Here is a 72,089-nt window from a genome sequence, read left to right on the forward strand (position 1 = left end):
CCAGGTTTACCAGTGAAGAGTCAATCCCTCGATTTTTGTTGAAACTATTGGGAAGGAGCCATTTCAAATAAACCTGCTAAGTGTCCCAGCTCTTCGTATGTGGCTCACTGTGTAGTTTTTGTCTGCCATCTTCCTCTTTCTGGATCAGTATCCCTATCAGTAAAATGGGTTGGTCAGACCAACAAGTGATCTGTGGTTTCCTCGTGGCTCTGCCATTTGTCTGAAGGGTCAGTTATAATGCAGTTTCTTGTCTAACAAAGGACTACAAATGCTGCAGTTTGTTGTTTATTTTCAGACTGAAAGCTAGAGGCACACAGCAAAGCAAGGGCAGGAGGAGGCTTAGTCCCATATGAAGTACAGATGGAGTGGGGCTTTGAGGCAGCTGGCTTCTCAGGCATAGGTGGTGACATACTGGGGCCCCATATTCCCGAAGTAGGAACGTTCCCACTCACTCATGAGCTCAAAGTGCACAGGCCGATGACAGAAATTGCAGGCAGCCATAGACACATCCTGGAGGGGCAGCCCCACCTCAGTCCAGGCTACCAGCAGCTTCTCTAAAAGGTGGGTAAGGGGTGGGGAAGGAAAGAATTGGTTAGACAAGATCTTATTAACCTCTGTGTCATGATACAGATATGCCAAGATAATGATCCCCTCAAACCTCTATGATACCTTGTAACCAGAAGTAACTCCTGTCTGCTCCATTGTGTCCTATGAATAATGTATAAACGATTGGGAAGCATTCATTTGACATAATTTAAAGCTGTACTATCCTGGCTTGGACCACTCCTAGGTATAGGACATGCTGCGACCGAAGAAGTGAATCCATCATCAGGAAACTGAGTCTAATGAAGATGACAGTGACAGTAACCATACAGTGTCATCGTTTGTGACCTTTGAGTCTGGGGTGGGCAGTGTTCCCGTACTGGGGGGGAACCTAGAGAAGAGAACCTGACCCCATTGTTGGAAAAGCCTCAAGTGTGTGTCAGGGCTCTGTCCTTGACTTTGTTTTTATGCTTACTCCTGGGAGATCTTGTTTAGTCTCATGGCTTTAAACACCATTTATATGCTGATGATTCTGAGCTTTTCATCTTAGCCCAGACCCCTATTCTGAATTCTAGGCTTGTATATCCAGCTGCCTTTCTGTATCTCCACCTGTCTAATCAGCATCTCTAATTTCACATGAGCAGAGCTGAGCTATTGATCTCTTTACCTTCCACCAAGTCTACTCTAGTTTCATCCTTATCCATCTCTAAGTTGATGGCAAATCTAGTTGTTTAGTCCAAAAATTTTAGAGCCATCTTCTATTTTTCTTTTTCTCTCTAACCACACATCTCATCTATCAGCAAGTAACCATTGACTTTACCTTCATAATTTAGATCACTTCTCATCACCTCTAATACCATCATCAGGTCTGAGTCATTATCCTCTCTTACTTGTAGTATTATAGTAGCCCCCAAATGGATCCCTACTTCCACTCATTCTCCCTTTGTCTATTCTCAATATAGAAGTCAGACCAATTCTGTTAAAACCTGAGTCAACTCTGTCACTCCTCTGCTCAAATCCCTCAAAAGACCATCTATTTCAGAGTTAAAGCCAAATTCCTTCACAATCTGGACTCACATTTCCCCTCACTATTCAGTTTTTGCCTTTTGCTTACGCCAGTGCATCCACACTCCTCTCTTCTTTGTTCCTCAAGTGTAGAAGAATACTCCTGTAATAGGATCTTCCCTGCCTTAGTCTATTCCCTCTACCTAGGATGACCTTCCCCTTGATATCTGCCCAGCTAACTCCTTCACCTCCTTCATAGCTTGGCTCAAGTGTCACCGCAATGATCTCTACCCTTAACACTCAATGCTACAACCTTCCTCCAGACCAGCCCCTCCACACCTACATTTCCTAGTCCCTTATCCTGCTTTATTTTTTCCGTAACACTTAAAACTACCATGCTATATGCATTGCTTATTTTTTTAAAGTTTTTTTTACTATCTCCTAGCACTAGAATGTAAGCTTCAGAAGGACAGTGATTTTTGTGTCTGCTTTGTTTATTACTGGATCCCCAGCACCTAAAACAGTGTCTAGCAAACAGTAGGTACTCAATAAATACTTGTTGAAAGAATGAATGAAAGGATGACTAAGTCTAGAAGATAAAGGAAGTAAGCCAGAGGAAGGAGTGAGGGAGGGTGTTCCAATAAAAAGGGAGCATTATTAGCAAAACACAAAAGGTAAGAAAGTAGAGCAAAACAAGGGAATTTTAAGTTAGTGTAGCTGGAAAAAATAAAATGAATGTGGAAAAGAGGTGAGGGCATAGAACTCACCATGTTTGAGGCACTGAATGCCATGCCAGGGGGCTTCAGATGTTCTGCAGGCCAGTGATCTCCAAATTTTGGACTGTACATTCTATCAGTATAAACATTTTAACACATGCTTCCAATCTATATGTTTTTTATATATGGACACATGTATCATTGTCAGTCTAAATGTTAAAGATAAATATCAGTAATGCCTAACTTCCTATTTTTAAGATAAAAAAGAAACACAAAATTCTAATGAGCCCCCTCACCTAATGGGTCATCTTGCATACCTCACATTGGAAACCACTGCTCTAGTCCAGACAAATAGGAAACATGAAAAGGTTTAAGCAAGGGAAGTATATAGTCATATGTCTAGAAAAATCCCTCTGTTGGTCACTGTGGACAAAAGATTAGAAGGGATCAAGAAAGAAACAGGAATATTAGAAAGAAATTACATTGACATGTCTTCTAAAATTGGCAATAGAAAAAACAAATTTGAGAGAGACTAGCAACCATTTGCAGGATTTCAGGATGGGTTGACTAGAGTTAAAGGACAGACGGAGTCATGGTAAATGTCTCTCATATCTCTTTCCTGCAAAAGCTCAGCATGAATGGACACTCAGAGAACCAAGAATACTGAGGGTTCTACAATTGAAGCCCAGAGCAATGGAGAGGACTGAGCAAAAGGTTCAGGAGTCTGGATCATCAACTCAGGCAGTAGACCTAGTGGTTATGACTGGTGGTAGAGACAGACTCCACAGTTCAAATCCAGTAGCTGTGTGACCTTGGGCCAGTTTCTATATATTTTGTGTCTCAATGTCCACATATATAAAAGGGAATTGCTAATAATGGCATCTCAGCCTCATGTGTATTAGATGAGTTAATACATGCAGAGTTTAGAACAGTGCTTGGTACATGTTAAGTACTTAATAGATGTTGGCTAGCATTATTTGATGTTTTTGAATGAATGGCACCTACCTATCTTGTCTTCGTTGAACTCTTATACTGCCTATGCTCCAGACAAACAGAATGACTGTTGCCAGTGCATGTCTTGTGTTTTCCTATCTCTAGGTCCTTGCTCATGGAATTTCCTTATTCTGGAATGTCTTTGCACTGTACCACATGTACTTCAAGGTGCAGCACAAGGACTTCTTCACCCACAAAGCATTCCTGACTTCATGCTTCCTACTTTTTCTAGCCATAAGTGCTCACTCTTCCTCCAGCTCCCAGAGCACTGGAGCTCATCATACTGGACCAGTACTGTCTATGTCTGTCTCCTTTTTTAGACTGTCAACTGCCTATATGTCTTTTGTCTAACTGACTTAGAATGAACACCTGCTCTATTCCAGACCATGTGCTAAAAACTGCATTCAATGGGAATCTGGTAAACTTGAGGTAAATTGACTAAACTGGCATCATTCAGGATAAAACCCAGGCTATTCAGTAGCCCTACAAATCTCTCAATCCAGTCCCTGTCTTATGTTGTCTTTGTAGACTCATAGACTGGCACTTCCTTCTTCCACTCCATTCCTACTACCTACATTTCAGTAACACCTGTTTATTTTTGATATATCTCAAGCAGCTTTGCACCATTCTCTTTGCCTTTCTTTATGCTCTTCCTTCCCCAAGGAACACCACTTCCACACTCTGTTTCTTCTTTTGGTTCAATACCACTCACCTTATAAAACTCAGCTCACGTGTCACCTCCACTAGGAAGCCTGTCTTGAATCCTGCATGTTGGGTTTGGCCTCTCCTCTCTGCACCCACAACTCTCTGATGTACTGTCTTTGTTGAAATTTGATAACCTCTTAAAGTCATTGCTTATGTCTGCTATGGCTCACCTGAACTGGAGCCTAGGGACTGTTTCTCATCCATTTATTTCCCTAGTATAGGGTCTGGCACACAATATGTGTTCTAGAAATATACTTTTAAATTAAATAACATTCATTCCCTCAAATTCTTCAGATCCTGGGGTTGAAGGGAAAGAGAGTGCTCTAGACACCCATATTGAGGACTTACGCACAAAGTCTTCCATCATCTGAGGGCTGTGGTGGGGAGAGGGTGCCAGGCGCAGCAGTTCTTCACCCCGGGGAACGGTTGGGTAGTTGATGGCCTGCACATAGATACCATGCTTGGAAAGCAGGAGATCACAGATCTTGCTGTTCAGTGCTGCATCACCCACCTGGGCTCAGGAGAAAAGCCTGTCAGTATCTGCTACCCTTGCCCTACTATCACTAGTTCTATTAAGCAGGTGGAGGGAACCAGACCAACGAACATCACTGAATTTTGGGACAGAAGTTTTTTGTTTTTGTTTTTGTTTTTCGTAAGGGGCTTAGTGGCAGCTCCAGAATTTCTATCAAGGAGTTTCTCAGGCAGCAATTAAATTTGAAGGGGTTGGGATGAAGGTGGTGTAGGTACCTTGTCTTGAAGCTGTTTGCAGAGCAAGCACACTGGTTTTACCTAGGTAGTATGTTAATTTGGGGTGATTCTAGGTAAGAAGATGAACTCCCCAAGCTATCTCTGGGGTGCTGTCATTGGCTTAATTTTTTAAAAAAAGTTCAAAAATAGTCTTTCCCAATTTCCCCAATATTTCCCAATATTCCCCCAAAGAATATTGGCTTAGCCCAAGCAGTGACTATTTCTTTCTCGTCCATAAAACGTCACAAAAAAGTGTCCTTACCACACCCTGACATACTGACACACACAAATAGACGTTATTTAAAAAAGGAGTAGCAGTTCATTTTCAAAGGCAGTAAACAAACATGGTTGGAAATCCAAAATAGCACTTTGTCCCATGGTTTTTGACTTTCTGTTTTCTGAGCTTTACTTAAAATCTTACTAAGAAACATGTTTCACGCGGGATGCCTGGGTGGCTCAGTGGACTAAGCCTCTGCCTTCAGCTCAGGTCATGATCTCAGGGTCTTGGAATCGAGTGCCGCATGGGCTCTCTGCTTGACAGGGAGCCTACTTCCTCCTCTCCGTCTCTCTGCCTGCCTCTCTGCCTGCTTGTGATCTCTGTTTGTCGAATAAATAAATAAATAATCTAAAGAAAATATGTTTCACATCATGTCCATATTATACATACACATACACATATGTGTGCATATATACATATATAGAACTGAAACATTTCTCACAAAATACTACCTTCTCCGTGTGTGATGTATGCCAACATTTTCAATTCTATTTTTTTTTTTTAGTTTTTAATACCAGTCATAACTTACTAAACTGATTTTGTGACCCAATAATGGTCTTGGTCCATAGTTCCAAAAACACTGAATTATAGGTCATGGGTACCCAATATTGTGAGGGTCAGGATGGTCTAATAATCATGAAATAATAGCTAATGCAAAAAAGAGAGGTAACTAATCCAGAATGGCTGATAATTTTTCAAAAAGGGTAACATAGCTCAAAATAAGGAGGGTAGTTAACAGGAAAGCAAAAGATTGATAAGAGAAGCAGGTGTTGGTTTGCTGGGTGTGGGAAGGTTCCAAGAAGAGATAAGTGGGTAGGGCAATGGTTGGGGGGGGCTCTCACCCGGATGGGGATGATGTGGCTGGGGCAGGGGATGACAGGAAGGCCCTTGTCCATTAGTAGTTGGCGCATGTGCTTGACATTGCGCTGGTGGGCTCGTCTCAGGGCTTGGCCCTCCTCTCCCTTGAGTAGCCTCACAGATTCCAAAGCCCCAGAGAGCACCATGGGAGGCAGTGAAGTGGTAAAGATGAAGCCAGCAGCATAGGAGCGCACCATGTCCACCAAGTCATGGGTGCTGGCGATGTAGCCACCCACACAGCCAAAGGCCTTGCCTGGAGACAAGGAGGAATAGGATATGACAGAGCCCATAATTAGTCTTTAGAGGAACAGGATCACGTCCGGATAACACAAGGATGCGCACAGAAGCTGGAGTTCCAGACTCCTGTCCCAGGCCTCTGCTTATCTCTCTTGTCCACGACAAGACAGACAGCTGATAACTCTGCTGCTTTGAGATAGGACTTTCAAGGCGTGCAACATGCAGTGAGTAGATAGGCAGTAGCTGGGTGGGGACCTTTAGCTGCTTAGGCCCAAAAGTGGAACTAAGATGAAGCTTGGGGATGGAGTGGGGGAGGAATTTAGAACCAGGGCTCTCCAGGTACTGACTTAAACTTGGCTATTTAGCCCTGCTTAGGGTTCTTCTCAAAAAACCCTCCCAGACTTTCTCAGCAACTCTGCAGTGGGGTAGGAGTAGACAGAGGGAATCCAGGAGTTCCATAGCCTGAGGCTATGAATTTTACCCAAATAACTTCTACAGCTTTGGGGAGAGGGGAGGAAAGGGTCTTGCAGGGGCCTCCTTTCTGGTTTATTTATAAGGGCATCCCAAGGCACTCACTCACCAAGAGTTCCAGAGACAATGTCAATCTTGTACATAATTCCATCACGCTCCCCAATCCCAGCACCCCGGGACCCATATAGTCCTACAGCATGAACCTCATCCACGAAGGTCAGAGCCCCATACTGGTGGGCCACATCACATAACTCCTCAAGGGGACAGATGGCACCTGAGAAAAGCCAAGAAATAGAGGTAGGAGATCACAACATTTCCCCAGCCCCATCTCCAGTGTGGAATTTGTGACCTATAGCTACTTTGGGTTGGGAAAGGTACAGGGTGTGCGTAATTACTTGGGACTATTTCACACCTCCTTAAATGTTTACTGCATCCACCTCATGCCCACTCAAGGCGTTTGTGTGTGTGCATTTTCCCTAGTTTGTAATTAAGCCTTGCCTTTCTGTTTTCCTATTTTTACTTCTGACAATATCTGTCCTCTTGTTCAAGCCATTTTCCAGCCTCTCTTTGCTTCCTCCCCATCCCTCAAGTTTGTATATTTCCACTTAGGATTGGCACTAGCCCATATGATGCCTTTGTTTTAATAAATTCAAAAATGCAACTTTTTGTTCCAGGTTAATGCAGTCCTGATTTCAGATTCAATTCATCCCCTCAGGCAGGTACTTTTGGAAGCCTTGTCAATATCTTTATACTGCACTGGTCCTCCCTGTTTCTATCTTCCTGGATCTCTGTCACTATCTCCCCCCCCCCTTTTTTTCATAGCCCTTTCCATTGTTATTTCTATGTCTCCATTTTTCTGTCTCTGCTTTTGTTTCTCTCTCTCCTTTTCCTTCCCCGCTCTCTTTTTTCTCTCTTCCTTTCTCCCCCTTCCTTCCCTCCATCACTTCTCCTTCTCACTGTTTTTGTCCCTTTGTGTCTACATCTGTGACTATCCCTTTGGTTCAGACTTGTTTCCCTGTACCTTGTGTCTCTTTCTGAGTTTCTTTGTGCCCCTGTCTTTTTGTCTTTTCTGTGTCTCTGTGAGAGGGCATTTCTCTGTCATCTCTGTCAATATTGTTACCTGAGGGAACCCTCCCACAGGCTCAGTCTCAATGTATTGAATGAAAGAGAATTAGAAGTATTCTGTTCACTCCTCACCATTTTTCATACAGATTTGCCATTTTCCTATGCTAATCTAGATGTCTTCTATCCTGATGTTTATAAGGTCTTCAAATGGCTGTGAATCTCATATGTGGCCTTTTTGGCAACTCCTGCATATACAAGAACTCATACCTACTGTCAATCCCCATCTGAAAAATGCTGAGGTGCAGGGAATTGGAATACAGAATAAAATTCTTCAGGTGGAAACAGGGGCTCCAAACCAGAATTAAAGAATGTGAGCAACCCAAGATAACATGAGGGGCAAAAATCACTGGAGGTGGAGCTTGAGACAAAGAGTGAGATAGCTCAAGCATCATTTCAATGGAAGAAATTTAACCCTAGAATTGATAGTTTAAGTACTGTCTACCAACAAAATAAGGAGACATTCATTTGTAAATGTAAGGAAGTAGAATGATCACAACCTGGTTTTCACTATTATGATATTTACTTAGATTGTAATAAGTGGAATGACTTCCATTGTCTCTAATTCTTACAACCAGATGTTTTATGTTGGGGAAAACTGAAGCTCAAGGAGTTGAAGATCATAGAGTGAGTAAGTGCCAGAGGTAGGATTTGAACTCAGGTCTCTCTCACTTGAAAACACGTTTTGATTCCAATGCTTCATACTAGACCCTGAAAAAAACTCCCAGTGGTTTTTAAAGTTTTTCATTGCAGAAACCAGACACTAGAATGATTGATTTGCACATCATTTCTAATGGAGGGAGTGTTGTGTGAAGGAATTGGAGTTGGAGGAATTGGAATCATATGTTCTAGGGTACAGATTGGAATGTTCTAGGGTACAAATACTTTGGCACCAATTTACTGAGTCAACCAAGACAAGTTGGGTGCTGCTTCTGAACTTCAGTTTCTTAATCTGTAAGATCAGTATAATAGCTGCCTTTGGCATTTACCAGTTGTATGACCTTGGGCAAGTTACTTGACTTGTTTGTGTCTCAGTCTCCTCATGTAAATAAATAGAAATAATAATAGCACCTGCCTCATGGAATTCTTGTGAAGATTAAGTTAAAAATACTAATATTTTGCTTGGCATATAAACAAATTCTATACATGTCAGTTATTATCATTGTTATCGTGGTTTTTATGATATACATACCATCCATGGAGTGAACAGTCTCAAAGGCCACAATTTTGGGTGTCTTAAGGTTGGACTCCTTTAGAAGTTTCTTCAGGTGGTCAGGGTCATTGTGCCTGAAGACAAACTTGGCTGCTCCACTGTTACGAATACCTTGGATCATTGAAGCGTGATTGCCTGCATCTGAGTAAATCTCACACCCTGAAGAACCAGATACATATTCGTTAAGCTTTTTTTTTTTTTTTTTTACATATTCGTTAAGCTTCTGTTCCAGTATTTCTGCTTGGCAGAGAGCTGGCCATCCCTCCCTTTGAAGACTCTGCTTCCCTCTCCTCTGAAGCCTTTGTGACACCTCTTCCTCCCTTGAAATTCTGACCCCTACACACTTCCCTTCAGTCATTCTAAGCCTGATCTGAAACTGATTATCTTGGGGTGGAGGAAATTTAAATTCCTAAGAAGCTCTAGAGTTTCTTGACAGGGTTTAGGTTCCTACTCCCAGATACATAAGATCAAGCCTTGGAAAAGAGTTTATTCAAGGGAATGGGACTAGACCTGTTGACTTGGACTGATAATAGTTTCTTCCTGATCTAGATGAAATCCCACCTCTTCTAGGTAGCATCCCTCTGCTTATAGTTACAGGATGGATACTTAACAGATTTTCCATTTGACTCATACGTTCATGGCATGTCAGAGCAGAATGGAACACTAGTGAACATGGAGTCCAGCTTCTTAACTGTTGTAAGTGAGGAAACTAAAGTCTACAGAGGGGAAGACCTTTCTCTAGGGCCTGAGGAATGCAGGGCTTTTCACTGAACAAATGTGGTAGAGCAGGTGGAGGTGGGAAATCGGTGGAAGGAATTGATTCTTGGCTCCCCCAAAATTGCACTGACATCAAGGAACTGTGGCCTTTCATTAGAGTAAGTTGTCGTTTCTAACTGAGGAAATCAGGCATGACTTCCTAGAGGACCTGACATGAAGGAAAGTAGACTGGGAGTTTCCTGAGAGCAGGAATCATGCATTTTTATTGTTGTTAATGTAAGAAGATGTTATTTGAAGGATGCATTATACAGTGTAGTTCCAGTGAGTTAAGCACACGGCTATTCCCATATGCTTCTACAAATACCTTTATAAACACTTATATCTTAGTGAAAGAAGATGTTCTTTGAAAGATGCATTATACACAGTGTAGTTTGAATGAGTTAAACACACTGCCATTCCCATCCACTTCTACACATAAGTTTACAAACACTTACATGTTCATGAAAGATGTTATTTGTATTTCCCTGATGATCTGTGATGCTGAGCGCCTTTTTATATGTCTGCTATCCATCTGTACATCGTCTTTGGAAAAATGTTTATTCATGTCTTCTGCCCATTTTTAAATTGAATTATTAGTTTTTTGGGTGTTGAGTTTTATAAGTTCTTTATGTATTTTGGATACTAACTCTTTATCAGATATGTCATTTGCAAATATCTTCTTCATTTCATAGATTGCCTTTACTTTTGTTGATTATAAACTACCAACACTGAAACAGGAAGAAATAGAAAACTTGAACAGACCAATAACCAGCAATGAAATTGAATCAGTAATAAAAGAACTCCCAACAAAGAAAGGTCCGGTGCCAGATAGCTTCATAGGTAAGTTCTACCAAATATTTAAAGAAGAGTTAATTTTTACTCTTCTCAAACTATTCCAAAAAATTGAAAAGGAAGGAAAGCTTCCAAATTCATTCTATGAGACCAGCATTACCCTGATACCAAAACCAGATAAAGACTCCACTAAAAAAGAGAATTACAGGCCAATATCCCTCATGAACATAGTCAGAAAAATGCTCAATAAAATATCAGCAAACCAATTCCAACAATGTATTTTAAAAAATCATTCACCATGATCAAGTGGAATTTGTTCCTGGTTTGCAAGGGTGCTTCAGTAAGTCAATCAATGTGATACACCACATTAATAAAAGAAATGAAAAGAACCAAGTGATCATTTCAATAGATGCAGAAAAAGTATTTGACAAAGTACAACATCCATTCATGATAAGAACTATTGACAAAGTAGGTTTAGAGGGAACACCTCTCAACATAATAAAGGCCATATATGAATAACCCACAGGAAATATCATCCTCAATGAGGAATAACTGAGAGCTTTTCCTGTATGGTCAGGAATAAGACAGGGATGTCTACTCTCACCACTGTTATTTAACATAGTGCTGGAAGTCCTAGCCATAGCAATCAGACAACAAGAAGAAATAAAAAGAATCCAAATCAGTAGGGAAGAAGTGGAATTTCCATGATTTTCACATGACATGATGTTCTATATAGAAAACCCAAAGACTCCACCCCCAAATTGCTAGAACTGTTAACTGAATTCACTAAAGTCACAGGACACAGATAAATGTACAGAAATCTGTCGCATTTCTATACACTAATAATCAAGCAGCAGAAAGAGAAATTAAGGAATCAGTCTCATTTATAATTGTACCAGAAACAATAAGAATCCCAGGAATAAACCTAACCAAAGAGGTGAAAGACCTGTACTCTGAATACTATAAAACACTGATGGAAGAAATTGAAGATGAAAAATATGGAAAGACATTCCATGCCCAAATATTGGAAGAAAAAATATTGTTAAGATGTCTATACTACCCAAAGCAACCTACACATTCAATGCAATCCCTATCAAAATATCAACAGTATTTTTCACAGAGGTAGAACAAACAATCCCCAAATGTGTATGGAACCACAGAAGACCTTGAATAGCCACAGCAACCTTTAAAAAAGAAAAGCAAAGCTGGAGGCATCACAATTCTGGACTTTAAGTTAGATTACAAAGCTGTAGTGATCAAAGCAGTATGGCACAGGCAGAAAAATAGACACACAGATTGATGGAACAGAATAGAAAACCCAAAAATGATCCCACCACTGTATGGTCAATTAATCTTCAACAAAGAAGGATAGGACATCCAATGGGGGGAAAAACCAGACTTTCAACAAATGGTGTTAGGAAAACTGGATGACATGCAAAAGAATGAGCTGAACCGTTTTCTTACACCATACACAAAAATAAATTCAAAATGGATTAAAGACCTAAATGTGAGACCTGAAGCCATAAAAATCCTAGAGGAGAACACAGGCAGTAACTTCTTTGACATCGGGTATAGCAACTTCTTACTAGATTTGTCTCCTGAGAAAAGAGAAACAAGCAAAAACAAACCACTGGAACTTCATCAAAATAAAAAAGCTTCTGCACAGTGAAGGGAATAATCAACAAAACTTAAAGGAATCACATGTTTTATCTTTCTATCTCTGGTACCCATTACAGGTCTAAGTACCCAGTAGATGCTAAGTAAACATTCACTGAGTGAATGGATGGATACACAAATTACTGATATATAAGTGAGCAAATGAATATATTACTGAATGAAAGAGTGAGAGAAGGGGTATCAAAGATGAGGCTAGAAGCTAGATTATTGAGGGCTTTGGAATCCATGATAAAAAGTTTGGGTTTGTTCCTAAGGGCAATGGGGATATATTAAGTTTTGGGCAGGGGGTAACAAAGATAGGTTTGCCTTAAAAAACATTATTCTGACTGCTGTGAAGAACAGAATATAGGAGGGCAAGAGTGAAATCAAGAAAATGATGTTGGGGGTGCCTGGGTGGCTCAGTTGGTTGTCTGCCTTCGGCTCAGATCATGATCTTGGAGTCTCAGGATTGAGCCCCGTATCAGGCTCCCTGATCATCAGGGAGTCTGGTTCTCCCTCTCCCTCTGCCCCTCCCCACCTGTGTTCTTTCTCTCCTGCTCACTTTCTCAAATAAATAAATAAAATCTTAAAAAAAGAAAATGATTTTTGTCTAGGCTAGAATGATGGCAGTAGAAACGGAAAGAAGTTTAATTCTAATGGTTGAGGAGGATCTTCACTGAAAAATTTACAAAGAGGTTGGATTTAATTGGGGTTATGTGTGCTATCAGAAAAAGTTTCTGGAAGCAGTGGGAATGTTTACAATGTGCTGAAGAATCAATAGGAAATAAGGAAGTAAATAGCAAGTGTGGAGACTTCTCTCAAACAGTTTTTTGTTATAGGAGGGAGAGAGATAGGACAGTAGTTAGAGAGTGATGAGAGGACCTTTTTTTTTTTTTAAAGATAAAAGAGACTTTAACATGTCTAAAGAGGAAAGGCTGAAGACACAAGGAGAGAAGGAAGTGATAGATCAAGGTTCCTGAGGAGGCAGAGGGGACTGAGACACAGAGCACCAGCAAAAGGATTAGTCAACAAAAAGAAGGGCACCTCTTTCGTTGTGACAGGAGAGAAAAGGTGAAGAGAGGACGTGTGGGGATGTTTGTGAGTCTATAGGTAGTTTGCATCAAGGATTTGAGGACATTGCTACTTGAGGACTTCTATTTTCAGTGAGGAAGGAAGTGGAGTTATCTGTTGTGGTTGAGGGTAAGGTGGAAGGGTGAGAAGGCTGGGAAGAATGGGGGTTTGCAAAACTGCCCGGGAGATTTGGAAGGCTGACTTTGGAAACAGGATTGCTAGACAGCATAGAGGACCTGGTAAAGGTTGGGGACCATGAAGTTTTAGTGGCTCCCACCTGAGTAATTATATGCACCTAGGATTGGCATGGAGAAGGTGGAGAGATATATTCATCCGTGGTTGGGGATGTGATGGAAGACAACAGGCATATGAATTAAGGACATTATTAGCTAAGGAGTGGGAGATTGGGAAGATCAGGTCCAGATGGGATCCACTATACAAGGAAGGGATTGACTTTAGGCAGAAGAGATGCACCTTCAAATTGTAAAAGGAAAGAATGAAATAAGTGTAGGTGAAAAATCAAAAAAGTTTGTAGGTTTGATGTCTTTAAGTTAAAGGAGTTTCTGTCTGGTGGCTTCTGTTTTCTTTGTGATATGAGATGTGAGGTTATTTGCTAACAGTGAAGAAGGAGATAGTCACAGGTTTTAAAAGAAAATAATATTTGGAAAAAAGCTAATATAGGGACATAAAAGAACTATTTATGGGTGTTTGGAGCCCAGGTGAGTTGTGGGGAGAGGTGATAAATTTATGGTGTTACCCTTCCGTGAGTTTGGGCAATGTTCCTCAGTAGTATTCTTCAGCCTAACTGAAGAAGGGGAGAAATGAGAGAGATGTAATCATCCAGTTTTGAGGATATATAAAGTGGGTAAGAAGGAAGAGCAATGAGATCAAGTGAACTCGGAATAGAAGGAAAAGATGATGGAGGCAGTGAGACTGCATGCTGTAGTTCAAGATACCAACCCTAAACTTACCTGGCAGGATCTTTGCCAGGGTGAAGAGAGTAGAGTCATTGGCCACAAAACAGGAAGAAAAGAGCAGGGCTGCATCTTTTTGGTGCAGCTCAGCCAGCTCCTGCTCCAGCTCCACATGAAACTTACTGGTACCTGAAATGTTGCGGGTACCACCAGCTCCAGCTCCATGACGCTGCAGGGTCTCCCTGGCCAGGAGAAAACAGAGGAAAAACATGGAGAGGAAAAAACCCTCTTCAGGCACTGAGGAACTGGGCAGGTTTTTCTTCAATGATGGAGGTCAGTGTTTACTTAGTGATCCTATATGAGTTGTGTTCTATATAATCAAGTAGAGGGCAGGATGGAGACAATGAGGATACATGGGTCCTCCTTCTCAGGCTGATGGCATTCAGGGATGGGGGGAGAAGCTAGGTTGAATTTGAACAGCTCTAAGACGTTCTAGAGGAGGTCACACAGTATCTCTGGCAATACTCATTCTGTCCCCAGAGTAAGAGCTCATGGAAATTGCTTGGTCTTCCATCTTTTCCATAGAACTGGACAATCAAGAGTTTGGAAATCATGGTTTGTTGACTGACATGGTTCATATATGAGGATTAGATATGCTGGAAGACCATGTACAAAAGGGGTGGTAGGTGGTAGGTTTCCACTGCCAGCTCTGCCTTTCCCTTCCATGTATGGCTTTGATTCTTCTCTGTTTGTGTCCCCACAGCTCATGCCCCAGATCTTACTACTCACTGTGTAGCTTGCAAAACCTGAGGGTGCCGGCTCATGCCTAGGTAGTCATTACTACACCAGACAGACACATCCTTTGAGGCCATAGATGCCTCAGAGAAGTGTTGGGCAAAGGGGTATGCATCAGCCCAGCGGTTTACAGTCTTGAACACACGGTAGGTGTGGTCCTGTTTCTTTTCCATGATCTTATGCCTGAAAAACTGGTCATAACCAAAAACATGGTTTCCTGCAGAAGTAGAGATGGAGATGAAAATAATTTATTTTTAAATCACTTCCTGAGTAGTCCATATTTTATCCGTGCTGTTGATTTTGAGTTCTCCAGTTCTCTTCATTTATTCATTTATTTGATCAGTCATTAACTTACCAAGCCACAGTAACTCTCCACTACTTCATTCAATCATCCCTTTGCTTTCTCACTTGCTCATTCACTCAGTAAATCATTCATACATTCACTCTGGCTTCCTACCCCTGGTAAGGCCTCCTCTCTTTTTCTAAGGTTATTGTGGTATCATTCTTGCTGAAATCACTACTTCTAGTTTCAGTGGAAAGAGTATCAACAGATCTGGTTTCTAGGTATTGCTCTGTCACTTCCTAGTTATGTGACATTGAGCAAGTCATGAATCCTTTCTCTTAGTTTTAATTTCCTCATATGTAGAATGGGGCTAATAATACATTCTTGAAGAATTGTGAGCATTTGATGACAAACAGAATGTCACGTAGCTGAACTAATATTTGGTGCATAGTAGTAGTATTATAATTATAGTAGTAATAGTAGTAGCTAATATTTAATTCTATTATTATAACCAATATTTAATGAGCACATATTACATGTAATGCCTTATCTTGGGAACTTTATAAGTATTATTTCTTGTAGTCCTCACAATAACCCTATGTGGAAAGTATTATTAGTATCTCCATTTTACAGATGAGGAAATGGAGGCATAGATAGGTTAGGTAACTTAACCAAGGTTATACAGCAAGTAAGTGACCTACAAGCAAGTGACCTAGTGTTTACTTTTAAAACCGCTATTTACTGCAAAATGGAGCAATATTGTTTTTGAGAAAAATTGAAATAATGTATGCCAAAGGACTTGTTAAACTCTAGAACTCTATACATGAGACAGAAATCATGATTGTTGCAGATGACAAGTTATGTGGTAGGGATATAAACTGGTAATATCTTTGCTGCAGGGATGTTTGGAAATATGTATCAAGAGTTTTTAAATGCAAATACTGGCATACCTAGAGAAATATTTGCAGCATTTTTAAAAGAAAAAATGATTGATATCCAGTACTAATTTTTTAAAAAACCTCTGAACAATTGATGTGCCTGGGTGGCTCAGTTGGTTAAGCATCTGCCTCTTTTTTTTTTTTAAGATTTTATTTATTTATTTGACAGAGAGAGATCACAAGTAGGCAGAGAGGCAGGCAGAGAGAAAGTGGGGAGAAGGCTCCCCGCCGAGCAGAGAGCCTGATGCAGGGCTCAATCCCAGGACCCTGAGATCACAACCTGAGCCAAAGGCAGAGGCTTAACACACTGACCCACCCAGGCTCCCCAGTGTCTGAATCTTGATTTTGGCTCAGGTCGTGATCTCAGGGTTGTGAAATTGAGCTCCAAATCAGGCTTCTGCTTAAGATTCTCCCTCTCCTGCTGACCCCACCCCAGTTCTCTCTCTAAAAAACAAAACAAAACAAAACACAAAAAAAAACTAAGAACAACAACAAAAAAAACTTCTGAAAACTTATTATGAAAATTTGTCGACCCAGTAGAAAAATGGACAAAGAATATAAACAGAAAAGTCAATAAATGTAGAAGATGTTTAATCAAGGAAAACCAAACTGCAAAATAAAATGTTCACTGATACCGACAAAGATTTAGAAGTTTGATGATATCAAGTCCTAGAAAGGGTGTGAGAATATGGATACTCTCTTTGATAACTTGTACACGACTTTGGAGGGCTAATTAGCAATATTTATTAATATTGAAAATGTACACAACCTTACACCCTAAGAATTTTCACCTATTAATGCTTTCCTATAGAAAAAAAAAACTGACCTATGTGCATGAAAATGTACATTGAATATTGTTTGTTTCACCACTGTTTGTAATAGGAAAAGTTGGAAGCAACTCAATAGGGGAATAGCTAAATAATCTCTAGTATATTCATACTGGGTCTATAATACTATATGTTATCTTTGATGTATGTAAAACCAACATACACTATAAACCAGAATAAAGCACAAGAAAAAAATAACCTGAATTATAGATGTTTGATTAACTGAATGATGCTGCATCCATGCTACAGAATAAACTTCAACATTAATAATTATTATGCATCTCTATGCTTAGGGACATGGAAAGATGCCCATGATGTATTGTTAGGTAAACAAAGGAAGGCAACAAAACCAGTAGAATAAAATCACATTTCTCATAAAAACATGTGTGTGGAGGGAAGTATAGGAGATGTGTGTATGTGTGTGTGGTTAGTTATGGAAAAATATCCAGAAGAAAATATAAATAGTTAATGGTGGATGGTGGAACTCTGAGTGATTTAAATTTCCTTCTTTATATGTTCCTATATCTGTTGAAAAATACTTTACAATGAATCATTTTCCTTTTATATTAGAAAAAAAGCCAAATTCCATTATGAAAACTGAATATAAACGCATACAAGAAAGGGGAAAAGGCTGTCTGTAAAGGATGTTTTTGAGGGAAGCATGGAGAAGAAATAATAGGAATAAACCTAGTATTTAATGAGGGCTCAGAACAGCTAGAAACACTTCCATAAATCTAATTTTATTTTTTCCTTATGTTAACCAGCTGGGGCAAGCATTAAAATTTCACTAAAGGGAAGTGACTTACTTGCCAGCATTAAAATTTAAACCCAGATTCCCTTTGGTTCTAAAACACTTCTTTGCCATTTCCTCTACTGTTTCAGAAGCTCCTTGAGGACTCCTTCCACATTGCAACCCCCCTTTATTTCCACTTCAACAAACTCACCAACCATGTTGTTCTGAACCAGGTGTGTGACCTCTGAAATTGGGTCTGGCTCCTGGGGATTGGAGAGTGGCTTTCTCAAGCTGGTTGAGGCCAGGAATCTGGGCAGGTCTGACAGTGAGTGAGATTCATTGGCCATGAAGAGAAGGGAGAAAAAAAAAAGAGCATGTTCTGTCTTCTTTAAACTCAATACAACATGAAAATTCAAGTTTATGAAGTATAGAAGACTATGGAGAGCAGAAATATTCTGTCAAGTAAGCCCCTACTCATCTCCCAAAGTGGAAACGTCTGTGTCAGGACACCTTCCATAAGATGCTACATTTTCCCTGTTAGAATTTTCCCTTGGGTAAAGCAACTGAGGCAGCCACTCTGAATCTTATACTTGGGAGATATATGCAGGGCAGTGTACCTTGTTATTCTTTTCTGAATGTCATTAAAATTCAAATTTGAAATTTTCACCTTTAATGATATCCCAAAAGGGCCTATGAAAAATGTCAACTGTGTCGCCCTATTTCAAGTGTGATAATCTTGAATAGTCTTCACCAATTGAGTTGACCTGGGGCTTCATAGCCTTCTAAAAGATGTACCTGCTTCCAACACTTACTCTTTCATGGAAATCCAGATTGTTGTATAGTGGTATTGCTTAAATGTGCGAGCCCTGACTGTTGGGATCAATTTAGCCACTTGGGAGAGAGGAGGTAGAACGCTAGAGGGATCATTTTAAACTAATGGTGTAAAGTTACAAGAGCCTATACATGTATGTGTGTTGGGGAGGGTACATTTCAGTGCACTGGCTAAGCTATTGCCTACCATGGGAACTACTGGACTTCCCATCATGGGATGTATACTAGCTGACCTAGGACTAATTAGCCTAGCTCAGGACTGTAATGAAGTGAATTCAAGCATTAGGAGTAGAGCCTGGGTAAGGTGGCACTTGACTCCAACCTGTCTTGAAAATCTTCACATCCTCCTGGACTTCTGGAGCTGCCTTCTGCACAATCTTGCTCTTCCCATCTTGGAGTTCTGACAGCATAAAGGGACAGTGGCTCTTGGCCCAAGATGGAGAGTCTATGCAAAGGTAAGAGAGTAAGTGGCAGTGCATTTCTAGCCATAAGTTTAGTTTAACAATGATTACTAAGACCTACTGTATCCCAAAGCTCTTTCTCAGGCTATGATAGAGATATAGAAATGGAATGGATGAGTCTGGTTCCTGTGCTAGGGGAGCTTCTAGGCTGGCAGAAATGGCATACACTGAAGATACATTATGAACAATGTTGGGATGAGAGGGAGGACATGGGCTATGGAAGTCTAAAAGAGGGAGGGGACATGACCCAGAATTGGAATTGAACACCCTGGAGGTTTAGACAAGCTTCACAGAGGAGATGATGCCCTAGTTAAGTGTCACATGAGAAGTATGAGATACTCTGGTAAAGGGTAATTGTGAGGGTCATTTGACGGGAGCAAAGAAACAAAAGCTTGAGATTATAGAGTTGATCAGGCAATTTTAAGTAGTATCAGCATGACTGGAGTATATAGAGTGTGAGGGGCATGAGAGTGAGACTCTTGAGATATATTGGCAGAAGTTGGAACCCCGATGTGTTTTGGGACCATCTCATTTAGCCTTGACACTTTTTACATGGACCTTCTCATTTATTAGGCAATGATGGCCAGTATGACTTGGAACTTTGTTTCCAGGACCCAGACATTCTCCCCCATTTGCCAGAAACTTCTTACCTCCTCCAGCCTTGGTTGCCTTAAGGTGAATTTGAGAACAGGTTGGTCCTTGGGTGGCCAGGATAGGACAGCGTCCAATACCAAACAGGAACTGGTGACTTTTAAGCATCTTGCCCAGGGGGCCTGTGTGGCCCCGGGCAAGGACTGGACAGCACTGCAGCAACATGGCTGCTGCTACCATCTTGAGCCCGAAGTCCTGAACAAGATTTGGAAGAGATAAGAATCCATCATGAAGGCCTGGCCAAAAGCCAAGGGTCATTCCTGTGTTTGATCCTTTGTCTTTAGCTTTCCTCCCAATGCAAACTGCTCTCTCCAGAGATGCCCTTATTGTCCTTCCATGGTAAGAACTTTTCCTAATATCAAAATGTACTGATAGGGCATCAGGGAGGAAGAAATGAGACAATGACCATTAGACAATGGGGTAAAGGAAAGAATTCCAACTGAAGGTCAGAAAGCCTAAATTCTCATTCAGACTCTGCCACTGACCCCTTCTGTGATGATGAGGATTACTGAAGTGTGATTGTATGCAGCAGGATGAGAGCTGATAACCCACTAACTCTTAAGTTAACACTTAAGGCTAAAAAGTCTTTCTAAGAATGTTAGCCTCAGTCAAGTTAATATTCAGCCGGCAAATGCAGATGGATGCCATTGGCAAAGGCTCCTGAGACTTGACTTAAAGTGTTTACTGAGCAGGCCCAACCAGAGAGGGAAAAGGAGCTTGAGGCTACAGGTACCAGCTTAAGTAGATTCAGCAAATAGGACAAAAGGGCAGGCCCTAAGCCATACAGGCCATATGCCACCGGAATGGTATTTTGTTGCTTTTGAACTTGCTCCTGGATTTTTGAAAAGGACAATTAGAGGGGATGAAAACAAGACCCAAAGGGTCTAGGAAACAAGTCTAGGCACTAATGAAAGAGGCAGAGGATAAGACTGAGAGGAGAATGGACAGAGAGGAGATCAGAAAAAAAGGTAACAAATACCCATAGTAGGCATTCAATAAATATGTGTTGAATTTGGGAGTAAGTTAATGAATGAATAGGGACTGAAGTAAAGGAAAGAAAGGAAGGGTAGGGAAAGAGTCAGGAGAAAAGAGAAATTGTGAAAGATAAAAGGAGGAAATTGATAGAGAACAAAGGCATGGTGGTAGCGGTGAAGTTAGAAGAACAGAAATTGTGGGAAAGAAACAGATCAATAACATAGGGAAAGGGGATAGGTTCGTGCTATAAATAGGGAGAGGAAAACTGATCCAGAAAACCAGAGCAAAAAAGGATGATGGGAAATACAAAAAGATAGGGAAAGAGACTTAGATGAGAGAGAGAGTGAGTGACAGACCAGAGGTAGAGGCAGAGACAGGCAGAGGGACACAAAACAGACATGCGGAGAAATCAAGGAACATACAGGAATATACAAAGACTCAGAAAACTGAACGACAGAGAGGAGGAAATCCAGAAGGAGCAGAAAGTCAGTCAGGCACAAAGATAAAGGATAAATGCTGCCAGAGATAGTGGGGGTGGGTGAGAGCAATACCGAAGAGTTAGGGTAAGAGGAGATCGACCCTACTGAGGGAGATGAAAGAGAGACTGAGCAACAGAGAGAAGGGAATAGAGACAAGATCAAAGTATAGGAATGGAGAGGTGGTTAAGGTGGGTTAAGGATTGGAATGAGGGAGGGCTAAGAGATACAAAGAGAAGGACAAAGAACAAGAAGGAGAAATAAATTAAAAGGAAGAGGAAAAACTGGAGATCCAACGTCAGAGGGTGAGACAAAATATAGAACAGAACAATAGGAGAGATATAGAAGAATGTGGGAAGACTAAGGCCCTGGCACCATCAGGAGAGCTACTGAGTAGAATCTAGCAGCATCTCTAGTATACAAGACATTATATTGTAAGGGAGAAGTAAACAGGAGGAGCTCATGGCACTGTCCTCATATGGCAACCTCCTTCAATTTCTTATAGAGCAACACCCCTCCCCCCAATGCACAAAGCAATCCTTTCCCCTTGTTCATCCAAGAGGATTCTCCCCCCAACATTAACAGGCTGTCAGAGGAGTGTAGGTCAGTATGTGGGGCAGGGTGTGTGGGCCCTGAATTTAGGAAAGGCCAAGGGGTATTGAAAAAACTAAATGAAACTCATATTAAGCCTTTAGGACAATGCCTGGCACATAGTAATTTTTCAATAAATGTTAGCTTTCCATACTTCAATTTCAGCTTCCCTGTTGGATGTTCTTGGAAAGCCACTTCCCCTCTCTGGGTCTTAGCTTTCATCAGCTGTCAGATGTAGGCTACTTATGCCTACTTCAAATGGTAAGTAATTAATTGGATCCAATGCCTACACCACATGTGGAAATACTGTTTTCCCTTCCCCTGCCTGCCTGCAAAGGCCAAAGGGCTTAGGGCTGAGTCTGCAGACCACAGATAAAGCTCCCAGTATTTATCACCATTGGGGTCTGACCACTCCCTTAGCTGAGACCAGGGTGTGGGAGAGAAAGAGAGCTCCTTTCTAGAATCATGTCTAAGCATCTGGCCGGGGCTGACTCTGGCAATATGTGGTAAGGATGGATGGATTACCCAGTAAAAGACAGACAAAGAAGATGGCCAGGTTCCAGGCTCCTGCAAACTCCCTTCCCCAACATCAACACTGACAACAATAATGACAACAACAGTGGGATATGTAATAGGAAAGAAAGCCCCCAAGAATGAAAGCAGAGTTCAGTCCTGCCTTGGGATGGTGGTAGATTAAGGCCTATTCCCACCCCATATATAGCTCAATACACTCATCATCTCTAAGGGACTTTCGACCATGATATTCTCAGGGACCCGGAAAAATATAGACTACTTTTTGTTAAATTATCAAGTTCTTTCAAACTTAAATTCCAATTTCTCTGTTCAGATACTCCTTTCCTCGGATTTGCCCAGCCCCACCCACTCTGCCTGCCCAGCTTTATGATCCATAATCTTGCAGTCCAGTTGCCTTCACCTCTGTTTCCATTCCATCTCACTACTTATAATAGTGGGATTGGAGTGAGTAAAATTGAATCAAGAAAGTATTTTAGGGACACCTGGGTGGCTCAGTGGGTTAAGCCTCTGCCTTCGGCTCAGGTCATGATCTCGGGGTCCTGGGATCGAGTCCCACATCGGTCTCTCTGCTCAGCAGGGAGCCTGCTTTCTCCTCTCTCTCTCTCTGCTTGCCTCTCTGCCTACTTGTGATCTCTTTCTGTCAAATAAATAAAATCTTAAAAAAAAAAGAAAGTATTTTAGGCAATTTAGGGCATTAAGAGCACAGCTGCTGAAGCCAGACACTTTTGAATCCTGGCTCCACAACTCACTAGCTCTGGGACCTTAGAAAAGTCATATCTCTTCTCTATACTTTATATCTGTAAAAAGTGGATAATGAAAAAGACAAACTACTTTACAGGGATGGTGTGAAAATTCAGTAAAACAATCTATACAAAGTGTATAAAAGAGTGCCTATCTTAAATACTGAAAACAATGTTAGCTATTATTTCTATTTTCTACATTTTCTGTGTAGAGAAAGTGAAGGTACATTCAAGAAATGTATCTTCGCTCGTCTGTACACCAGACTAGTTCTTAAAAATTGATACTTATTTCAATCCTGATTTTTGTCCTTATCCTATTACAACTTACTATATGAACTTGGGATCTGTACTTTCCCTCTCTGTGCCTCAGTTTCTCCACAGGCATTGGACTAGATAACTTCATAGATTTCATTTGGTTCTAATAGTCAAACACTCACAGAGTACTCACTGTGTCAAACACTGTTGTAAATGCTTCACATGCATTGACTTATTCAATTCTCACAACAACCCTGTGAAGTAGACACTACTATTAACTTTATTTCAAACCTGAGGAAACTGAGCCCCCCAAAGGTTTATAACCTGTCCAGGTCACAGAGCTAGTAAGTAAGAGAAGCCAGAAGCAATCTGGCTTCAGAGCCTGCTAACTTAACCACTAAGGATCTGTGATTCAAATATTACTACATATTTTCTTGACTGAGAGCCTGACTCCAGACATTAATCCCTCTGCTGCACTAACAGGACCCTTTCTGGGACATTTGATTTTGGACTGTGACAAATGCCTTTACCAAAGGAACAGATTTCTAACTGAAATGGAGTTTCAGGCACTGGTGAACATTTTCATTCATTCATTCATTCATTCATTCATTCATTCCATTTAACAACTTATGCACCCATTGTGTGGCAATCTTTGCCAAGGATTTTCATAAAACAATGTTTTCACCCAAAGATAGAATGGTAAAATTTCAGGCCAAGTGACAGATCATTACTTAAAGGTGTTCTCTGAACCTTAAAATCCTCTTTCATGTCAGCAGCCAAACTGTAGTCCCAGAGATCAGAAGGGCCAACCACAACATTATCCCAACAAAGATCCAGAAACCACTCACTGCCATATCCCTTGCTCCCTCTCTCCCCTTTGTGGCCTGCGTTGCAAGAATCCATTAGGTCTGGAGAGGATGTGATCACTTTTCTTCAGGAACTGGATGTATCAAGACTTAATTCCCCTCCTAGCATCCTCTCACCATCATGGAAGAGTCAGAGAATTTTATATACTTGAATCATAGAACCAGAAATTTTTAGAAACAAGATTTTAGAAGACCACAAAATCAAAATTAGAGGACATTGTGGAGATTATAGGACAAGACTGCCTCCCCTTTTTTTTTCAGAAAGTGAATGACTTGCCTAGGGTTTCAGAGTGAATTAGGGTGAGAATACAAATTTATGGACTTTTAGCATAGAGCCCTTTTAGTGATGCAAAATTCCTCTTCAACCTTCTCTCCTTATTTATGGTAATCAACTCTCAAGTCCTTCAAATCTCTCTACCCAATTTATCATTCCCATCATCCCCATATTGCCTCAATTTTCTCTCCCTACCTCTGGTCCTCTAGGCACTGACCTACTGAGCTCTACCATCAGCTGAGCAGAGAGAAAGATTCAAAATGAGGGAGGAATGGAGAATTACTGGATGAAATACCAAACCACCTTTCTGGAAGATGGAGAAGGAAAGGACTAGAGAGACAGAAAGACAGAGATGCAGTGTAGAAGAAAGAGGGAAAAAAAAATGATAGAAAAATATACAGACAGAACTCAGGCAAAGGAAAAATAAGAGAAAGTTAGAGGTCAGGGAGAGATGAAGTGAAGTGAGTGATCCTGAAAACTAACAAGGGAGAGGAAACAAGGGGTGGGGGGGCAAGACAAAGGAAAGTCAAAAACAGGGAAAGCCAAAAAAGATATAAGGGGGAAAAAGAGAAAATGACAGACAGACAGATTCTGAGGAACAGTCAGATCTAGTCAGGCCAGAGAGTCGGAATGTGCAGCCTTGAGGTGGGCAGCAAACCAGAAAGAGCACACCCAGGCTGAAAGCAACTCTTACCTGTTGCCCTGCACTGAGGACGAACGAACGACGGGTGGGTACTGTGGGTCAGGACCTGGCATTTATCCCTTCTCCCATGGCTCAGCTCCACCCTTCTCTCCTGCTGGCCAGGCTCTGCATTGGCCCTAAAGGTATCTCAGGCTTTTGCTAGAGATAAAACCCAGTGTAGTCCGCTGTCACCCAACAACCTCATTTAGCACTGCCTTCCCCCTGTTTTCTTGCTCTTGTTCCCTGGCATAGTAAAGTGAACTTGGCTGGGTTTTGGAATCAGATAATCCATAAATAGCTAGGGCACTTTGAGCAAAACCACCTCTTTGACTCTTGGTTTCCTCAATATAAAATGTGGACAGAAAACTCAGAAACAACTGTAGCACACGTGGGAATGGCCTCAAACAGGCAGCTTTTTTAGACAACATTCAGGCCATTGTAACAATTTAAAAACGTCATCTACAGAACAAAATTTGCACAGCGCCTGGTTCAAAGAAATAATAGCCAGTATTGACTGAATGATTACTGTGCACCAGACCTTTCACTAAGTATTTTACAGAGATTAATTTCGCCCACCCCAGTAAGGACGTTATGAGATAGGTGCTATTATACCCATGTTACAGATGAAGAAACAGGCTCAGGGATGTGAAGTAAGCAACTGATAATTACCCAGCTAGTAAGTACAGAGCCCTACTGTGAACCCAAGCAGTCTGGTGAAGTTATACAATAGAACTCACACTCTTTTTAAAGATTTTTTTAAATTTAAATTCAATTTAACTAACATAGAGTGCATTATTAGCTTCAGAGTAGAATTTAGTGATTCATCAGTTGCATATAACACCCAGTGCTCATTACAAGTGCCCTCCGTAATGCTCATCACCCAATTACCCAATTCCCCACCTACCTTCCCTCCAACAACCCTCAGTTTGTTTCCTAGAGTTAAGAGTCTCTTATGGTTTGCCTCCCTCTGTTGTTTTACCCCTCTCTTTTTTAAATTTTATTTTTCCTTCCTTTCTCTTACATTCATCTATTTTGTCTCTTAAATTCCACATATCAGTGAAATCATATGGTATTTGTTTTTCTCTGACTTATTTTGCTTAGCATAATACACTCTAGTTCCAACTATGTCATTGCAAATGGCAAGATTTCAGTCTTTTTGATTTCAATTTTTTTCTGAGTAATATTCCATTGCGTGTGTGTGTGTGTGTGTGCACGCGCGCGCATGTGTATCTCACCTCTTCTTTATCCATTCGTCTGTCAGTGGACATCTGAGCTCTTATTTTGGCTATTGTGGACATTGATGCTGTGAACATAGGGAGGCCTGTTCCTCTTCAAATGACTATGTTTGTATCCTTTGGATAAATACTTAGTAGTACAATTGCTGAGTCATAGGGTAGTTCTATTTTTAACTCTTTGAGGCACTTCCGTACTGTTTTCCAGAGTGGCTGCACCAGTTTGCATTCTCACCAACAGTGTAAGAGAATTCTCCTTTCTCAGCATCCTTGCCAACATCTACTGTTTTCTGAGTTGTTTTAGCCATTCTGACCAGTGTGAGGTGGTATCTCATTGTGGCTTTGATTTGTATTTCCCAGATGGCAAGTGATGTGGAGCAATTTTTCATGTGTCTCTTGGCCATTTGGATGTCTTCTTTGCAGAAATTCATGTCTTCTGCCCATTTCTTGATCAGATTATTTGTTCTTTGGGTGTTGGGTTTGATAACTTTGTTATAGATTTTGAATAGTAGCCCTTTATCTGATCTATCATTTGCAAATATCTTCTCCCATTCTGTCAGTTATCTTTTGGTTTTGCCAACTGTTTCCTTTGCTGTGCAAAAACTTCTTATCTGATGAAGTCTCTAGAGTTCACTTTTGCCTTTGTTTCCCTTTCCTTTGGAGACATGTCTAGGATGAAGTTGCTGCAGCCAGGGTCAGAAGTTGCTGCCTGCATTCTCCTCTAGGATTTTGGTGGATTCCTGTCTCACATTTAGGTCTTTTATCTATTTTGAGGTTTTTTGTTTTTTTTTTTAGATTTTATTTATTTATTTATTTGAGAGAGATCACGCGCGAGAGGGCAAGAGCAAGAGCACAAGCAGGAGGAGCACCAGAGGAAGAAGAAGCAGGGTCCCCACTGAGCAGAGAGCCCAACACAGAGCTCCATCCCAGGACTCCGAGATCATGACCTGAGGCAGACACTTAAGGCAGACACTTAACGGAATGAGACACCGGTGCCCCTTGAGTTTATTTTTGTATATGGTGTAAGGAAATGTTCCAGTTTCATTTTTCTGCTTGTGGCTGTCCAATTTTCCCAACACCATTTGTTGAAGAGACTGTTGTTTTTCCATTGGACATTCTTTCCTGCTTTGTTGAAGATTAGTTGACCATAGAGTTGAGGGTCCATTTCTGGGCTCTCTATTCTGTTCCATTGATCTATCTGTCTGTTTTTGGACCAGTACCATACTGTCTTGATGATGACAGCTTTGTAATAGAGCTTGAAGTCTGGAATTGTGATGCTGCCAGCTTTGGTTTTCTTTTTCAACATTCCTCTGGCTATTCGGGGTCTTTTCTGGTTCCATATAAATTTTAGGATTATTTGTTCCATTTCTTTGAAAAAATTAATGTTATTTTGATAGGGATTGCATTAAATGTGTAGATTGCTCTAGGTGGTATAGACTTTTTCACAATATTTGGTTTTTTTTCATGAGCATGGAACATTTTTCCATTTCTTTGTCTCTTCCTCAATTTCTTTCATGAGGGTTCTATAGTTTTCAGAGTACAGATCCTTTGTCTCTTTGGTTGGGTTTATTCCTAGGTATCTTATGGTTTGAGGGGGGATTATAAGTGGGATTGATACCTTAATTTCTCTTCTGTCTTATTGTTAGTGTATGGAAATGCAACTGATTTCTGTGCATTGATTTTATATCCTGACACTTTGGTGAATTCCTGTATGAGCTCTGACCCCACCAAACAGGAGAATTACAGACTAATACCAACACATATGGATGCCAAAATTCTCACCAAAATACTAGCCAATAGGATCCAACAGTACATTAAAAGAATTATTCTCCACAAGCAGGTGAGATACATTCCTGGGATGCAAGGGTGGTTCAACATCTGCAAATCAGTCAATGTCATACATTACATAAATACAAGAAACTACAAGAACCATATAATCTTCTCAATAGATGCAAAAAAAAGAAGAGCATTTGACAAAGTACAGCCTCATTTCTTTTTTTTTTTCAATTTTTGTGGTACAAATTTTTTCATTGTTAATTTTTATTGTGTTATATTATTCACCATACAATACATCATTAGATTTTTATGTAGTTTTCCAAGAGAATGTTTATGTATAACAGCCAGTGCTCCATACAATATGTGCCCTCTTTATCCTTTCTTGATTGAAACTCTTCACAGTGTAGAGATAGAGGGAACATAACTCAATATCATAAAAACCAGCCACAAAAAGCACACAGCAAATATCATTCTCAATGGGGAAAAACTAAGAGCATTTCTCCTAAGGTCAGGAACATGGCAGGGATGTCCACATCACTACTGCAGTTCAAAATAGAACTAGAAGTCCTAGCCTTGCAATCAGACCACGAAAAGAAACAAAAGGCATCTGAATTGGAAAAGAAGAAGTCAAACACTCACTCTTTGCAGATGACATGATACTCTATGTGAAAAACCCAAAACACTCCACCCCCAAATTTCTAAAACTCAAACCTAGGTTGTCTTTTAGTTTTATTGACTGTTTCCTTCACTATGCAAAAGGTTTTTATCCTGATAAAGTCCCAATAGCTCATCTTTGCTTTTGTTTCCCTTGTCTCTGGAGATGTGTCTAGCAAGAATTTGCAGCTGCTGAGGTCAAAGAGGTTGCTGCCTGTGTTCTCCCCTAGGATTTTGATGGATTCCTTCTTACATTTAGGTTTCTCATCCTTTTAATATTTATTTTTGTATATGGTATAGAAAGTGGCCCATTTTCATTCTTCTGTGTGTGGCTGTCCAATTCTTCCAACACCATTTGTTGAAGAGACTATCTTTTTTCCACTGGATATTCCTTCTTGCTTTCTCAAACATTAGTTGACCATAGAATTGAGGGTCCATTTCTGGTTTCTCTATTCTGTTGCATTGATCTATGAGTCTGTTTTTGTGCCCATACCATCTTGTCTTGATGATTACAGCTTTGTAATACAGCTTGAAGTCCAGAATAATGATGCCTCCTGCTATTGTTTTGTTTTACAAGATTCCTTTCGTTATTCAGGGTCTTTCTGGTTCCATACAGATTTTAGAATAGTTGGAACTCATACTCCTTAAGAACTCTGCTCCCTTCATAATATGCAGTTAAATTTTTAAAATTTCTCTGTCTTCCCATTATTATTACTCTTTCCTTATCCATTTTCAGTTTTTCTTCTTCTCTTCTCACTATCTTCTCCTTTTCTTCTCAATTCTAGGGCAGTTGAACTATGTTATTAAGCATTTTAATCTGTGGCTCAGTATATCATCATTAATATTTTATTTAAATAAATGATATCATACTCTACATATTAATCTGCAATTTCCTTTTTTTGCCATTTGATCATACACCAATATGGCATGTAGAACTTTCCATATACATTATTTCTATTTAGTGGAATTATGTATTCCAGAATCTGAAAGTCACCAGAAGTTATTTATTTTAATTTATTATTAAGGCATAGATGACATAGAATGTTATATTCATTTCAGGTGTTTGACATAGTGATGCAACAATCCTATACATTACTTGGTGCTCAATATGATAAATATAGTTACCATCTGTACCATACAATATTATCAAAATATTCTTGACTGTATTCCCTATGCTGTATTTTTTATCTCCATGACACATATATTTTATAACTGGAAGTTTGTACCTCTTAATACCCTTCACTTATTTCACCTATCATCCCACCCACATTGCCTCTGGCAACCACCATTTGGTTCTTTGTGTTAAAGGGTCTGTCTTCTCCTCACCATCTCCCCATGTCCTCCGTGTTATTTGTTATGCTCCACAAATAAGCGAAACCATATGATAATTGACTCTCTCTGCTGAGATGGAGAGGAGAAGGGAGTTGAGGGAAATTGGAGGGGGAGATGAACCATGAGAGACTATGGACTTTGAAAAACAATCTGAGGGTTTTGAAGGGGCAGGGGGTGGGAGGGTGGGGATGCCTGTTGGTGGGTATTATGGAGGGAACGTATTGCATGGAGCACTGGGTGTGGTGCATAAACAATGAATTCTGTTAAACTGAAAAGAAATTATATAAAAACAAAACAAAAAAACAAACAAACAAAAAAGGGTCTGTCTTTTTGTTTTTCTGTTCATTTGTTTTGTTTTTAAGAGTCCACATATTAGTGAAATCATATGGTATTTTTGTTCATTGTTTGGCTTGTTTTACTTAGTATAATACTGTCTAAGTTCATCCCTGTTGTAGCAAATGACAAGATTTCACTCTTTTTTTATGGCTGCTCCATATTCCATTGTATATATGTACCACATTTTCTTTATCCATTAATCTATCAGTGGACATTGGGTGAATGCTACAATAAATGTAGGGGTATATATATCATTTCAAATTTGTGTCTTTGTTTTCTTTCAGTAAATACCTGGTAGTGGAACAACTAGATTGTATGCTCTTTTAATGTATTTATTTTTAAAGTTTTTATTTAATTTCCAGCTAGTTAACATACAGTACAGTATTAGATTCAGTTATATAATATAGTGCTTCAACACTACCATACAAACCTGGTGCTCATCACAAGTGCACTCCTTAATCCCCATCACCATTCCCATCTCCATTCTGGTAACCATTAGCTTGTTCTTTATAGTTAAGAGTATTAAGGAGGGCATGTATTGCATGGAGCACTGGGTGTGGTACATAAACAACAAATCTTGGAACACTGAAAAAAAAATAAAAATAAGTGATTAAGCTATGAAACAACAACAACAACAAAAAAGAAAGAACAGGAAACCAATGCTGTTAGCTGGGTTTCAAAAGAAGAACACAAACATGTATTATCCCATTTTTATGCATTAGGACAGTGAGAAACAGTGACGTGCCTGATGTCACACAGCTAATAAGTGACAGAACCCAGATGCGAACCTTAACTCTTTGGCCCCAAACTCATGTTGCTGACCCCTCCACTAAGCAAACTTTCTCCCCTGTTGTGCGACCTGCCTCCAGTCAGCACCGCTGTATACAGAGCCATCATGAGGGACTCTGCTCACATCGCGATGTGACCAGAATGCTCATCTGAACGACATGTAAGCAAGAGACCCTCTGAGGTCTGATGTCCTTGGACAGTTCAATTAAGTTGCTGTTGTTACTCTTCTGTGAGCGTGGTGTGCTGGGGTTCATTTGGTGTTTTTTGTATATTGCTCATCTGGCAGAGAATTACTTCTCTACAAGTTCCCACAGATGGCTTTATTTTCCATTGCTATTAAATTGGTTTCAAACAAGAAAAAAAAAGTTACAGTAATGTGTTCCCATCACATCCTCTATTTCTACCAACACCTGTGATGCTTTCTTATTTTTTTCTCGGTTAGTAGTCTTCTCCCTGAATTGTTAACATCTGTGTAAACTGCTCTCCATTAACAGATAGATGTGACTAGGGCAGACTATGTGCTTAATACATATTTGTTTAATAAATGAATAAAATCCAAAAAAAAAGAGTTGGTTTCTTGGTTTGTTTCTCTCTCCCTCTCTCTCTTTTTCTCCTTTGATCATTTCATTTGTTACTTAAATTCCACATATGAGTGAAATCATATGGTATATTTTTCTCTCTGACTTATTTTGCTTAGTATAATAATATCTACTTCCAACAATGTCATTGCAAATGGTAAGATTTCATTCAGTTTTATGGCTGAATAATATTCCCTTGTGTGTGTGTGTGTGTGTGTGTGTGTGTGTGTGTGTGTGTAATCTTCTTTAACCCTTCATCAGTCCATGGACACTTGTGCTATTTCCAAAATTTAGCTGTTGGAGATAATGCTGTTATAAATATTGAGGAGCATGTATCCCTTTGATGTAATATTACGGATCCTTTGAGTAAATACCTAGTAGTGCAATTGCTGAGTCATAGGGTAGTTTTTTCTTTTTAACTTTTTGAGGAACCTTCATATGGTTTTCCACAGTGACTGCACCAGTTTGCATTCCCAGCAGCAGCACAAGAGGGTTCCTCTTTCTCCAAATCCTCAACAACACCTGTTGTTTCTTGGCACTGTTGATTTTAGCCATTCTGACAGGTTTGAGGTTATATCTCATTGCAGTTTTGATTTGCATTTCCCTGATGATCAGTGATGTTGAGCATATTTTCATGTATCTGTTAGTTATCTGTATGTTTTCTTTGGAAAAAAAATCCGTTCATGTAATCTTTTTAAAATAATTATAGCATTATTTTTTCTATTCAAATTTTTTATTATGTTATGTTAGTCTCCATACAGTACTTTATTAGTTTTTGATGTCGTGTTCCATGATTCATTATTTTCATATAACACCTAGTGCTCATTGCACCATGTGCCCTCCTTAATATCCATCACTGGGCTAAGCCATCCCCCCCTACCCTCCCCTGTGAAACCCTCAGATTGTTTCCCAGAGTCCATAGTCTCTCATGGTTCATCTCCTCCTCTGATTTCCCCCTTTAGTTTTCCCTTCCTTCCCCCAATGTCCTCCATGCTATTCTTTATGTTTCACATATGAGTGAAATGTATATTATAATGTCTACAGTCATACCACCCTGATTGGACCCGGTCTCATCTCTGTTCATGTATTCTGCCCATTTTTAAATTGGATTACTTGTTTTTTGGGTGTTGAGTTTTGTAAGTTCCTCATATATTTTGGATATAACTTTTTATCAGATATATCATTTGCAAATATCTTCTCCCATTCTGAAGGTTGCCTTTTAGCTTTTTTTTTTATTGCTTTCTTCACTGTGTTGAAGTTTTTTATCTTCATGAACTCCCAATAGTTCATTTTTGCTTTTTTTCCCCCCTTGCCTCAGGAGATATATCTAGAAAGATGTTGCTACACCCAATGTCAAAGAGATCACTGCCTGTATTCTCCTCTAGGATTTAGGTGGTTTCCTGTCTCAAATTTAGGTCTTTAATCCATTGTGAATTTGTTTTTGGGTATGGTGTAAGAAGGTGGTCCAGTTCATTCTTCAGCATGTTGCTGTCCTGTTTTCCCAACACCATTTGGTGAAGAGAACATCTCTTTAACCCATTGGATATCCTTTCTGCTTTGTCAAAGACAAACCATAAGAGACTCTTAATCTCATAAAACAAACTGAGGGTTGCTGGAAAGGGTGGTTGTGTTATGGACATTGGGGACAGTATGTGATATGGTGAGTGCTGTAAAGTGTGTAAGCCTGATGATTCAGACCTGTACCCCTGGCGCAAATAATACATTATATGTTAATAAAAGTAATTTAAAAAATTGACCATATGGTTGTGGGTTCATTTGTGGTTTTCTATTCTGTTCTATTGATCTATATGTCTATTTTTGTGCTAGTACCATACTGTTTTGGTCACTACAACATTGTAATAGAACTTGATGTCCAGAATTGTGATGACTCCAGCTTTGCTTTTTTTTTTTTAAATTTAAAGACTTATTTGTTTATTTTTAAAGAGAGGGAATGGAGGCAGAGGGAGACAGAGAATCCAAAGAAGACCACTGCTGATCATGGAGTCTGACATAGGGCTCAATCTCACGACCCTGAGATCATGAACTGAGCTGAAACTGAAATCAAGAGTTGTGGAAAGGAAGGTGTGGGTGGGGATAGGGTAATTGGTTGTTGGGCATTAAGGAGGTCAAATGATGTGATGAGCATGGGTGTTATACTGAACTGATGAATCATTGAACATTATATCAAAAACCAATGACTGTACTTAGGCTAATTAAATTTAAATTAAAAAAAAAAAGGGTCAAATGCTCAACTAACTGAGACACCCAGTCTCTGCCAGCTTTGTTTTCTATTTCAATGTTGCTTTGGTATTCAGGTTCTTTGGTGGTTCCTTACAAATTTTAGGATTGCTTGTTCTAGCTCTGTGAAAAATGCTGTTGATATTTTGACAGGGATTGCACTGAATGTGTAGATTGCTTTGGGTAGTGTAGACATTTTAACAATATTTGTTCTGGTGCATGGAGTGTCTTTCCGTTTCTTTGTGTCACCTTCAATTTCTGTCATCAATGTTTTATACTATTCAGAGTCTTTCACCTCTTTGGTTAGGTTTATTCCTCAGTATCTTATTGTTACAGATGAACTTGTAAATGAGATAGATTCCTCAATTTCTCTTTCTACTGCTTCATTATTAGAGTATGGAAATGCAACAGATTTCTGTATATTCATTTGTATCCTGAGACTTTAATTAATTTGTTTATCAGTTCTAGCAGTTTTTTGGAGGAGTCATTCAGTTTTTCTATATAGGGTATCATGGCATCTGCAAATTCAAAGTTTAACTTTTTCCTTGACAATTTGGATACCCTTTATTTCTTTTGGTTGTCTGACAGCTCTGGCTAGGTTTCCAGTGCTATGTTAAATAACAGTGGTAAGAGTGGACATAGTTCTCTTGTTTCTGACCTTAGAGGACAAGCTCTCAGTTTTTCCCCACCGAGGATACCATTGGCTATGGGTTATTCATATATGGCTTTTATTATGTTGAGGTTTATTCCCTCTAAACCTACTTTTTTTGGTGTGCTTGAGCAGCTCAGTTAGTCAAGCATCCAACTCTTGATCTTGGCTCAGATCTCTATCTCACCATCATGAGTTTAAGCCCTGCATTTGGCTCTGTGCTGGGAGTGGAGCCTACTTAAAAAAATAAATATAAAAAATAAACCTTTGTTGATGGATTTATCATGAATGGATGTTTTTACTTTATCATATGCTTTTCTACATTTATTGAAATGACCATATGGCTCTTATCCTTTATTTTATTAATGTGATGTATCACATTAGTTTGAGAATATTGAACCACCATTCCTTGCAATCCAGGAATATATCCCACTTAATCATGGGAAATGCTTTTCTAAAATATATTCTTGAATTCGATTTGCTAGTATTTTATTGAGAATTTTTTCATCTGTTTTCATCAGGGATATTGGCCTGTTGTTCTCTTTTTTAGTGGAGTCTTTATCTGGTTTTGGTGTCAGGGTAATGCTGGCCTCATAGAATTAATTTGGAAGTTTTTGTTCCATTTCTATTTTTGAGAGTAGTTTGAGAAGATTAGGCATTAATTCTTTATTTTTTTAAATTTTTTTAAAATTTCTTTTCAGTGTTCCAGAATTCATTGTTTATGCACCACATCCAGTGCTCCATGCAATACGTGTCTTCCATAACACCCACCACCAGGCTCAACCAACTTCCCACTACCCTCCCATCCAAAACCCTCAGACTGTTTCTCAGAGTCCATAGTCTCTCATGGTTCATCTCCCCCTCCAATTTCCCCCAGCTCACTTATCCTCTACATCTCCCTATGTCCTCTGTGTTATTTATTATGCTCCCCAAATAAGTGAAACCATATGATAATTGACTCTCTCTGCTTGTGGTATTCATCCTTTCTGATGGAGGCGTAATACTCCATAGTGTATATGGACCACATCTTCCTTATCCATTCATCCGTTGACGGGCATCTTGATTCTTTCCACAGTTTGGCGACTGTGGCCATTGCTGCTATGAACATTGGGCTACAAATGGCCCTTCTTTTCAAAACATCTGTATCTTTGGGGTAAATACCCAGTAGTGCAATTGCAGGGTCATAGGGAAGCTCTATTTTCAATTTCTTAAGGAATCTCCACACTGTTTTCCAAAGTGGCTGCACCAACTTGCATTCCCACCAACGGTGGAAGAGGGTTCCCCTTTCTCCACATCCTCTCCAACACACATTGTTTCCTGTATTGTTAATTTTGGCCATTCTAACTGGTCAAAGGTGGTATCTCAATGTGGTTTTGATTTTAAACTCCCTGATGGCTAATGATGATGAACATTTTTTCATGAGCCTGTTAGTCATTTGTATGTCTTCTTTGGAGAAGTGTCTGTTCATGTCTTCTGCCCATTTTTTGACATGATTATCTGTTTTGTGTGTGTTGAGTTTGAGGAGTTCTTTATAGATCCTGGATATCAGCCGTTGTCTGTACTGTCTTTTGCAAATATCTTCTCCCATTCCGTGGATTGCCTCTTTGTTTTGTTGACTGTTTCCTTAGCTATGCAGAAGCTTTTGATCTTGATGTATTTTTAAAAATTCTTCTTTGATTTTCTGCTTGACCCATTCATTGTTCAGTAGAATGTTGTTTAACCTCCATGTATTTGTTGTCATTTCAGTCTTTTTTTCTGGTGTTTCACTTCTAGTTTCATAGTGTTGTGGTTAGAAAAGGTACATGGTATGACTTCAGTCTTTTTGTATTTGTTGAGGCCTGTTTTGTGAACTAGTATGTGATCTAATCTGGAGACTATTCTGTTCTCACTTGAAAAGAATGTGTATTCTTCTGTTTTAGGATGGAATGTTCTGAGTATATCTGTTAAGTCCTTCTGTTGCATTGTGTTAGTCAAATACATTGTTTCCTTGTTGATTTTCTGTTTGGATGATCTGTCCATTGATGTCAGTGGGTGTTAATGTCCCTATTACTATTATATTATTATTAATTAGTTCCTTTATGTTTGTTATTATTTTATATATTTGGGTATTCCCATGTTGGGTGCATAAATAATTACAATGGTTAGACCTTCTTGTGGATTGTCCCCCTTTTTAAAAGTTATATATTGTCCTTCATCATCTCTTGTTACAGTGCTTGTTTTGAAGTCTAGTTTGTACAACATAAGTATTGCTAATTCAGCTTTGTTTAGATATCCAATTGCATGGTAAATTTCTATCTCCTTTTTTAAAGATTTTATTTATTTATTTGACAGATAGAGATCACAAGTAGACAGAGAGGCAGGCTGAGAGAGAGAGAGGAGGAAGCAGGCTCCCTGTTGAGAAGAGAGCCTGATGTGGGGCTCGATCCCAGGACCCTGGGATCATGACCCGAGCCAAAGGCAGAGGCTTTAAACCACTGAGCCATCCAGGTGCCCCGATCTCCTTACTTTCAATCTGCATATGCCTTTAGGTCTAAAATGAGTCTTTTATAGATAACATATAGGTGGATCTTGCTTTTAAAGATTTTATTATTTATTTATTTATTTGTCAGAGAGAGAGAGAGAGAACAAGCAGGCAGAGTGGCAGGCAGAGGCAGAGAGAGAAGTAGGCTCCCTGCTGAGCAAGAAGCTCAATGTGGGCCTCGATCCCAGGACACTGGGATCATGATCTGAGCTGAAGGCAGTGGCTTAACCAATTGAGCCACCCAGGTATCCCAGATCTTGCTTTTAAATCCATTTTGACACTTTGTGTCTTTTTAAATAAGATTTTTATTTAGTTGAGAGAGAGAGAGAGAGAGCAGGGTGAGGGGCAGAAGGGGATAGAGATGGAGAAGGAGAGGGGAGAGAATTTCAAGCAGACCCCCCACTGGTCACGGAGCCTGATGCAGCACTCAATCTTACAACGCTGAGACCATGACCTGAGCCAAAACCAAGATTCAGAAGTCACCACGGCACCCCCACCCTATGTCTTTTGACTGGAACATTTATTCCATTTATATTTAAACTAATTATTGATATATATGTATTTATTTTCATTTTATTACTTGTTTGTCTTTTCTTTTTTTCTGGAGATTTTCTATGACCCTTTCTTACCTTTCTCACTTTTGATCTCTTTTTTGCATTCAGAGAGTCCCCTTTAATATTTCTTGCAAAGCTGAATTAGTGGTCATGAACTCCTTTGGTGTTTGTTTGTCTTGGAAACACTTTATCTCTCCTTCTATTCTGAATGATAACTTTGCGGTATAGAGTATTTTTGGCTACAGAATTTTCCTATTCAGCACTTTGGATATATCATGGCATATTCTTTTGAATTGACAAGTTTCTGTGGAGAAATCTTTGGCAAGCCATATTATGGGGTTTCCCTTATAAATTAAGGAATTTTTTGTTTTGCTGCTTTTGAGATTTTTTAATATCTTTATTTTGCAAATTTAATTACAATAGGTCTTGGTGTTGGCATGCTTTTTTAATGACTTTTGAAAAATACATATATGGTAACATATAATATATTATTTGTTTCAGTGGTACAGGTCTGTTATTCATCAGTCTTACAAAAGCCACAGCACTCACCATTGCACATACCCTCCCAATGTCCATCACCCAGACACCCCATCCCTCCCACCCCACTCCCCTCCAGCAACCCTTAGTTTGTTTCCTGAGATTAAGAGTCTCTTATGGTTTGCTTCCTTCTCTGGTTTCACCTTGTTTCATTTTCCCTCCCCTCCCCTATGATCCTCTGTCTTGTTTCCCAGATTCCTCATATCAGTGAGATGATATGATAATTGTCCTTCTCTGACTGACTAATTTCACTTAGCATAATACCCTCGAATTCCATCCATGTCATTGCAAATGACAAGTTTTTTCATTTTTGATGGCTGCATAGTATTCCATTGTATATATATACTGCTTCTTTATCCATTCATCTATTGATGGATATCTAGGCTCTTTCCATAGTTTGGCTATTGTGGACATTCTTTTGAGGCCCATTGGCATGAAAGATGCTTCTCCATCCCTTCACTTTCAGTCTGGATGTATCTTTAGGTTCCAAATGTATCTCTTGTAGATAGTATATGGACAGGTCCTGTCATTTTATCCAGTCTGCAAACCTGTGCCATTTTTATGGGATCATTAAGGCCTTTCACATCTAAAATGATTATTGAAGGATACGTTTTTATTGACATCATGTTGCCTGTGAAGTCCTTGTTTCTATAGATTGTCTCTGTAAATTTCTGTTCTATGTCACTCTGGGGTTCTTTCTTCTTTTGTAGATGCCCCCTTAATATTTCTTGTAGTGTTGGCTTGATGGCCACATACTCTTTTAAACCTTGCCAGTCTTGGAAGCTCTTTATCTCTCCATGCATTTTGAATGTCAGTCTTGCTGGATAAAGTATTCTTGGCTGCATGCTCTTCTCATTTAGTGCCCTGAATATGTCTTGCCAGCCGTTTCTGACTTTCCAGGTTTCTGTGGACAGGTCTGATGTTATTCTGAAGGACCTTCCTCTGTATATAAGGAATCTATTTCCCCTAGGTGCCCTCAGAAGCTCATATCTGAAATTATGATTTGTGAATTTCACAATTTAGTGTGTGGAGGTCTTTCTAGACTTGTTGATCTTGAAGGGTGCCCTTTCTGCCTCTAGGATATGAACACTTGTTCCATTTCCCAGACTGGGGAAATTTTCATCCAATATTTGTTCAATTATATCTTCTAGTCTTCTGTCTTTCTCCACCCCATTAGGAATCCCATTAATTCTGATGTTAGCATGTTTCATGGCATCACTTATTTCTCTAATTCTGTTTTCATGGTTTCTAAACTGTTTCTTCAAGGCCTCCTTCTGATCCTTCTTTTTTATCAATTTATCCTCTAGATCACTAATTCTATCTTCTGCCTTGGTTACCCTAGCTGTTAGAATGTTTAGACTATATTGGATCTCATTGATAGCATTTTTAACTTCTGCCATATCTGCTCTCACTTCTGCCCTCTGAGATTCTATGTTGTCACTAATGATTTTCTCCAACCTAGCCATTGCCTGTATAATCGTTACCCTGAATTCCCTTCCTGACATATTGTTTATGTCCATATCCAACAGTTTTGTGGCAGAGGTCACAGTTTCTGAATTTTCCTTCTGTTGGGTGCTCCTCCTCCTAGTCATTTTGGTGAGAGGTGGTTGAGGGGAATATATCAACCACAATCCAGGCAAGGTGCACCCGGGAACTTAATATGTTTTTCCCCAATTTTGTGGTTTTACAGTTTTATGGGGACCCTGTGGTGGTTGTCCTCTTGTTCTTTTGGCTTGCCTTCTGGGGGAGGGGCCTGCTGCATTGTTTTCCCATCAATCTTGCTTGGGTTGAGTCGCCTGCCCACTATCCAGGGGCTGGGCTCTGTGGAAACTGGTTTTTCAGGCTTTTGTTCTCTGGAGGTTTTAGTTCTTTGGCTGCTTTTGTGGCTTTTCAGGGGGTCAGACCACACAAAGAATCTGTCTGCACCCAGACCTCTGCCTCAGAGAGAAGCCTCAGACTGTTCCCCTCTGGGTGGTCCGGAACACACAGACTCCCCTTCTGCAAACTGCTGAACAGCTCAACCTCCCACAGGCAGTACGCACTCCTAGCCACCATCCCAGTGGTCACCTGCAGCCTCTGCTTGTCTCTGCACCCCTGTGCCACTAAAACTGTGAGTTATATTGGTCCAGGAAGCCCGTTTTGGGGGTCTCCCGGGAATGGACCCTCAACTCTATGGTCAAATAATCCTTGAAAAAGCAGGAAAAAATATACAGTGGGAAACAGACAGTCTCTTCAATAAATTGTGCTGGGAAAATTGGACTACTATGTGTAGAAGAATGAAACTTGACCATTATTTTACACCACACAAAAAGATAAACTCAAAATGGGTAAAAGACCTCAACGTGAGGCAGGAATCCATCAAAATCCTAGAGGAGAACATAGGCAATAACCTCTTTGACATCTGCCACAGCAACTTCTTCCAAGATATGTCTCCAAAGGCAAAGGAAACAAAAGCAAAAATGAACTTTTGGGGGACGCCTGGGTGGCTCAGTTGGTTAAGCAGCTGCCTTCGGCTCAGGTCATGATCCCAGTGTCCTGGGATCGAGTCCCACATCGGGCTCCTTGCGTGGCAGGGAGCCTGCTTCTCCCTCTGCCTCTGCTCGCTCACTCTCTCTCCCACTCTCTCTCTGACAAATAAATAAAATTTAAAAAAAAAAAAAAAAAAAAAAACCAAAAATGAACTTTTGGGACTTCATCAAGATCAAACACTTCTGCACAGTAAAGGAAACAGTCAACAAAATGAATAGGCAACTCACGGAATGGGAGAAGATATTCGCAAATGACACTACAGACAAAGGGCTGATATCCAAGATCTATAAAGAACTCAAACTCAATGCTCAAAAAACAGATAATCACATCAAAAAATGGGCAGAAGACATGAGCAGACACTTGTCCAATGAAGACATACAAATGGCCAACAGACACATGAAAAAAATGTTCATCATCACTAGCCATCATGGAGTTTAAAATCAAAACCACATTGAGATACCACCTTTCACCAGTTAGAATGGCCAAAATTAGCAAGACAGGCAACAACGTGTGTTGGAGAGGATGTGGAGAAAGGGGAACCTTCTTACACTGTTGGTGGGAATGCAAGTTGGTGCAGCCACTTTGGAGAACAGTGTGGAGATTCCTCAAGAAGTTAAAAGTAGAGCTTCCCTATGACCCTGCAATTGCACTACTGGGTATTTACACCAAAGATACAGATGTAGTGAAAAGAAGGGCCATCTGTACCCCAATGTTTAAAGCAGCAATGGCGACGGTCGCCAAACTGTGGAAAGAACCAAGATGCCCTTCAACGGATGAATGGAGAAGGAAGATGGGGTCCATATACACTATGGAGTATTATGCCTCCATCAGAAAGGACGAATACCCAACTTTTGTATCAACATGGACGGGACTGGAAGAGATTATGCTGAGTGAAATAAGTCAAGCAGAGAGAGTCAATTATCATATGGTTTCACTTATTTGTGGATCATAAGGAATAACACAGAGGACATGGGGAGATGTAGAGGAGAAGTAAGCTGGGGGAAATTGGAGGGGGAGATGAACCATGAGAGACTATGGACTCTGAGAAACAATCTGAGGGTTTTGGAGGGGAGGGTGGTGGGAGGTTGGGTGAGCCTGGTGTTGGATATTGTGGAGGGCACATGTTGCATGGAGCACTGGGTGTGGTGCATAAGCAATGAATTCTGGAACACTGAAAAGAAATTTTAAAAATAAATAAAAATTCAAAAACCATATATATTTTTAAAAGATTTTATTTATTTATTTGACAGACAGAGATCACAAGTAGGCAGCGAGGCAGACAGAGAGAGAGAGGGAAGCAGGCTTCTTGCTGAGCAGAGAGCCCAATGCGGGGCTTGATCCCAGAACCCTGGGATCATGACCCAAGCTGAAGGCAGAGGATTTAACCCACTGATCCACCCATGTGCCCCCCCAAAACTATATTTTTTATTGTTGTTGTTCTTTTAATGTTCAGAGAGAAAGAGACTAACTAGGAGAAGGTACACCAATCTACGTAACAACAGTTCTATTTCCTTGGATAATCAGATGTGCACTGCCAACATGAACCCCTTCTCTGCCTGCTCCCCTAAGTGGCTAGAGAAATCTAAAATGGCCAGGTAGCATAAGCTCAGCTTCCAGTTCTGTGGACCCATTACCACATCATCTGGTGTGGACTTTGATACCTTAAGTAATAAAATCTACAGTTCAGCAGAGCCCACTGTCATGGGGCTTGAAAGGAAATGTCTTGAGTGTTTCTACCAACATCCCACTTTTATCTCCTGTTTTTCCCATCTAGTTTTCCTGTCTATGGGAGAGGCAGCCCCATGTATTTTTCTCTGAATTAGTTGAGTATACTTCGCATTTTCATTTTGTCACCACTATTAACTGACCATTTTCACCTCTTTTTAATTTACTTTCTTAGTTGTTTCCCTTGGGTTTATTATATACAGCTTTAATTAATTTAAATCTTCAAATTATATCATCCCTCTTCGTGTGGAGTGAAAAGTCCCTATAACAGAATATTCCCAATTCCTCTTTTGTATCCTTTGTCCTGTGGACACAAGAATGTGTTTCTCCAACTCAGCCAGATGTGAGTCTTCCCAAGAACATTTATCATCCTATGTCTACAGAACTGTTACTGTTATGTTTTAACAGCCATTGCTTCCCAAGGTTCTCAAATTCGGTTTTAAATGTCATTTATGTCTGACATTGAGGGCATGTGAGGATTCAGAGAAAGAGGAACTTCTGGCAGGTGTAGGTTGATAATATCATTCTGATGTCGCTGGACCCAGATGTGAATCAATAGATTAGAGAAAGGTACATTTTCACGAAGGAAGGGAATGCAGGGATTACCAGAGGTACCTGTCAGTAGATAGGGTTGGGAGGAAATTGCTATATGGTTGGCCTCATTCTGGAGAAGACAGAATCTAGGCCTGGGGCAAGAGTATTGGATGACTGATCAATATTACAGAGTCCTGTCAAAGTTAGAAGTTGCCAAAATGTATCCTCTTAATTTGTTCTTATGGAGCAAGTCAGCAAAGAGTGATATTGAGCATACAGAGGAAGATCACTAACTGGGGTGCTGCTAGGGCCAGCAGTCAGAGTGTCCAGGTAGGGCAAGCCTTCTCCCCCACGAAGGAAACAATGGAAAGAGCCTGTGTGTTGGTGCTATTGTCCCTGGCTTAAATGTTCCAAGTGTCTCTCCTTGTTTTCTGGTGCCCTTATCAGGGTGCATGTGAAGAGGTCCTTCACTCTTGCTGTGTGGGGAACAGATCACCATTATATTATTTTAATATTTGTCCTACAGTGGACATGCTTCTTTGTATGTCATGGGGCAAAAAGATATTAAGATTGTTAATTGTGTCCCCTGATGATTATCACCCTCCAAACAGATGATAACATTCTTGGGATGGGAAAATTGTTCAGCTCTGTGGCAGTTTGTATGCAATGATATCTGCAGGTGTATGTTATAGAAAAAATTAGCTAAGTCTTGTGAGCCCTGAAAGGAATTCAGAACAAATAAGTTTAGGTGATTAGAATTTTGCCACTGTGATCTCATTAGAGAACTTTAGACTTGAAATGGATTTGTAAGCCCTCTCCCCTAATTCGGGAGGTGTGACTGAAGGATTTCTTTAGGAACTCAAAGGCTTAGGTTTTATTATCAGCATACATGTGTGTGAACATGCACATGCACATCTATGCAGATCTATGTGTGAGGAGTGGATGAGGGTGAGGTGATCACAATGATTCTAATCTGAGGTGGGTGTGACAGCTGCTATAAATCACATTTAATGAAAATCTTCACTTGGTGATATTTTACCTTCTTTATCCCCAAAATCTTCTCAATGCTACAGGGGAAACATATAATTATCCCCACTTCTCATCATGAAACCTGAATTTTAGAGAGGTTTGAAACTATCATATGGTTTTACTCATATGTGGAATTTAATAAACAAACAATCATAGGAGAAGGTAAGGAAAAATAAAATAAAATCAGAGAGGGGGAAAAACCATAAGAGACTCTTAACTATTGGAAACAAACTGAGGGTTGCTGGGGGGAGAGGTGGGTATGGGGATGGGGTAACTCGGTGATGGACGTTAAGGAGGGCATGTGGTGTACTGAGCACTGGGTGTTGTATGCAGTGGATCAATCACTGAACTCTACATCTGAAACTAATGATGAACTGTATGTTAACTTATTAAATTTAAGTAAAATAAGTTTTAAAAAAAGCTCTCAGAAGGTCACACAGTTAGTAACACAGAGGAGATGAGACTCAAAGCTCTAACCTGACTGTTTTCACCAAAGCCAGTGGCTCTGGATTGTTCTTGGAACACCAGCCCAACCATCTCTTAATCATTTTATCAATTACAAATTTCTTAACCTTTCCCCCTTGCCACTTCCAACTCTATGCTTTCCTGGCTGTTGTGGTGGAGTACAAAGAGAAATTGCAGAGGAAGCCCCTGTTTTGGAAATAGGCATTTAATTAAGGGAGAAACCTGCTGCTCATGGATGTGTTAGAAGACACTTAAAGGATCCCTTCAGTATCTCAGAAGCCATCCCTTCATGGTGCAGATGATAGTGGACTAGACATGGTCTAGATGTAGTGGACATGGTAATGTGACTAGTAATGTGACCACTCTGACCCGTACCCATTTTACTAGATATAGATTCTTGGTCTTCTAAGGCGATATAAATATTAACATTGGTAATAGTAATGAGAAACTAACATTACTGGGTCCTTACTGCGTGCTGAGAATGCTAACACCTTGATTCATTTAATATCACAGCAACTTCATGTGGTAAGTCCTAATATAATCCTCACTTTATAGCAGTGATTCTGAGGACTAAATATGGTGAAACACAGGTTTATCTAACTCCAATGTCTGCAGGTATGACCACTTAACTGTACTGCATCTCTACCATGTTGTAGATGCCTCGAGAACACTATCAGCACCGACAGAATCTAGGACTCTGAATCCTAGCTAAATTTATGGTCCCTGAAATAGTTGTCACCATCAAAAAACATGGTCTCCGGCTTCTATTTATTGTGAAAATTTCACAAAGACTTGTACCACAAATACTTTTGTAGACACTTCACAACCTTGTCTTAGTCCATCTATCTATCCATCCTGTCTTTCCACCCATCTGTGCACATACATATGAAATCATGATTCTGTCCTTCCATGTATCCAAGAAATGTTTTGAGAACCTCCATAGGCAAAGAACTGAATCAAACATCACAGCCTATCAAAAAGTTTTGGCACCATCCTGTGAGGCAGGGCATGTGATCCTCTGAAAAGACCTTACTAATTTCAGAACTTTGGCTTTCTGTTGTCTTTTTTGGGCCTGATTATCTCCTTTGGGAATTATGTGACATGTTTAGCAGCAGCTCATAGAAAAAAGGCTTTTGATGTAACCATGTTTTCTATATATCTTTCCAGCTGCTAAATCACTGAAATTCTCTCTATGGCCAATAGCAAAACACTACAAAATACTCAAATGGCCTAGGAGCACTTCATAAGTGGATCTTGAATGGTGCTTTCCACCTTATACACACCCCAGAGCAAATCAGTTCCATTTGAAGATGTATATTATTTTGGAGTGTAGTGTCCATATGTTAGTTAAACTTCCCCTTGTGCTGTAAAACCACATATCTGTCCATCTCCATCCATTCTTTTATATATCTGTAGGTATTTATTCAATGTACACTTACTTGCCTTATGATTTGTCTGGATCATGTTATAAACCCATAGCACATCAGTTTGATGAAGACAAAGCTAGCTATAATTAACCCACAAGGTCACACATAACATGACAAAAATGAGGTTCTCCATTTTCCTCTCATACAAATTGTGCTGAGTACTCACTGGGGGCTGGAGCTTAGGTAGTTCTATAATACAGCTGTAGCTCACAAGCAGAGCCCAAGTTTGCAGTGTTACTGGGTGCATGGCTGTATTGGTCTGTGTTTCCCCCTCAGAAGGGACAGATGGCCTATTTCTGCTCTGCAGAAGTGTTGGCCATGTGACTGATGCTTAGGTGTCTCTGAATATACATCCCATGCTTTGGACTCTATCCAACTGAAATAAATATGAAAATATGAAAGACCCCACCAAGATATTTCTCCATGTAGGAGTCAAGCAAGACCAGTGGGAGCTCCTATTAGAGCCCTCCATGTAGATTTTTGGCAAGATGCTCTGGCATGTAGGATCTCTAAGAAGACGTATAACTGCTGGAATAATTTCCAACTCTGCATCCTTGTTCCAAGGCAGATCTTCCCATATAGGATAGACTTCTTGCAAGGGATACCTCTTCTCTCTTGAGATGGACTTTTCCAATCAAGTGCCTTACATTGAATCTGAAAAGCTATGTCAAAGAAGCAAGAATCACCAAGCAGTCACATTGTGAGAAGATTCTCTTATTTGCCATCTCTATGCTTATCAGTGCCCCAGAACTGCTGCAGGATTCCTGTGAAAGAAGGTCTTACTAGATTCATTCTCCACTCTGATAAATGACCTCATTCCCACATATCTTTAGGCAGATGAGGGTATTTTCTGATGGAAAATGGAAAGGTATTCATTTTCCCTTGTTGAACATGTCCTAAAACTTGACTACTATATATCTCTTGCTGTCTCCTCAACATCTCTGGTGAACTGTGGAACCAATCTCAGGTACTGATGGGTCAAGGATTTGGGGAAAATAGACTGGAGATCCAGGCCTAGAAGTCCATGGCTTTATTTATTTGGTGTGTGTGTGAGAGAGAGAAAGAGAGAGAGAGAGAGAGAGACTTAGAGAAAGAGATTTGGAGAGAAAAATAATTTTGAGCCTCATGAGGAGAACTAGGGCTCATTTCTGAGAACGTATACTGACCAAAAATTATAATAGCACATTAAATTAAATGATGTTTGGAGATGTCCAGAATGTCATACCTTAGCACAATGGCTAATGGCTAAAGAAATTCCAGGGGCCAGGCGGCAAGATTATAGCAGGCCAAGAAGGGAGGCTGAGACCTTTGGTGGAGTGTTGGTGCCAGTTGAATTCAATTAACTCTGGGAAATTTCAAGCTTCTACAACCATAACTATCTAATTGAGGAGATGTCCATGCTTTTTTCTCCCTAAAGTGTCCTAAATGGAAAAGCAACCTAGGGAAATAACTTCTGGATTTCAGAAGCTGTGTTTCAGCATATTCCCAATATCTGAGCTGCTTCAAGCCATCAAAGACTCAAGGACACAGAGATGTTCTATTGCAGTTACTTTTAAAAGAAAATCTAGGGGCTCCTTGGTGGCTCAGTTGGTTGGGCATTTGGCTCTTGACTTCAGCTCAGATCATGATCTCGGGGTCATGGGATCAAATCCTGCATTAAGGCCCACATGCAGCTCCATGCTTAGCATGGAATCTGCTTGAGATTCTCTCTCCCTATCTCTGCCTCTGCCCCTCTCTACTGCATGCGTGCTCTCTCTCTCTCAAAATAAACAAATAAAATCTTTTTAAAAAGTGGTATGGAATTTGTCTCATTCTCCACACATAAATATTCCTTTTGTTGTGTGGGACCCGTCTACCTTCACATCCTCAACTTCTCCCCTTGTTTCCTCCATATCTAACTCCTACTTCAGGCAGTCTGAGATACTGTGATCATCTAGGCAGGCAGATAATAATAAACTTAACCTAACATCAGAAATACTGTAAAATAAAATCAAGAGAGGCAACATGAGGTTCCTGATTGTGGTTCTCAACTTCACCTGTATATCACAACCTCCCATTGAATGTTTTATTTATTTTTATGTGTAGGTATATGTATTTTTTTACACAAATTTTCATAGTGCCTTTATTTGTAATAACAAAAGGAAAAGAAAAGAAAAGAAAAAAGAAAAAGAGATATCATATGTCCTTTGGTGGGTGAATGAGTTAACAAACTGTTGAACATCTACCATGGAATATGACTGAGAAGTGAAAACGAATGACTTATTGATACACAGAACAATCTATATGCCTTGCCAGGGAATAATGCTGAGTGAAAAGAGCCAGTTACAAAAGGTTACATACTGTATGGTTTAATTGATATAGCAGTCTCATAATGACAACATTATTAAAATGACAAAGAGATTAGTGGTTGCCAGGTATTAGGAATGGGGGTTGGTGTCTAGGAGGGAAGTGCTTGTGATTATAAAAGGGCAACAGGAAGAATCCTTACAGTGAGGGAACAGTTCAGTACCTTGACTGTGGTGGTGGATACATGAACCTACGTATATGATTAAATTACATAGAACTGGGAGAAGCCAAAGATGGCAGGGAAGTAGGAGGAGGCGCCGTTTCAACCTGTACCCTAAAGTGAGCTGATTACCTACCAAAGAACTCCAATCACCCATGAAATCAGCCTGAGATCAGAATTATACACGTCTGGATCTCTACAGGGGCAGAAGACGCCAGTGGGCAGGTAAAGAGGAGCAGGAACGTCGGACCGATATTGGAAGAGAAACAAAAGGGAGAGGAAGCCACCAGAGGTGACCCATTGGAAAGGAATACCCCAGTACGAGAGTGCCCTGCATCTGGGGTCCAGCATTAACTTGGAGTCTGGTTGAAAGCACTTAAAAAGAGCAAAGGATCATGGGGGGAAATTGTGGGAATCAGGGCACCTAGGGACAGGGGTTTAAGTCCCTGGACCCAGGACAGCAACCCCTGGCGCTGAGCCAGAGAGAGTACAGCAGAGAAACCAGGTCTTGGTCCCTGAGCGGCCAGCACACCTAGGAACGCATGGGGTCCGGCTCCCGTGAGGAGCGGGGAGCCACTCCAGATGGCAGAACGCACAGCTTGCTATCAGCCTGAGATGCACGAGCCCCACACCCTCCCCTGAGAGAGGTGCACGAAGGCCCAGCCAGGCGCTCTTAGACCCGCGCAGCGCTATCAGCCTGAGATGCGCGCGCGCCCCACACCCTCCCCTGAGAGAGGTACGTGAAGGCCCAGCCTGGTGCTCTCGGACCTGCGCCACGCTAGAGTCTGAGACACGCGCACCCCACACTCTCCCCTGAGAGAGGTGCGCACAAGCCCAGTGCTCTTAGACCCGGAAAGACCACGCATTCCCAGCCCGGGCCAGCAGGAAAATCTCAGTGTGCGATAGCTGCTTGGAACCTCTCTGGTGGTCTGGAGCTGCCCAGACAGCTGCCGCTGCCGTGGTTTTTCGTACAAGCAGGAGATCCTGCGTCCCCAGGGACCGCGACTCGGAACCTGCTCTGCCAGCGGCCAAGGGGGAATTTATATGGGCTCTGCAGCACCCACAGGGGAGCAGACTGAGGCTTCTCTCTGAGATGGAGGTCGGGGTGCAGTTTACTTTCCTCTAAACCTCCAAAAGCCATCAAAAGCTGTCAAGGTGAGAGAAAAGAAGTGAACAAACATAAAAACCTCCAGAGAACAAAAGCCTGAAAAAACCGGTTTCCTCAGAGCCCACCCCCTCGAGGAGGGCAGGAGGACTTAATTCAGGGAACACCATTGACTGAAAACCCACGTGACAGGCCCCTCCCCCAGAAAACCAACCAGGAAAGAAAAAAAAAAAAAAAGACTACAAGAGAACAACCACCACTACTTCATAGATACAACTTTTATTTTTAACTCGTTCCCACTATTCTGGTTCATTTTTTTTCTTTTTTTATATAGATAATTTTTTAACCTATTTACCATCACAGTGAGATGTCCAGTACATCAAATTCCATAATAACCTTCTCACCTGAAGTTTTTTATACATACACCTGTGTTTTTCTTTTGCTTTTCTATTTTTTTAAATTTTTTTTAAATTTTAGTTTAGTTTAGTCTAGTTTATTGCTTTTTTATTTTTATTTTCTACTATTCATATAGAGTTAAGCTTCAAGGTAACCCCCTTTCCCCAATCAATGCTACCCCTATAGGTAAACCAATTTTTAATCCCCCTTTATCTTAGGAAAGTTGAGTCCTTTAACAAAGATATCAAGATACATCCAGGAAGAATCAAAATAACCTTCCTCACCCACACTGAGAATCTATAACGACTCTCCCATCTTTTTCTTCTGCCAGTGTTTCTGTGTATCTGTGTTTGTCCTGATAGTATATAAATCTTATACTAGGGGTTCTTTTTGACGAGGTTCTTACTTTATTTTGCTTATATATATATATATATTTTCTCTTGTCATATACTTTTATCAGTCTTTTTGTTTGTCTGTTTTTGTTTGTATACTTCATAAATCTTACCTTGGGGCCCATTTGGGCTGAACCTTCTCTTTTATCTTCCCTTTTTTCCCACTCTCTCTCTCTTTTCTTTTTCTTTTCTTTTTTCTCTCATTTGGGTGGGGAATCCTGAGTGCTCAGAAGCGTTCCAGGGTGCACCTTGACTGCACCATGGTTGATACATCCAGCTACATCCATTCAGCAATCTCTCACCAAAATGACTAGGAGGAGAATTGCCCAACAGAAGAAAAATACAGAGGATGGGCCTTCTGCAACAGGGCTAACGGCTATCAACATAGACAATGTGTCAGAAAGAGAATTCAGGCTAACAATTATCCAGGCAATAGCTAGGTTGGAGAAAGCCATGGATGACCAAACAGAATTGATTAGGGCAGAACTGAAAGCCACCAGGGATGATGTTCGCAATGTTAGGGCATAACTGAAAGCCACCAGGGATGAGGTTCACAATGCTCTCAACGAGTTCCAATCTAATCTAAATTCCCTAAAAGCTAGGGTAACTGAGACAGAAGATAGAATTAGTGATCTGGAGGACAAACAGATAGAGAGAAAGGATCAGAAGGAAGCCTGGAACAAAGAGCTTAGAAGCCACGAAAACAGAATCAGGGAAATAAATGATGCCATGAAACGTTCCAACGTCAGAATTATTGGAAACCCTGAAGGGGAGGAGAAAGAAAGAAGTCTAGAAGATATAGTGGAACAAGTTCTTCATGAAAATTTTCCCAGTCTCACGAATGGAACCAGAGATCATGTACTAGAGGTAGAATGGTCTCCCCCCAAGATTATAGATTCCAAAAAAACATCCAGGCACCTGATAGTAAAATTGAGAAAGCATAATTGTAGATACAATCTCTTGAAAGCCGCTAGGACAAAGAGGCTCCTTACGTACAAAGGAAAGCCCATCAGAATGACGTCAGACCTGTCCACAGAGACCTGGCAAGCCAGAAAGGGCTGGCAAGATATATTCAGGGCACTAAATGAGAAGAACATGCAGCCAAGAATACTTTATCCAGCAAGACTGACATTCAAAATGGATGGAGAGATAAAGAGTTTCCAAGACCGGCAAGGCTTAAATGACTATGCAACCACCAAGCCAACACTGCAGGAAATATTAAGGGGGGTTCTATAAAAGAGGAAAAATCCTAAGAATAGCATTGAACAGAAATATAGGACAATCTACAGAAAGAAAGACTTCAAAGGTAATAAGATGTCAATAAAAACGAATCTGTCAATAATCACTCTCAATGTGAATGGCCTAAATGTGCCCATAAAATGAAACAGGGTTGCAGATTGGAAAAAAAGACAGGACCCATCCATATGTTGTCTACAAGAGACCCATTTTGAACCTAAGGATACATTCAGACTGAAAGTGAAGGGATGGAGAAGCATCTTTCATGCCAATGGGCCTCAAAAGAAGGCCTGGGTAGCGATTCTCATATCAGATAAATTAGATTTTAAACTAAAGATGGTAGTCAGAGATACAGAAGGATACTACATCATTGTTAAAGGGACTATCCACCAAGATGATCTAACAATTGTAAATATATATGCCCTCAATATGGGAGCAGCCAATTACATAAGAAAACTATTAATCAAGGTAAAGAGTCATATTGATATGAATACATTAATAGTAGGAGATCTTAACACACCTCTCTCAGAAATAGATCATCGAAGCAGAAAATCAATAAAGAAATAAGAGCATTGAATGACACATTGGACCAGATGGACCTCATAGATATATACAGAACATTCCACCCTAAAACAACAGAATACTCATTCTTCTCAAGTGCACATGGAACCTTCTCCAGAATAGACCACATACCGGGTCACAAAACAGGGCTCAACTGATACCAAAAGACTGAGATTATTCCCTGCTTATTCTCAGATCACAATGCTTTGAAACCGGAGCTCTACCACAAGGAAAAGTTTGGAAGGAACTCAAACACCTGGAAGCTAAAGACCACCTTGCTTAAGAATGCGTGGATCAACCAGAGATCAAAGAAGAACTTCAACAATTCATGGAAACCAATGAGAATGAAGACACTTCGATACAAAACCCTAAGGGATACAGCAAAGGCGGTCCTAAGGGGGAAATACAGAGCCATTCAAGCCTCCCTCAAAAAAAATGGAAAAATCCAGAATACACCAGCTGTCTCTACACCTTAAAGAACTGGAGAATCAACAACAAATCAAACCAACTCCACACATAAGAAGGGAAATAATCAAGATTAGAGCAGAGATCAATGAGGTAGAAACCAGAGATACAGTAGAACGTATCAATGAAACTAGAAGCTGGTTTTTCGAAAGAATCAATAAGATCGATAAACTATTGGCCACACTAATCCAAAAGGAAAGAGAGAAAGCCCAAATTAATAAAATTATGAATGAAAAGGGAGAGATCGCAACTAATACCAAGGAAGTAGAAACAATCATCAGACGTTATTATCAACAGTTATATGCCAATAAGCTAAGCAACCTAGATGAAATGGATGCATTTCTGGAAAACTATAAATTCCCAAAATTGAACCGGGAAGAAATTGACAACCTGAATAAACCGATATATAGTATTGAGATTGAAGCAGTGATCAAAAACCTCCCAAAAAACAAGACCCCAGGACCTGATGGATTCCCTGGGGAATTCTACCAAACTTTCAAAGAAGAAATAATACCTATTCTCCTGAAGCTGTTTCAAAAAATTGAAGCAGAAGGAAAACTTTCAGACTCTTTTTAGGAAGCCAGCATTACCCTGATCCCCAAACCAGGCAAAAACCCTACCAAAAAGGAGAATTTCAGACCGATATCACTGATGAATATGGATGCTAAGATTCTCAACAAGAGCCTAGCGAACAGATCCAACAGCACATTAAAAAGATTATCCACCTTGACCAGGTGGGATTCATCCCTGGGTTACAAGAATGGTTCAACATTCGCAAATCAATCAATGTGATAGAAAAAATCAATAAGTGAAGAGAGAAGAACCACATGGCCCTCTCAATGGATGCAGAAAAAGCATTTGACATAATCCAGCATCTGTTTCTGATTAAAACGCTTCAAAGTATAGGGATAGAGGGAACATTCCTGAACTTCATAAAATCTATCTATGAAAGACCCACATCAAATATCATCCTCAATGGGAAAAAGCTTGCAGCCTTCCCATTGAGATCAGGAACACGACAAGGATGCCCACTCTCACCACTCTTGTTCAACATAGTATTAGCAGTCCTAGCAACAGCAATCAGACAACAAAGAGAAATAAAAGGTATCCAAATTGGCAATGAAGAAGTCAAACACTCTCTCTTTGCAGATGACATGATTCTTTATGTGGAAAATCCAAAAGACTCCACCCCCAAAGTACTAGAACTCATACCGCAATTCATTAATATGGCAGGATACAAAGTCAATGTCCAGAAATCAGTGACTTTCTTATACAGTAACAATGAAAATACAGAAAGGGAAATTAGAGGATTGATTCCATTTACCCTAGCACCAAGAACCATAAGATACCTGGAAATAAACCTAACCAAAGAGGTTAAGGATCTGTACTCGAGGAACTACAGAACACTCATGAAAGAAATTGAAGAAGACACAAAAAGATGGAAGACCATTCCATGCTCTTGGATCGGAAGAATAAACATTGTTAAAATGTCTATACTGCCTAGAGCAATCTATACTTTTAATGCCATTCTGATCAAAATTCCACCGGTATTTTTCAAAGAGCTGGAGCAAATAATCCTAAAATTTGTATGGAATCAGAAGAGACCCCGATTGCTAAGGAAATGTTGAAAAACAAAAATAAAACTGGCAGCATCACGTTACCTGATTTCAAGCTTTACTACAAAGCTGTGATCACCAAGACAGCATGGTACTGGCCTAAAAACAGACACATAGACCAGTGGAACAGAGTAGAGAGCCCAGTTATGGACCCTCAACTCTATGGTCAAATAATCTTCGACAAAACAGGAAAAAATATCCAGTGGAAAAAAGACAGTCTCTTCAATAAATGGTGCTGGGAAAACTGGGCAGCTATAGGCAGAAGAGTGAAACTTGACCATTCTCTTACACCATACACAAAGATAAACTCGAAATGGATAAAAGACCTCAATGTGAGACAGGAATCCAGCAGAATCCTAGAGGAGAACATAGGCAGTAACCTCTTCGATATCAGCCACAGCAACTTCTTTCAAGATATGTCTCCAAAGGCGAAGGAAACAAAAGCAAAAATGAACTTTTGGGACTTCTCAAGATCAAAAGCTTCTGCACAGCAAAGGAAACAGTCCACAAAACAAAGAGGCAACCCACGGAATGGGAGAAGATATTTGCAAATGACAGTACAGACAAGAGGTTGATATCCAGGATCTATAAAGAACTCCTCAAACTCAACACACACAAAGCAGACAACCATATTAAAAAATGGGCAGAAGATATGAACAGACACTTCTCCAATGAAGACATACAAATGGCTACCAGACACATGAAAAAATGTTCATCATCACTAGCCATGAGGGAGATTCAAATTAAAACCACATTGGGATACCACCTTACATCAGTTAGAATGGCCAAAATTAGCAAGACAGTAAACAACATGTGTTGGAGAGGATGTGGAGAAAGGGGAACCCTCTTACACTGTTGGTGGGAATGCAAATTGGTGCAGCCCCTTTGGAGAACAGTGTGGAGATTCCTCAAAAAATTAAAAGTAGAGCTTCCCTATGACCCTGCAATTGCACTACTGGGTATTTACGCCAAATATACAGATGTAGTGAAAAGAAGGGCCATCTGTACCCCAATGTTTTTAGCAGCAATGGCGACGGTCGCCAAACTGTGGAAAGAACCAAGATGCCCTTCAACAGACGAATGGATAAGGAAGATGGGGTCCATATACACTATGGAGTATTATGCCTCCATCAGAAAGGACGAATACCCAACTTTTGTAGCAACATGGACGGGACTGTAGAGATTATGCTGAGTGAAATAAGTTAAGCAGAGAGAGTCAATTATCATATGGTTTCACTTATCTGTGGAGCATAACAAATAACATGGAGGACAAGGGGAGATGAAGAGGAGAAGGGAGTTGAGGGAAATTGGAAGGGGAGGTGAACCATGAGAGACTATGGACTCTAAAAAACAACCTGAGGGTTTTGAAGGGGTGGGTGTTGGGAGGTCGGAGGAACCAGGTGGTGGGTATTAGGGAGGGCATGGATTGCATGGAGCACTGGGTGTGGTGCAAAAACAATAAATACTGTTACGCTGAAAAGAAATAAAAAATTTAAAAAAAAGGAAAAAATTTACATAGAACTACCTCCCCCCCCCCCACACACATACACAGGAGTACAAGTAAAGATGGGAAAATGTAAATAAGATTGGTGGATCATATTAATATTAGTATCTTAGTTGTATTACAGTTTCCCAGATATTACTCCTGTGGACCCTGCATATAGGGTACATGAGATCTCTCTGTATACTCCATTACACCTTCATGTGAATCTGCAATTATCTCAACAAAGATTTCAGTGAAAATATATTATAAGTAGTGACCAATAAGCTTATTTGTAAAACAAAATCTGAAAATCAAAAAAATGGGAGAGAACCTGTCACTCAGTGGGGCAAGTTGTAGAACCTCCAGGCCACCTCAGGTGTTTTGGCAATTTCTGCCCAAAGTAACATGTAAAGAAACTTTAAGATCTTATCCTCAGAACAAGTGCTATGTATTGCCACCCACCCCATGAAGAGTGCATTTTTAACAATGGCCATGTGGTATTGTAACATCTGGGTTTGGGGAGAGGATTCTGAGGCAGTGGGGTCTGTTTAGTGCCCTTTAAATCCCACCGTTGAAGGTCACTTCCTATAAGTCCAATTGGGGTCCCCTTAGTGTACAGGCTTCTATACTAGCTGGCTCCTTAAGGCATAAAACCATGGCTGATCTAATAGTAGATGACATTCAGTGGACATGTCCTAGTGGCCAGAACTTGTGTTAAGTGATTTATGTAAATTAACTTACTTCATACTCATTGCAGCCCCATTCACTTTCAAAAATTAGGCTTTTTTGTGCCAAGATGTCTTAATCCTGGTCCCTTAAGTGTTCTGAATGCCCAATAGGTCCTTGGCTGATGATACCTCCTTCTTCCTAGAGTAGTTCAGTAGGAGTGGGTATCTAATCATCCCTTCCCCTCATCCACTGGGTATTCTAAAAGACAGAATTTCTTAGGTACCTATCACTGAAGATTTTGACTTAGTGGTCTGGAATGTCATCCAGGCATGGACTTAATTAATTAATTATAAATTTTATTTTATTTAAATTAAATTAATTAACATATACTGTATTATTAGTTTCAGAGGTAGAGTTCAGTGATTCACCAGTTGCATATGACACCCAGTGCTCATTACATCAAGTGCCCTCTTTACCCGATTCCCCACCTACCTCCCCTCCAGCAACCCTCAGTTTGTTTCCTATAGTTAAGAGTCTCTTATGTTTTGTCTCTGTCTCTGATTTTGTCTTATTTTATTTTTCCTTCCCTTCTCCTATGACTGTTTTTTTCTAAAATTCTACATATGAGTGAAATCATATGATAATTGTCTTTCTCTGATTGACTCATTTTAAACTCCACGTATGAAGGCAGAGATGGGCAGTTGTGGAAACAGCTCTACTTCAGAACCAATGGCAGGGGGCAAGCATTGAGAGCTGGGACAAGCAAAAGATAATTTTACTATCAGAGGAAAAGATGATGAGGGGGCTTAGATTAGAGTGGCAGCTTCCACTTACCAGAATTATTCTACTATTTCCACACTAAAGGTCATTTAAGTTTTTCACAGAGGACTTGCAGAAAATCCACTAGTTCTGTCTGGTCTTTGGCAGACATTGTGCCCATAGGAAGAACCCACTGCTCCCTTGATTCTGTCCATGATGTCATGCTTTGGAAGATGGAATACAGCCAAAATGGATGAGATGGATTTAAAACTCCTCCTTCTTTATTGGGAACCCATGTGTTTCTCAGTTCTGATCACAAGCTTACTTTAGAGGTTTCTACTCTTTAATCTCCCATTAGCAGCTCTTGACCTCTGTATTTTTAGGAGGTTATTAAACAACAGCAGCAGCAGCAGCAGCTTTCCATAATGCATATAAGGAAAGATTTTCAAGAGATTAAATGGAGATGATAGACTGAATGTGTGTGTGTGTCTGTGTATGTGTGTGTGTGTGTGTGTGTGTGTGTGTGTGTGTGTGTTAGTGGTGAAAGATATGGAATTCCCCCTAAGATATGGAACAAAGGAAAGATGTCTGCTCTCACCACTGATATTCAGCAAGTTACTGGAAGTTCAGCCAGTGCAATAAAGAAAGAAAAGTCATACAGTTTGAAAAAAAAAGAAATAAAGTTGCCCCTGTTTGCCAGTGACATGATTGTTTACATAGAAAATCTCAAGTAAATACCCCTCTTCCCTCAAAAATCCTAGAACTAATAAGTGAGTTCAACAAGGTTGAAGGATACAAGAGCAAAATATAAAATCAATAGTATTTCTGTACATGGAAATCAAAATTTACAATGTACTGAAGTTTATAATTACTCAGTGAAATAAAGCAAAACATTTAAGTGTATAGCTAACAAAACATGTAGAGGTTTTATATGCTAAAAACTCTACAATGTGGATGAAGGAAATCAAGGAAGATCTAAATAATAAGGCAGTGCTTGCGAATTGGAAGAGTCAACACAGTAAAGGTGTCAACTCCTCAAAGTTGTGATATACAGGTTTAATGTAATTCTTATCAAAATCCCAAAAAGGCATTTTGTTAATACTGACAAAATTATTCTATATGTTATATGGAAAGACAAATGAATTTGAATAGCTAAAACAATTTTTTAAAGATTTTATTTATTTGTCAGAGAGAGAGAGAGAGAGCGCAAGCACAAGCAGGAGGAGTGGCAGGCAGAGGGAGATGCAGACCAAGGGAGAAGCAGACTCCCTTAAGCAAGGAGCCCAAAGCCACCCTGGGATCATGACCTGAGGTAAAGGCAGACACTTAACTGACTGAGTCACCCAGGCATCCCATGAGTAGCTAAAACAATTTTAATTGGGAATTATAAAATGGGAAAAATCTCTTTACCCGATTTCAAGACTTATTATACAGATACAGGAATCTATAATTTTGCAGCTTTGGCAGGGGACAGATGTATAAATCAACGGGATAGGCTAGAGAACTCAAAAGTAATCCCCAGACAAATACAAACAACTGATTTTTAGAAAAGGTACAAAAGTAGAGGAGAAAAAGATGGCAGCAGAGTAGGAGGATCCTAGGCTGGCCTTATCCCATGAACACAACTAGATAATTATCAAATAATCCTAAACCCCAGAAATAGACCTTATGCCTGACAGAACAAACTCCACAACTAAAGGCAGAGGAGAGGCAACATCAAAGAAGGAGATATAACTGACTTTTCTAACAAAGAGAAGAAGACAGAGACATAGACAAACTGTGAAGATGGAGGAATTAATCCCAAATGAAAGAAAAGGATAAGACCAAAGCCAGAGATCTAAGTGAAACAGATATAAGTAACATGCCTGCTGGAGAATTCAAAGCAACAATGATAAAGGTACTCATGGGGCTTGAGAAAAGAATAGAAGACATCATTGAATCCCTTTCCATGGAGATAAAAGAATTATAAAAGAACCTATCAGAGATGAAGAATGAGATGAACAAATTTGGAAACAGCTGGATGCAATGAACAGCAGGCTGGAAGAAGCAGAGGAACAAAGTAGTGATACAAAGTTTCTATCATTAGAATACAAAGTAATGGAAAGTAAAGAAGCTGAACAAAGAGAGAAAAGATGAATAATGCAGTGAAAGAATAGACTTAGGGAACTGAGTGACTCCATCAAATGTAATAATATTCATAACATAGGAGTCCCAGAAGAAGAAGAAAGAGAAAAAGGCTGAATATTTATCTGAACAAATAATGCCTGAAAACTTCTTTACCTGGGGAAGGAAACAGACATACATATCCAGGAGGCACAAGGGACTCTCATCGAAATCAACAAAGACAGACCAACAAAAAGATGCATTGTAATTAAATTTCCAAAATATTAGTAATAAAGAAATATCTTAAATTGATTGTTTACATAATCTTAGAACACTACATCAAAAACTAATGATGTACTGTATGGTGACTAACATAACATAACAAAGAAAAATAAAAACAAAAAAGATAATATCTTAAAAGCAGCAAGACAAAAGAAGTCCTTAACTTACAAGGGGAAACCCATAAAACTAGCTGGAGTTTTCTCAGAAACATGGCAAGCTGGAAGGGAGTGGTATGGTATGTTCAAAGAGCTGAATAGGAAAAATCTGCAGCCAAGAATACTCTATGGAGCAAGGCTATCATTCAAAATAGAAAAAGAGATAAAGACTTCCCCAGACAAAAACTAAAAAATTTCACAACCACTGAACCAGCCCTGCAAGAAATTTTAAAAGGGACTCTGAATGCAAAGAAGAGACCAAAGATGACAAAGACACGAAAAGATCAGAGAAAACCTCCAGAAATAATGTCAAAACAAGTAATAAAATGACAATAAATATCTATGGATAATTACTTTCGTATTCATTTGAATGTAAGTGGACTAAATACTCCAATCAAAGACGTAGGGTGAGAAGGGATTAAGACAAAACAAAACAAGACCCATCTATATTCTGCCTACAAGAGACTCATGTTAGGCCTAAGGACACCTGAACATCTTCAAAGTGAAGGGATAGAGAAATATTTATCATGCAAGTGGATGTCAAAAGAAACCTGGAATTGCAATACTTATATCTGAAAAACTATGCTTTGAAACAAAGAGACAAGGATACTATAATTATCATAAAGGGGGTATTCCAACAAAATCTAACAATTGTAAATATTTATGCACCCAACAGAGGAGCACCCAAATATATAAAACAATTAATAAAAAGCATAAAGGAATAATAGTAGGAGACTTTAACACACACTTACATCAGTGGATAGATTATTTAAAAAGAAAATCAGAAAGGAAATAGTGGCTTTGAATGACACACTGGATCAGACGGACTTAACAGATATATTCAGAACATTTCATCTTAAAACAACAGAATACACATTCTTTTCAAGTGCACATGGAACATTTTCCAGAATAGATCACGTATTAACCCAAAAAACAAACCTCAACAAATGCAAAAAGACTGAAATCATATGATGCAGCTTTTCTGACCATAATGCTATGTAACTGGAAGTCAACTACAAGAAAAAAATATGGAAAAACTACAAATACATGGAAGTTAGCCAAAATGCTACTAAACAATAGAAGGGTTAACTAAAAAATCTGGGAAGAAATAAAAAAAGAAAATACACAGAAACAATGAAATTGAAAAACCCAATGGTCCAAAGCATTGGGATGCAGCAAAAGCAGTCCTAAGAGGGAAGTATATAGCATTACAGGCCTACCTCAAGAAAGAAAAAAGGTCTCAAATACATGACCTAACCTTACACCTAAAGGATATAGAAAAGAACAACAAATGAAGCTTAAAGCCAGTGGAAGGAAGGACATAATTAAGATTCAAGCAGAAATATATGATATAGAAACTAAAAGAAAAATAGAAGAGATCAATGAAATCAAGACCTGTTTAAAAAATAATAATAATAACAATGATAACCCCCAAGCCAGACTTTTCAAAAAGGAAAGAACCCAAATACATAAAATCACAGTGAGAGAGGAAAAATAACAACCAACACCACAGAAATAAAATTATAAGAGAGTATTATGAAAAACGATATGTCAACAAACTGGAAAATCTGGAAGAAATGGATAAATTCCTGGAAATATACAAACTACTAAAACTGAAAAAGAAATAGAAAACTTGAAGAGACTGATAATCAGGAAAGAAATTGAATCAGTAATCAAAAAACTCCCAAAGAGCAAAATTCCAGGACCAGATGATATCTGTCAGAGGCAAATTCTACCAAACATTCAAAGAAGAGTTAATACCTATTCTTCTCAAATTATTTTTAAAAAATAGAGAATGAAAGAAATCTTTCAAATTCCTTCTATGAGGTCACCATTACCCTGAGACCAAAGCCAGACAAAACAAACAAACAAACAAACAAACAGTAAAAAAAACCCCCAAAACCCCAAAAAACTCTGTAGTCCAATACCCCTGATGAACATGGATGCAAAAAACTCAGTAAAACATGAGCAAACTTAGTACAGCAAGCACTACAATTAAAAAAAAAAAAGATCATTCACCACGATCAAGTGGGATTTAATACTAGGTTGCAAGGGTGTTTTAATATTCACAAATCAATCAACATGATACAACACATTAATAAAAGAAAAGATAAGAACCATATGATCCTCTCAATAGATGCAGAAAAAGCATTTCACAAAGTACAACACCCATTCATGTTAAATACGGTCAACAAAGTAGGTTTAGAGGGAACATATTTCAACATAATAAAGGCCATATATGAAAAACTCACAGCTAATATCATCCTCAATGGAGACAAACTGAGACATCCCCCAAGGTCAGGAACAACACAGGGATTTCCACTCTCACCACTGCTGTTGAGCACAGTACTGGAAGTCCTAGCCACAGGAATCAGATAACAAAAAGAAATAAGAGGAGGAGGGGCATGATGGCGGAGAAGTAGGAGACTCTGTTTCAACCAGTCCACTGAGGTGAGCCAAACATCTACCAGAACACTCTGAACACCCATGAGATCAGCATGAGATGTAGGTTTATACACTGCTGGATCCCTACAGGGACAGAAGGGACAGAAGACACCAGTGGAGAGGTAAAGCTGAGTGGTAATGCTTGGACTGATATTGGAGGATTAAGCAGAAAGGGAAGGGAGCCGCCAGAAGTGACCCATTGGAAAATAATACCCCAATATGAAAGTGTCCTGTAGTTGGGGACCAGCATTAACTTGGAGTCTGGTTAAAAGCACTCAAAAAGAGCAAAATATATTAAGGGGCAACTGGTGGAATTGGGTGGTCATAGGCACAGGCCTAAGCCCATGGACCCAGGACTGTCACCACTGCTGACCACCCGTGTTGGACAGAGTGTGGAGGAGCCTCCAGTTCCTGGTCCTTGCACCCCCAGCTGTGCACTACTTGCACCACCGCTGGGAGGGGCGCATTCCTGTCTGTGCGTGAGGTAGTCTGGTGGGCGCTTTCTAGAACCACAGCCTTTTATGCTCTGTGTGCACTGTGCAACCGGGATTTGACTGCACACTCCCCGCCCGTGCCTGAGAGAGCTAGCTGGCAGTGTCTGGGACAACTGAGGGCCTAGACACTCCCAGCCAGCACCTGAAGGATCTCGGCCTGATCTCTGGATGGGATTCCTCAGCGGTGGGAGCTTCATGACTGAGTGCACCTGGCGGTGAAGGCCTAGTCTCCAGACAACAGTCCTGGCAAAGGCAGCCACCGGAAGCGGGCTCCATGGACCAATATCGCTTGTGGTTTTAATGGCACTGGGGTGCAGAGACATATGGGCACTTCGGGCGATCTCTGAGACAATGGCTGGGGACTCATACAGCCTGTGGGAGGTTGGAGTGTTCAGCTGAGTCTGCAGAGGGGCAGTCTTTGTGTTCTATACAACCCAGAGAAGAGCTGACTGAGCCTTCTCTAGGAGGTGGAGGTCTGGGTGCAGTTTGCTTTCCACTAAACCTCCAAAAGGCCACAAAAAAAACTCACAAAAATGCAAAAACCAAAAACCAAAAACCAAAAAAACAAAAATCCCCAAACCTCCAGAGAACAAAAGCCTGAAAAACCAGTTTCCACAGAGCCCAGCCCCTTGATAGAAGGTAGGATGACTCAACCCAAGCAAGACTAACTGAAAAACAATGCAGCAGCCCCCCACTCCCCAGAAGGCAAGCCAGAAGAATGAGAAGACAACCATCACAGGGTCCCCAGAAAGTGTAAAACCCCAACATCAGGAGAGAACAATATATTAAGCTACTGGTATTGCCCTAAAATCTGTATATTTCATAGATAGAGCTTCATTTTTAAAAATTTATTCTCACCATTCTTGTTCTTTCAATTTCTTTAACCTACCTACCATTACAACTAGAGGTTTAATACAACATACACCATAATAACCTTTTAACTTGAACTTTTTTCATACATATTCCTGTGTTTTTTTCTTTTTCTTTTCTTTTTTCTTTCTTTTTAATACATATAGATACAAGCTTCAAGGTAATTCTTTTTCCAAATTCAATACTACCTCTATATATAAACCAGTTTTAATCTCCCTTTACCTCTGGAAAGTTGACTCCTTTAACAAAGATAACAAGATAAACCCAGGAAGAACAAAAATAACCTTCCTTGCCAACATCGAGGATTTATAACTACCGTCCCATCTTTTTCTTCTGTCAGTGTTTCTGTGTATTTGTTTTTGTTCTAGTATTATATAAATCTTATTCTCAGGGTTCATTTTGACTGGGTTATTTTTTTTCTTTCTTGTCATTTACTTTTGTTGGTCTTTTTGTTTGTCCGTTTTGTTTATATACCTTATAAATCTTACATTTGGGGCTCATTCTGCCTGGGTTTTCTCTTTCTTTTCTCTCTCTCTCTCTCTCTTTTTCTCTTTTTCTTTCTTTTTGGTGGTGACTTCTGATTGCTCTGAAACTTTCCAGAGTGCACCTTGCCTGGATTGTGCTTGATATATTCAACTATACATCCCCTCAACCACCTCTCACCAAAATGACTAGGAGGAGGAACACCCAACAGAAGAATAATTCAGAGACTGTGTCCTCTCCATCAGACCTACTGGATATGGACATAAAGTATGTTGGAAAGGGAATTCAGGGTAACATTTATCCAGGCAATGGCTAGGTTGGAGAAAACCATTAGTGACAACATAGAATCTTTAAGGGCAGAAGTGAGAGCTGACCTGGCAGAAGTTAAAAATGCTACCAGTGAGATCCAATATAATCTAAATACTCTAACAGCTAGGGTAACAGAGGCAGAAGCTACAATTAGTGATCTAGAGGACAAACTGATAGAGAAAAAGGATGAGGAGGAGGCATGGAACAAACAGCTTAGAAGCCATGAAAACAGAATTAGGGAAATAAATGATGCCATGAATTGTTCCATTGTCAGAAATATTGGGGTCCCTGAGAGGGTGGAAAAAGACAGAAGACTAGAAGATATCGTTGAACAAATTCTGGATGAAAATTTTCCCAGTCTGGGAATGGAACGAGGGTTCCTGTCCTAGAGGCAGAAGGAACAACCCCCAAGATCAATGAATCTAGGAAAACCTCAAGAGACTTAATTGTGAAATTCACGAATCATAATTTTAGACAAGAGCTTCTGAGGACAGCTTGGGGGAAGAGATTCTTCATGTACAGAGGGAGGTCCATCAGAATAACATCAGATCTCTAAAGATAAAGATCTATAAAGAACTCCTCAAAATCAAACACACACAAAACAGATAATCACGTCCAAAAATGGGCAGAAGACATGAACACACTTCTCCAAAGAAGACATACAAATGGCTAACAGGCTCATGAAAAAATGTTCGTCATCATTAGCCATCAGGGAGATTCAAAAAACCACATTGAAATAGCACCTTACACCAGTTAGAATGGCCAAAATTAACAAGACAGCAAACAACAAGTGTTGGAGAGGATGTGGAGAAAGGGGAACCCTCTTACACTGTTGGTGGGAATGCAAGTTGGTGCAGTCACTTCAGAAAACAGTGTGGAGATTCCTTAAGAAGTTAAAAATAGAGCGACCCTATGACCCTGCAATTGCACTACTGGGTATTTACCCCAAAGATACAGCTGTAGTGAAAAGAAGGGCCATCTGTACCCTAATGTTCATAGCAGCAATGGCCACAGTTGCCAAACTGTGGAAAGAGCCAAGATACCCTTCAACAGATGAATGGATAAAGAAGATATGGTCCATATATACAATGGAATATTATGCTTCCATCAGAAAGGATGAATACCCAACTTTTGTATCAACATGGACGGGACTGGAGGAGATTATGCTGAGTGAAATAAGTCAAGCAGAGAGTCAATTATCATATGGTTTCACTTACTTGTGGAGCATAGAGAATAACACAGAGGACATTGGGAGTTGGAGAGGAGAAGTGAGTTAGGGGAAATTGAAGGGGAGATGAACCATGAGAGATTGTGGACTCTGAGAAACAAACTGAGGGTTTTTGAGGGGAAGGGTGTTGGGGGTTGGGAGAGCCTGGTGGTGGGTATTAAGGAGGGCACATATTGCATTTAGCACTGGGTGCAGTGCATAAAAAATGAATCTTGGAGCACTGAGAAAAATTAAATTAAAAAAATAAAAATAAAATTGAAAAGAAGGGTAGGGGGTGGGGGTTGGGTAAGCCTGGTGGTGTGTCTTATGGGGGGCACGTATTGCATTGAGCACTGGGCGTAGTGCATAAACAATGAATCTTGTAATACTGAAAAAAATTAAAATAAATTTTAAAAAAGTTATCAAAGACATGCTAATTAGTAAGGAAGAAGTAAAACTTTCATTATTTGCACATGACATGGTTCTCTATACAGAAAACATGAATGACTCCAGCAATAAATTGCTAGAACTGATGAATGAATTCAGTAAACTCACAGGAGATAAAATCAATGTACAGATAACTGTTGCACCAATAATACACCAATAATAAGGCAGCAGAAAGAGAAATTAAAGAATCAGTCACATTAACAATTGAACCAAAAATAATAAGATACCTATTAATAAACCTAACTAAACAGGTGAAAGTCCTATACTCTGAACACAGTAGCACAGAGATAAAAGAAATTGAAGAGGACACAAAGAAATGGAAAGACATTCTATGCTGGTGGGTTGAAAGAACAAATATTGTTAAAATGTTTATGTTAATCAAGGTAATGTACATATGTAATGCAATCTTTATCAAAATGCCAAGAGCATTTTTTCACAGAGCTAGAACAAAGCATCCTAAAATTTGTATGGAACCACAAAAGTCCCTGAATAGCCAAAACAAGTTTAAAAAAAAAAAAAAGGCACAAACCTGGAAGCATCAGAATTCTGGATTTCAAGTCATATTACAAAGCTGTAGTGATCAAGACAGTATGGCACTGGCACAAAGACAGACACATAGATCAATGGGATCAATAGAATAGAACAGAAAACCCAGAAATGAACCCACAACTGTACCATCAACCAATCTTTGACAAAGTAGGAAAAAATATCCAATGGGAAAGAGACAGTCTCCTCAATAATTGTGTTGGGAAGGGGTGCCTGGGTGGCTCAGTCTAAGTGTCTCTCTTCGACTCAGGTCATGATCCCAGGGTCCTGGGATTGAGCCCTACATCAGGCTCCCTGCTCTGAGGGAAGCCTGCTTCTCCCTCTCCTACTCACCCTGCTTGTGTTCCTCTCTTACTATGTCTTTCTATCAAATAAATAAATAAAATCTTTTTTTTTTAGATTTTATTTATTTATTTGACAGAGATCACAAGCACGCAGAGAGGCAGGCAGAGAGAGAGAGGAGGAAGCAGGCTCCCCACTGAGCAGAGAGCCCGATGCGGGGCTCGATCCCAGAACCCTGGGATCATGACCTGAGCCGAAGGCAGAGGCTTTAACCCACTGAGCCACCCAGGATCCCCAATAAATGAATCTTTAAAAAATAATTGTGTTAGGAAAACTGGCCAGTAACATGCAGGCGAATGAAACTGGACCTCTTTCATACACCATGCACAAAAATAAATTAAAGACAGATTAATTATTTAAATGTGAGACCTGAAACCATAATAATCATGGAAGATAATACAAGTAGTAACTTCTTTGACATAGGCTATAACAACTTCTTTCTAGATATGTCTCCTAAGTTAGGGGAAACAAAAGCAAAAATAAACTAATGGGACTTATAAAAACACAAAGCTTCTGCACAGCCAAAGAAACAATCAACAAAGCTAAAAGATAACTATGAAATGGGAGAAGATATTTGCAAATGACATATCTGATAAATGGTTAGTATTCAGAATATATAAAGAACTTATGCAACTCAACATCTAAAAAACAAATAATTCAATTAAAAAATGGGCAGAAGACATGAAAGACATTTTTTTCCCAAAGAAGAAATATACACGGGCAAAATACATATGAAAAGATTCTCAGCATCACTGATCATCAAGGTTATGCATATCAAAACTACAATGAACTTTCACTTCACACCTGTCAGAATGGCTGAAGTCAACAACACAAGAAACAACAGGTGTTGGTAAGGAAGTGGATAAAGGGGAACCCTCTTGCACTGTTGGAGGGAATATAAACTGGTCCAGTCACTGTGTAAAACAGTATGGAGGTCCTTCAAAAAATTAAAAATAGAACTACCCTATGATCCAGCAATTGCACTACTTAGGTATTTACCTAAATAATACAAAAATACTTGTTTGAATGTATCCATTCACCCTAATGTTTATAGCAGCATTATCCACAGTTGCCAGATTATGGAAACAGTCCATACAATTAATACATACAATTAATGAATGTATAAAAAAGAAATGGTACATATATATAATGGAATACATATTCTTGCATTGAGCAAGAATTAAATCTTGCCATTTGCAAGGATATGGATAGAGGTAGAGAGTATTATGCTAAATGAAATAAGATAAACTGAGAAAGACAAATACCATATGATTTCACTCATATGTAGAATTTAAGAAACAAAAAAAAATGAGCAAAGGGGAAAGAAGAGAGAGAGGTAAATCAGGGAGCAGATTCTTAAATAATCTGTAACCTTCTTGGGGGATATTGGGTGAAGGATTCATGGGATTTTCCTGTACTATCTTTGCAACTTTCTGTGCTTTTATAATGACATCAAAAATGTAAAAACAAAACAAAAACAAATATCAACACGGGGAGAGACAAGATGGCGGGGAAGTAGGAGGAGGCACCGTTTCAACCTGTACCCTAAAGTGAGCTGATTACCTACCAAAGAACTCCAATCACCCATGAAATCAGCCTGAGATCAGAATTATACACGTCTGGATCTCTACAGGGGCAGAAGACGCCAGTGGGCAGGTAAAGGGGAGCAGGAACGTCAGACTGATATTGGAAGATAAACAAAAGGGGGAGGGAGCCACCAGAGGCAACCCATTGGAAAGTCATACCCCAGTATGAGAGTGCCCTTCGTCTGGGGACCAGCATTAACTTGGAGTCTGGTTGAAAGCACTTAAAAAGAGCAAAGGATCATGGGGGGAAATTGTGGGAATCAGAGCGGTAGGGACAGGGGCTTAAGCCCCCGGACCCAGGACAGCCACCCCTGGCGCTGAACTAGAGAGAGTGCGATGGAGAAACCAGATCTTGGTCCCTGAGCGGCCAGCACACCTGAGAACGCGTGGGGTCTGGCTCCCGTGAGGGGCGGGGAGCCTCGCCAGAAGGCAGAACGCAGCACCATGCTATCAGAGCCTGAGACTCACGCGCCCCACACCCTTCCCTGGGAGAGGTGCATGAAGCCCAGTGCTCTCGGACTTGGAAAGACCAGGCACTCCCAGCCCGGGGCCAGTGGGAAAATCTCAGTGTGCTATCCCTGCTTGGAACCTCTCTGGCAGTCTGGAGCTGCCCAGACAGCCGCCGCTGCCCTGGTTTTGTGTACAAGCAGGAGATCCTGCGTCCCCAGGGACCGTGACTTGGAACCTGCTCTGCCAGCAGCCAAGGGGCTGCAGCACCCAGAGGGGAGCAGACTGAGGCTTCTCTCTGAGAGGGAGGTTGGGGTGCAGTTTGTTTTCCTCTAAACCTCCAAAAACCATCAAAAGCGGTCAAGGCAAGAGAAAACAAATGAACAAACATAAAAACTTCCAGAGAACAAAAGCCCGAAATACCGGTTTCCTCAGAGCCCACTCCTTTGAGGGGGGCAGGAGGACTTAACTCAGGGAACATCATTGACTAAAAACCCAAGTGGCAGGCCCCTCCCCCAGAAAACCAACCAGGGGGAAAAAAAAAGAAAAAAAAAAGATGACAAGAGAACAACCACCACTACTTCATAGATACAACTTTTATTTTTAACTCATTCCCACTACTCTGGTTCATTTTTTTTATACATAGATAATTTTTTAACCTATTTACCATCACAGTGAGATGTCCAGTACATCAAATTCCATAATAACTTTTAAACCGGAACTTTTTTTTAATTAAATTTTTTATTTATTTTCAGCATAACAGTATTCATTGTTTTTTCACCACACCCAGTGCTCCATGCAATCTGTGCCCTCCCTAATACCCACCACCTGGTTCCCCCAACCTCCTACCCTCCGACCCTTCAAAACCCTCAGGTTGTTTTTCAGAGTCCATAGTCTCTCATGGTTCACCTCCCCTTCCAATTTCCCTCAACTCCCTTCTCCTCTCCATCTACCCTTGTCCTCTATATTATTTGTTATGCTCCACAAATAAGTGAAACCATATGATACTTGACTCTCTCTGTTTGACTTATTTCACTCAGCATAATCTCTTCCAGTCCTGTCCATGTTGCTACAAAAGTTGGGTATTCGTCCTTTCTGATGGGGGCATAATACTCCATAGTATATATGGAACACATCTTCCCTATCCATTCATCTGTTGAAGGGCATCTTGGTTCTTTCCACAGTTTGGCGACCGTGGCCATTGCTGCTATCAACATTGGGGTACAGATGGCCCTTCTTTTCACTACATCTGTATCTTTGGTGTAAATACCCAGTAGTGCAATTGCAGGGTCATAGGGAAGCTCTATTTTTAATTTCCTGAGGAATCTCCACACTGTTCTCCAAAGTGGCTGCACCAGTTTGCATTCCCACCAACAGTGTAAGAGGGTTCCCCTTTCTCCACATCCTCTCCAACACACGTTGTTTCCTGAACTTTTTGATACATATACCCATGTTTTTCTTTTGCTTTTCTATTTTTTAAATTTTTTTAAATTTTAGTTTAGTTTAGTCTAGTTTATTCTTTTTTTATTTTTATTTTCTAATATTCATATACAGTTAAACTTCAAGGTAATCTCCTTTCCCCAGTCATCCCATTGAGGATGATATTTGCTGTGGATCTTTCATAGATAGATTTTATGAACGTCAAGAATGTTCCCTCTATCCCTATACTTTGAAGCATTTTAATCAGGAACGGATGCTGGATTATGTCAAATGCTTTTTCTGCATCCATTGAGAGGGCCATGTGGTTCTTCTCTCTTTGCTTATTGATTTGTTCTATCACATTGATTGATTTGCGAATGTTGAACCATCCTTGTAACCCAGGGATGAATCACACCTGGTCATGGTGGATAATCTTTTTAATGTGTTATTGGGTCCTGTTTGCTAGGCTCTTGTTGAGAATCTTAGCATCCATATTCATCAGGGATATTGGTCTGAAATTCTCCTTTTTGGTGGGGTCTTTGCCTGGTTTGGGGATCAGGGTAATGCTGGCTTCTTAAAAAGAGTCTGGAACTTTTTCTTCTGCCTCAATTTTTTGAAAGAGCTTCAGGAGAATAGGTGTTATTTCTTCTTTGAAAGTTTGATAGAACTCCCCAGGGAATCCATCATGTCCTGGGGTCTTGTTTTTTGGGAGGTTTTTGATCACTGCTTCAATCTCATTACTAGATATCCATCTACTCAGGTTGTCAATTTCTTCCTAGTTCAATTTTGGGAGTTTATAGTTTTCCAGGAATGCATCCATTTCATCTAGGTTGCTTAGCTTATTGGCATATAACTGTTGATAATAACTTCTTATGATTGTTTCTACTCCCTTGGTGTTAGTTGTGATCTCTCCCTTTTCATTCATAATTTTATTAATTTGAGCTTTCTCTCTTTTCTTTTGGATTAGTGTGGCCAATGGTTTATCAGTCTTATCGATTCTTCAAAAAAACTAGCTTCTAGTTTCATTGATATGTTCTACTGTATCTCTGGTTTCTACCTCGTTGATCTCTGCTCTAATCTTGATTATTTCCCTTCTTATGTGTGGAGTTGGTTTAATTTGTTGTTGATTCTCCAGTTCTTTAAGGTGTAGAGACAGCTGGTGTATTCTGGATTTTTCCATTTTTTTGAGGGAGGCTTGGATGGCTCTGTATTTCCCCCTTAGGACTGCCTTTGCTGTATCCCTTAGGGTTTTGTATCGAAGTGTCTTCATTCTCATTGGTTTCCATGAATTGTTGAAGTTCTTCTTTGATCTCTGGTTGATCCAAGCATTCTTAAGCAAGGTGGTCTTTAGCTTCCAGGTGTTTGAGTTCCTTCCAAACTTTTCCTTGTGGTAGAGCTCCAGTTTCAAAGCATTGTGATCTGAGAATAAGCAGGGAATAATCTCAGTCTTTTGGTATCAGTTGAATCCTGATTTGTAACCCAGTATGTGGTCTATTCTGGAGAAGGTTCCATGTGCACTTGAGAAGAATGAATATTCTGTTGTTTTAGGGTGGAATGTTCTGTATATATCTATGAGGTCCATCTGGTCCAATGTGTCATTCAATGCTCTTGTTTCTTTATTGATTTTCTGTTTGGATCATCTGTCTATTACTGAGAGAGGCGTGTTAAGATCTCCTACTATTAATGTATTCATATCAATATGACTCTTTATCTTGATTAATAGTTTTCTTATGTAATTGGCTGCTCCCATATTGGGGGCATAGATATTTACAATTGTTAGATCATCTTGGTGGATAGTCCCTTTAACAATGACGTAGTGTCCTTCTGTATCTCTGACTACCATCTTAGTTTAAAATCTAATTTATCTGATATG

The 72,089-nt window shown here is 40.0% G+C and overlaps 1 protein-coding gene across 3 annotated transcripts; it reads right to left on the minus strand.

Annotated features, from left to right (window-relative positions):
- Positions 1 to 254: 254 nt before the first annotated feature.
- ALAS2 (5'-aminolevulinate synthase 2) lies at positions 255 to 26,364 on the minus strand. Of its 3 annotated transcripts, none has more exons than XM_080795929.1 (11): positions 26,224 to 26,364; positions 19,595 to 19,790; positions 18,806 to 18,928; positions 17,864 to 17,971; positions 14,866 to 15,088; positions 14,134 to 14,318; positions 8,867 to 9,046; positions 6,662 to 6,826; positions 5,829 to 6,097; positions 4,311 to 4,473; positions 255 to 554 (listed from the first exon to the last, which is right to left on the minus strand). In XM_080795929.1, the coding sequence occupies exons 1-11, from the start codon at positions 26,299 to 26,301 to the stop codon at positions 391 to 393; spliced, it is 1,854 nt and encodes a 617-aa protein (XP_080652055.1). In that variant the 5' UTR covers positions 26,302 to 26,364; the 3' UTR covers positions 255 to 390. The 3 variants fall into 3 exon arrangements, with proteins under 3 accessions (XP_080652055.1, XP_080652056.1, XP_080652057.1); XM_080795930.1 differs by lacking the exon at positions 26,224 to 26,364 and adding an exon at positions 25,001 to 25,233; XM_080795931.1 differs by lacking the exons at positions 18,806 to 18,928; positions 26,224 to 26,364 and adding an exon at positions 25,001 to 25,218.
- Between the last annotated feature and the right edge of the window lie 45,725 nt (positions 26,365 to 72,089).

Source organism: Martes martes, assembly GCF_963455335.1.
Source record: "Martes martes genome assembly, chromosome: X".
Lineage (NCBI taxonomy): Eukaryota > Metazoa > Chordata > Mammalia > Carnivora > Mustelidae > Martes > Martes martes.

Coding starts and splice junctions, on each gene's coding strand:
- ALAS2 (XM_080795929.1), bottom strand. CDS start 26,301: ATGTTCACAGCATCAATGTCCACAATAGCCAAAATAAGAGCTCAGATG. Junction 18,929..19,594: donor GGCAACCAAGGCTGGAGGAG/GTAAGAAGTTTC, acceptor ACCTTTGCATAG/ACTCTCCATCTTGGGCCAAG. Junction 4,474..5,828: donor GCCACATCATCCCCATCCGG/GTGAGAGCCCCC, acceptor TCCTGAGCCCAG/GTGGGTGATGCAGCACTGAA.